Here is a 69,633-nt window from a genome sequence, read left to right as displayed (position 1 = left end):
TTTTTCACATTTTGTTCTCAGCTGTAATATGATCAAATGCATTTCAGATGCCGAGAGCTACAGCACCATTTTGGTCACGGGAACTATTTTAATACTAAAATTAAAAGCGATCCACAATTCCCTGCCACGTCTCCCTAAGTTCATGAAACTAAAATGAATGAATGAATATCAAGTGGCAGGTCAGAGCGGAAACACTGTCAATAGCCAAAAGAGTGAAAAGCTTTTTGACCTGATTTTGAATTCTCTTGGAGTCAAAATATTTTCCTTGCCCTGAGATAGGAATAAACTAGAAAGAAGGCTACAACCGCACCGACTATAATCCCAGCTGTTGTCAGCCAAAATGCAAACTGCATCAGATCAAAAAAATAAGGACATTTTAACATTTAACAACCTTGGTTGCCTATCACTAACAAGACAGGTCAAACATCTCACGCACGTAATAAAACATCCAACAACAACTCACATACCACACGTTCTTCAAGATAGGACTTCAGATTCATGCCAAAAATACCTGAAATTTAGAGATTATTTCTTGATATTTACTTAAGATCAGGTAATGAAAAAAATGCTCTCTCGGCAAATAAAATAGTTCCTTGCATGTAACTTGTGACAATTACTCATGGCAATGAAAAATATAAGAATTCAATATGATTGCTTACCTTTGCTAACATTCCTTTTTTTTTTTTTTCCTGATACATTTGCCAACATTCCATTTAATACCACATTGACCAATTAAACGATTACGACATGGAATAATTAGAGGGGGAAAAAGATATACCTGTTATAAGGGCACCAACTGCCAAGCAGAATGCTCCAACCTGGAGAAGTAGTTCCACTCTGCTAACCTCAAGCCTCCTTGAGCTGATGAATGAATTTAAGTTTAGTAAAACAAACAATATCAATAACAACCAAGAGCTGATAAAGTATTTTTTCCCAACCAATTACAGTATTTTTATTGAAATATGATTTTTAAAGCTAAGCTAAACTATGATTCAGTTTATGCATGTGCTCCGAAATAACTTGTCTGGTACTGTTTCGCAAAGGAAATATCAGTGGTTCTTTAATTTTGAAACTTCATAGCAGCAGCGCAAGATTTGTCCATAATGCATTTGCAACCTCTTGATCGGGGTTCTCCTGTTTAACTGTGCCATAATGTTAAATCTAAAGATGGCCGATGCAGGCCCAAACTGAGATAAATACAAAGTCCAATCTTTTATCTGCTGACTACTGGCTGGCACAATAGTGGCTTCATCATAAAACTAGGTGATCGATCTTTCATATGTTAGGAACTACTTTTCAGTCAGCTGTGAATAATCATGATGAGGCAGCCCAGATTAAATTTCAGCTGCAACAATTAAGTAATGGGAGGGCTGTGATACAGAGAAAGAGAGATGATGTCAAACCTTAAACTGACAGATATAGAATCTTCCATTTCTCTTGCGGAATCTAGAAGCCTTTCAGCTTGGCCATGGCAAAATTCACATCTGCAAATATGAAATCCTCAGATCAAATAAACATACAAATCAATTATAAAATTTAATGCTCCAATTAAGATAGAGAATAACCTTTGAAGGCAATTTTCCAAAAGCATCTCAATCTCCTCCTCCTCCTCTACATATACACACACACACACATATATAATGAGAAAGAAATGAAATTCAGAAATCGCTATCAACTTAAAAAATCACCTATAGGGTCAGATCCACATTATGATGGCAACTAAAAAAATAAAAGACCTTTAAATAGCTTACCCTCAGCAATCTGCTTATCTGAGGCCACTGAACATTCTACATTGTCACGTCCTTTCTTAAGCCTGCAGTTTCTTCCCATAATACACATACGGCGTATTTCAAGAGGGTCCTCCAGAAGGTCAAGCAGCATTTGTCTCAGAGCTCCTGCCCTTGAACCTAATTCAACCTAGCAATTTGGCAAGATGGCAAACGATGACTACAGTCCATGGCGCATTAACAGCGCAACTGAAGACAGGTAACTTCTTGAAAGAAAAATACAGATGAAATACCAAAGTTTGTTTGCTGATACGAAGTTCCCCCAATATATTGCCAGTTAGTCGGTTTGGCAAGACCTCAAGGAGAGCTTGAACCTAAGAAATTGAAAATAAACAGTTATTTTTACTCTCGAAGTTAAATGAGAGCAGGGGATCATCATTAGTTACTCACTATGTTCACATACTCACACGAGGTTCTAAGTGCATCAGTCTCTGCTCTAAATGCTGTATTCTTGAAAGCAGTGCTGCTTCAACAACCTGAAAGTTGCAGATTCAGCACTTATCATCATGCTAAAATACATAACAATAACATTGAAGTGCACAAGACTACATCAGAAATTCACGTTAAATCTAGTATGTTTTGTATTCAGACAAACCTCAAACTCAAATGGCATGGATGGTCCTCCGTTGTTGTTCTTAAGGTTTAACCGAGGCAGTATTGACTCTAAAAAAGCTTTCCCCCCTTTACTGATAAGCATCAAAGGGTGAGGGTGTTCATTCTTATATCCATAAATAATGACAGTGAAGCAGCATATAATAGTTAAACAAGCCATTTCATAAGTTTAACATTACCAGTTATAGTCAAATATAAGTACATGCTCTTGCATTGCTATTGCACGTAATGAACCCAAATTTAGAAGTATAGCATGTTCACGGACCTGATAAAAGAAGCAGAAATTTGATAAATAAAAAAAAGTTCAAAAGTGGTGTCAATTTACTAGATGTGGTATATGTATACAAGCCTCACTTAAAGCCATGATCAAAACAACCTAAAAGGATACTCATTTTTATTACTAAGAATATAACGTTAGAAAATATTTTTGAAACTTTTATTTTATTATTTGTTTTGTTTTGAAAACCCTAAATTTTATTTATTCTTATTTAAAATGATTGACTATTTTATATATGTCCATAATACATTATACTACGTAGGTAATAAATATATAGGTATTTTAGTCAAAATGAGAGGTTTTTTTGGGGCCAAAAGAAAGTGTAACTGTAAACTATCTTTTGAGCTAGGCGAAAACCACGAATTGCATCTTTTGATTTCAAAGAAGGCAAGTTTAATTTTTCAAAATAGAGGGTAATTTGGATATGACCTTACACTATAATTGATCAACAAAAAAATAAAATAAAATTGAAGCTGACTTTATGAATAATGCAGGATCAGCTGATGATTCTACTTTTCAAAAATAACTGAACCTTCCATTTCATAATAACTTCCAAGAAGTGACTCGTGTACTTACTACTATCCATCAGATTAACAATTGTATTGATCAAAATACATAGCATGATGAGGGAATTAATACTCAGTTCATCACATTATTAGAGTTCCAACTGAAAAATAATTAAAAGAACTGAACATCAGTATATGTAATAAATTCTATAGCAAGTTGCACTACCACTAAGATTTGAGCAATGCAAAAGAATACCAGTAAAGAAGGCATTGAATTTGTCAAAAAGAATGATGGATCCACACTTCGAACATCTCGCGGACGAAGACCTGGTAATAGAATGTTCGCAAAACAGAGCAGTAAAATTAGATGCTATAAAATATTAAAAAAAAATTGATGATACGAATAATGTGGAGGGTTTAATGAATTCCAAAATATCAACTATACACAGAGCAAGGAACAGTCTGTTAGGTGCAATGGACCATAAAAAAAAAGGGTTATGGTAATTGTAATTACATAGTAACATGTACAACTTTCTGTAATGCAATTTCAAAAGTTGAACAAGTGAAACTTTAACATGATAAAACACAATTTATATAGCACGGTATCAATCGTAGTTCAGGCATAGAATTCTATACCACTCGACTTCAATAACTGTCTTCTGTTGATTGTTCTAGTTGATACCGTTCCATTAGACTTCACCTCCAAAACCTTCGCGCATAGAAAACAGAAAGGGGCAAAAATAAAAATAAAAATCACGTGAAGAAATCAAATGGAGCTAGAAAAACAGGCAACACTCGCTAGACACATCTCTTTGTTTTCAATAATTCTAACATATTCCATTGAATCTCTTTTTACCAAGAAACAGCCTAAAATGAAATTTTGAGATTAAACTAACAAGTTGAATCTGTGAAATTCGGAAATACATCAATTGCTTGTTGCAGGTTACACCTATCAATTCACCCAAATTGTTACTTTGCGCTAACTATAATTCCAGAATTGAGAAAGAAAAGCTGATGGTTGGTGATAATTAACAACAAACCTCATAAACTGGTTCTCGAATTCCAAGAGGGAAAGAATCGCCTGACGAGGTGGCGACCAATCTCGGAGCCTCATTTGCCTTGTCATGTCTGGCTTCACTGGAATAAGATAAGGCAGTTTCAGTCGCAGTCTGTTGCTCCTCCCCCGTAGATTTGGCGGAGCATTTGACTTGGAGTCTGGGCGTGAAAAGCTTGGTTGTGAAGGGAAATGAAGGCTCAACGGAGATGTTGCTTCTATAGACTAAAGCAGAAGATGTGGGACATACCATGTCAGCGGAGCGAGCTAGGGAAAGATCGGAGAAGATGGAGGAGTTGGAGGGTGAAGAGCGAGAAAGAAGCAGGCGGGACCAAGTGAAAGACATTCTGTTGTGGCTATGGTTGCGATGATCATGTAAATGCAGGTGAGAATGGGAGTTCGTAGTAGTGTTTCTTAAACAGCAAAGCTAAACAAGGATTTGCTTATTTCGACACAGTCATTATATTTTCATCGATCATTAACAGAATGAAATTGAAGCAAACAGAACAGGTTTCTGAAGAAGGGAGGGAAAAGAGCAAGGCTAGTCGAAGATGGGATCAGTGGCTGAAATTTACCTTCGAGCGCCCAGTCGTGTTGAGTTATCATTTTCTAAATGTTGATATATGCTCGACGCGTGGCAATTAGGATTGTTTCTGTGTATGATAGTTGGTGTCGTTATGTTAACATATGTGAATTTATGTGAATTTTTTTTTTAAAAAGAAACGATTTTATATCTTATAAAAATTAATAAAAAATTTTGACAAAAATTCATCCACCTTAATTTCAGAAGATTTGAATCCCATTATGTAATACTCAAGTGTTTAACAAAGGTAAGAAAACATTTAGTTCTTAAAAAACACACATACGCACACATATATAATTTCTTTTATTTTATAAATTGTAAGTAAAAAAAATACAAAGAGGAAATTACAAAATGTCTACAGAGAAAAATGCAAACGTCCTAAAAAGAAACAAAATATTTCTAAAAATAGGATTGAAACCAAAATAAACACTTCACTGTCTAGAAAGAATAAATAAAGAAAGACGAATATATAAATTTTCAGCGCGCGCGCGCGCGCGTCTGTAGGTAAATATATATGTATGTATATTTATGTCAGTAAGACAGTAACGTGAAGAGAAGGGCAAGCTGAATATTTCACTGCCGACAGCTGTAAAGAGTATTGCCTCTCTCTTTTTTCTGTTTTTTTTTTTTTGAGATAACTTGGATTTCAAGAGTTAATTTTCAAAGATTTTTAAGTTTAACTTTTAAATTTACAATTTATTATAAATAATTTATAACTTATTTTTAAAATTTTAATATAATTAAAAATTAAATAAATTCGTTTTTTTACTAAAATTTAAAATATAAATTATAAATTTATTATAATAAAATTGTAAAATGGAGAATTAAATTTATAAATTTTTAAAACTTAAGAGTTGGGAGTTAAATTAAATTAATTGGTCCGTTTAACCTCTTCGCCCTTGCTCTTAAGGGCTATAATCAATTCTTGGAAATTGGAGGGAACAACCGATGGTGATGGCGGTTCAGTCTGATTTTCCTGCCGAAGAAGATGAACATCAACAAGAAGAGTTTGTTGGTCCGACGCATCATCCATCTGCCCCTCTTGATGAGGTTATCACCTGCACGTCTTAATCCTTCTGAGTTGTAGCCCTTTTTTAAATATATATGTATGTATGTATGTATGGATGTAGCACGTTAGGTTGCAACCTATGCGCTTGCTGCGTTTACTGGGCAAACATCCTGTATATATCGCTGATTCTCCCACATTTACTTTGTGGCGTTATCAGCGTTTGATGAAATTGTGTAATCAATATAAAGTCTTTTCGATATAATTTTTGGAGGCCGGATAAGCTTCTCCGTTAGATTTATCGAGTCTTCAAAGGGATTGTACAAGTAGACTTGATACTGAAATTAGGTTCATGGGTCCTTTTCTTTTCCTATAGTCCAATTCTATGTGACTGCTCTCACTTTCAAATTTCTCTAAAGAAACGCTGGAAACTGATATTTTGAAAGCTTGTGATTCAACCACTGAGTATGAGTAACGAACGGTATGTGGCATTATCTTCAAGAAGTTTGTTACAACTTATTTGCGAGGCAGAAGGTATCAATCTCTTCTTGATTGATTTGATTAAGTGAACAGATAAACGGAAGTGCTTGCAACGGATTCAAATATGATTGCACTATGTAGTTATAGTTTGTAAAGCAATTACCTATTTCTTTTGCTTTAAAGTGTTTTTAGGTTGAACTGCAACGCTTCGTTTCCCTTTTTTTTTTTTCCTTTCTTCTTATTTAATGATTCTTTTACAATATTTCTGATGCAGTTTTTTGATGTATCAACAACAGTTGATCCAAGTTATATAATATCGCTGATAAGAAAACTTCTGCCTTCTGGTTCTGGTACTAATAGTAGTTGTGATGGAGTTGTTTTTGATGCCCTGAACCAAGGATCACCTTCCCGTGCCAAAGAAGGGAATGCAGCCTTCACATCTAAAGATGGACATTCTGAATTATCAAAGAAAAAATCTGAGAATATGGATGTTGATAATTCCGGTGAATTTTCCCATCAGAAAGGAGAACTTGAAGATCTGTGTGATGGACTTGAACAATCTGGCGCCTCAGTCAGAAATGAGGCCTGGGAGGAATATGGTTGCATTTTGTGGGATCTAGCTGCCAGTAAAATGCATGCAGAACTCATGGTACATGGGTGGTAGATTTTAAGTGTTTGATGCATTCTATTCAAATAATTAGCTGATTAGATTTAGGATATGGTTGTAAGTCATAACACATTCTTTCAAAACCATTTTAAAGTTCCGTTTGCAAGCTAGTTCATTTTTTTCTTTTTTAAATGCTTTTTGCCCTTTATGATGTGATGCATATTTTCCAACTCAGTCTCCTTCATTCATCATCAAGTTCCTAATCAACTGATTACTTTGCGTTTCTATAGGTAGAATCTGTTCTATTGACATTTCAACCATCATCTCATATCTCTTAACATTGACGCAATTACATATAGTATGTCATCGATTTGAAGATTTGAAGATTTTGATTTTAACTGAGCTGAAATAGTTATGTGACCAAATTTTTCAGGTGGAGAATCTCATACTTGAAGTTATTTTTGCAAATCTGATGGTTTGCAAATCCCAGCGTGTTATTGTGAGACACTTATCATTTTTTTTACTGTACCTTTTCTTTTGTGAAAAGAAAATATGATTAAGCAAACTCTGATTCTGTTTCATTTACATCATGTTGTGGTTTGATTTCTCCAGGAAATTGTTATAGGAATTTGTGGTAATTTAGCCTGTCACGAGGTTCCGATGAAACATATAGTCTTGACCAATGGATTGATTGAGATAATTGTGGATAAATTGTTTCTGGATGACCCCCAGTGCCTGTGTGAAATATGCCGGTACAGTTTGTTTTCAGTTCACTTGATTCTTGACAAGCTTGCATGTCTGGCTTCATTTTTTTCTGGTGACAATCTGACTACATTTTTGTCATGGATAAAAATTCTGTCATTGATAATTGTTTCCATTTTTTTGTGGTTTTTTTTTTCTGCTATTTATTTTAATTTTATTCTTCTATGATGTACAACTTATCTGAGAAAGAAATTGCTTACTTAACATCTGATGTTTCTTTTGCCATCAAGGAAATAGGAGCATCTGATTCATGCGTATATTATTACTGATGAGCATCTTGAAAATTCATGTACAGATGCACTAATCACACAAAAAAATTGGCACAATCAATTATTTATTTCTTTTTTCCCAATTTTTGTAATGCCATATGTTAAATTAGGCGTCAATATCACTCTCCTTTTTGGCAAAGTTATCTTGCTTCTGTATGCTGTGAACTTTTCTTATAGTTGGTTCTGAAAACAGATTGTTAACTGTGGGCCTTCAAAGTGGTCAGTCTATCAAATGGTGTGACGCATTGCAGTCCGAACCTATATTAGGTCGAATCATGTGGATTGTAGAAAATACCTTAAATCCTCAGCTTATAGAGAAGGTAGTGATATTTTTTATGTTTTATTTTAATTGTATGAAAACTAGTTGAGGAAAACTTATCAACCTTGCTCAAATGTATGGCATGATCTACCCCCCCTAACAAAAGGGGGGGGTTTTGACATTGAAAATATACCCAGATGTCCAGCATGAGCTAGTAACTCTTTCTTATCATATCCTTCCATTGCAGGAATATACTAAATCGATAAGGTATCACTTGTTACAAATTCTTTTAACTGGTTCTCTTCACTAATAGAGGCCCCTGGGTCATCTGGTTGATAAACTTAGTATTTTGGAGGGGAAAAATTGGATTATTTTGATGACCTCTTTTATTCTCTTTTGGTTGTTATGTAAGTTAGTAGCTGCTATCTTATCAATAGCTAAGAATCTCCTGCTTTTCAACAGAGCATTGGGCTTATTCTGGCTATATTAGAAAGTCGGCAGGAAGTTGTGGATGTTCTTCTTCCGCCTATGATGAAGATGGGTTTAACAAGTTTATTGATTAATCTCTTGGCTTTTGAGGTGAGCAAATTAATGAGTGAAAGAAAACCTGAAAGGTATGCTGACCAAGAATTCTACACTTTTAAGACTTTTTTAGCTTCCAACATCCTCTGATACTAATTTTGACGATATCAGTAATGCTTTCCTTTGTTATGTATTGCTTTTCATTTTTTTTCTTTACCCTACAAAGTTAAAATTCACATTATATAATTAGCAATCCAGATATATATTGAAAAAACTAACATCTTAGATTTTCAGGTATTCAATTCTTGATTTACTTCTTCGAGTAATTGAAGCACTTTCTGTCATAGATGATCATTCTCAGGAAATATGTTCAAGTAAAGAGCTATTCGAATTAGTCTCTTGTTTGATCAAGTTCCCAGATAAAGATGAGGTATGGTCTGCAGTTGCCATAAATTACGCTGTTACTCTTTATGCATTTTACATAACCTTAGTACTGTGGTATTTTGCGGCCTATGAATGTCTGATTTTAAATAATTTATGCATAGAATCATAGATATCATCGCTGTTATTTATAAAGTCTGAGGTTCTGGACTTGGCTCTGAACTTTCCAATGATATATATATATATATATATTCTACAATATGAATTACAAACTTACTTATGTTAAATAAAAGCCCTTTTCTCGTTGGAGTGAACAGAATGGTTTCTTCCTCTTTCCTTTTGTTTTTCCCTTTGAGTAGCATCTACTGAACCTATGCATTTTTTGGATTGAAAAGGAGATAAAAATGGTTTGGTTAACTGTAAAAACATATGGATATATATTCTGTAGGTTGCAAGCTGTTGTGTTGCTGCTGCAGTTCTTCTTGCAAATATTTTGGCTGATGTAACTGAGCGAGCTTCTGAGATATCACAGGGTAAAACGTACATCTGTTATCCATAAATTTCAATTTTTCATTATTTTCTATATTTGTGGATTAATTGACAAAAACTATAAATGACATATTGGCGCCTACCAGATTTGTCTATTTTAGAAGGTCTGCTTGACATATTCCCTTTTGCTTCTGATGATGTGGAAGCAAGAAATGCACTATGGAACATACTTGCAAGAGTGTTGGTTAGAATTCGAGAAACTGAGATGAGCTCGTCAAGCCTGAATCACTATGTTTCAGTTCTTGTGGCCAGAGTTGATCTGATTGAAGACGAGCTTCTCAATCAGCAATTAGATGATTCTAGACATGGGGATGAGAGCTTCTGTCCTGCGGCCTCAAAAGCAGATGCTAGGATTACATCTGTATCCTTTTTTATATAGCTGCACTTAAACTTATATGGGACCCATTTTGATGAAAGGAGTTGAAATTTAGTATCGATGTTAAAAAAAAAAAAAATTAGATTCCTAGTAAAAAGATACTCCATTTTTTAATATTGGAGAATTTCAACTAATCCACAGTTAAAAGTTAGTCATAATAACTGAGTTTGAAATTGAAATGTTTGGACTAAAATGTCCTTGTGATTAATATTTACTTTTTTCCTCTAATTTAATGATATTATCCATTTATGAGGGATGATCTGGGGAAAATGTAATTAATGCTTGCTGAAATTTGTAGTTTTGTTTATAATGAAAAACAAAAACAAACAAAAAAAACATAGGATATTTTCTCTTATATTTGAAAATGGAGTAGTACTGGAGTAAATCACACTCTCCATAAATTTTATAGCTGTGTGGTTAGAAAACCAAATGTCATCGTTTGCCCTAATTGGCCTATTTCTAGATGACAAGTGCGATAATTTATAGGAATAACGTATTTATTTTTGTTTCCTTTACCTTTGCAATAGCTCAGGAGGATGATCAGCATTTTGAATCAGTGGGCTGCTGCTAAGGATTACTCTCATGATAGTGTGAATGCTGAAGTTATTGTAAATGATACTGATGTAAAAAAATTGTTGAATTGCTGTCATAAGTACTCCAAGTAGACTAATTTCTCTGTTTTGTATGGTTAACTTATGTAAGTTACAGCTTAGATGATCTATGAGTACTATTAATCTTTCAATGTTGTTTGCTTCTAGGCTGTTATGCAGTTTTCTTATGTTCAAGAAGCTATGTGGGGAGTGAATGTTTTCCCCCTTATTTTCGGATTTGCTGTTGAGAATTGCCGGGCTTTTTTACCATCCACAAGTCAGAAGTCAGAAGACCTATTTCCAATCCCTGTAATTAATTAAAGGCATAATATCGAACACTAATGTGATCCATATTTCTTAATCCCCAATATCTGTTTCTCAGAATGACTTTTCATCAAGTGTTCAGTCCTCAAAGTGTCCTGGGTCTTATTCATTGGTTTATTATGTTGCATGGAGAGAAAACAACATAACAACGTTGACTTTTGATGTCTGCCATCAACAAAGCCGGAATCTGCTTCTTCCTAATACAGAATCAGATTATTGAAGTTTTTCAATCTGGAGCCTGTTATTATATCACCAATTGACTGGCTGTTCCCTCCTCATACGCACTCCTCTAATCGTGCATGCCAGCAACATTGTCAAACCTAATAATCACAGCCTCAGATCGATCCTTTCAGACATGCCCATAATATCCGAAAATATCCTGTGACCTCCAATGTCTGAGCCAGTAGCTCCAGCCGCAACTCGCACAACATCTTCAATCAATTCATAATTTCTCATAATGTTGATGCGGGCTCCACTCTCCTGGCCTCTGATACCCTGAAGTAGACTTGGTGATTGTTTGTGTTTGTACTCCCTCACGTATGCAGAAATACCAGAGGGATTGAAGCGTGTTCTTCCTCGCCAACCTTTGGCACACATGAACCTTGCACTTATCACAGGCACGCTCTCATCACCATCCACAAAATACACAACTCCTTTCAAGCAGCTTCCTTCACCGTCTCCTTCTGCTGAAATATTGATCTGGAAAGGAATGCTCCTACACTTTTCAGATGCAGACAACTGATATACATGTTATCTTTCCGTTGGGGCTCCGACTCCATATAGACAGTATATTTCCATGTTTGGAGCCTCTGGCAGTCTGAATCAGGAATTCAAATTTATTAACTGAAAAAAACCAAATGGGGAGATTAAAAATTACCATCAATGTCTGAGAGCTGATCTTCAAATGATGTTCAATGCCTCAATTTGGATAATAAGACTCCTAATCATGATCAGTCTCGAGGAACATCCCCGTTAATAGAGACACGTCGTATATATTTAAGTACATACTTACTGGGTCTCAAGTGCATTAGACCAGTGTTTGTGATGGGTGTATTTGGGGTCATCCAAGTTCTCCGCTATGCCATGAGAGAAGTGAGCCTCAGCGCGTTTCATTGTTTTTGAAGAAACAGAACGAAGTGGATCATAAACCGTAGTACTTGTATAAGCCTTTTTTTCGACCACCCTTTGTATGTTTTCCCTGCTCATCTCATTGTATTCAGTCCACAGCTCCTGACATGATAAGTAGAGAGTAGCAGAGTTACTTAAACTCGAAAGTTCCTTTTGATGGTGATATATACGTTTCATCATCATCAACAACAAAAACAACATTTAATTTAAAATATATAATGAAAGAAAATATCACTCTAAGTTTCTTGAGGTAATAGCAGGGCTTCACCCAATCAAAACATGTAACATATAGGAATTGAAACTTATAAAACAGGCAACACATACTAAATCTTATGTTCTAAAGGAAAATGAACTTTGCACTAGGAATTGTCAAAAAGTTAGCCTCTAATTCTGATAATAGACTATGTTAAAAGAATGAAAGTGAAGACCTATTGCTTCTATTCTTCCATTCCATCATATCAGCATCACCAAACATTAATTAATAAATCCAGCTTTGTCAATTTTGAATCAAGAAAATATTGACACAGAATTTTGTTAATGTGGTACCTTTAAATTGAGCGTTGCAAGAAGTGAAGAAGGTAACTGTGAGGCTGCCTTGCCAAAGGAGATTATTCTTCCATACTTGGTAAACTCTTTTAGCTGGAAACCTTTCTTCTTACAGCTGCTGTCATAACTAGTGACACTTATAAATTGATCGCAGTTATTGCCTTCTTCAGGAGACCAACCCAAGGTACCCCAGATGGTTTCACCACCTTTTGGGATCAATAGGATGATTGAATCCCAAGTTCTACATACCTGGATGACATTCTCTAGCGTTCGAAGACCAAGATAACGAGAATTCAGAATGCCAGAAGCCGTAGCTCTGCAAAATTTTGAGTTCCAAGCAGATTACAAATAAAGGTGTAGATCATAAAGAACTTGCAATATCCCTTCTGAAACAGTGCAACTCCAACTTTTGATCTATTGCCAGTTACACCTTCATTTTCATCAAGTTAAAGATAAAGATACATAATCGCTACAAGTCTCTGGAAAAAAAAAAAATCTATCAAGGGAAATCGAGTATGAGGGATGTCAATGCAGAGACTCACTTGACAAAAGCAAACTCTTTGCCTTCGGCAGAGAATATAGTTCTAGCCACCTTAGGAATACCAAGAAATGGTGGACCAATATTCATGATTGCTCTGATGTGATTGTCACACCAACCTGGACCACCTCCGCCTCCCATGGGAGGAGGGCTCTCAACCCATTTTAGGAAGTGGAGGAAATATAGAACTCCCATGGAATGAGGCACCACTACCACTTTCTTAAAGCCGTTTGTTACATACATGAGCTCAATTTGGCTCTTCAATCTACTAAGAGCTTGGTCCCGAATCTGCTTTTTCTAATCAAAATTATGGCGTGCAATATGGTTCAAAACTTTAGTAAAGAAGCACTTATGGGGGAAAGGGGGATTACTGTTGCAAGACATATTTTGTACGAGTAAATGATTTATAGCACAATAGTAAACATGTCAGTTGTCAATTAGCCTTACATTATTTTCTCAGATAGTAGAAGTCAAGGCATGGGATCTTATTTTACCGGCAATGTTTCTTGTGAAACAGGAAACCTACTTTCAAACTGAGTCTATGACATCGTGGAGATCAATTTATGTGATACTCTGATGAGGGTTGAGGATCATTTTGTTTAAAAGAAGTGAACGAAAGGGACATGAGATCGTGAAACAAGTACAATACCTCTGTGTTCTGGAAAGACAGCCTCCAGTCATAGGCAACCATATGCAGGTTCTTGCCTTCATATCCAATTTTTGCCAAATTCTCGATTATACCATTCCAAAATAGAGAATCAACAGCAAGCCCAGGTACTGCCCTTACCCGAATGCCCGGTGGATCCAACCCTGTCTCGCCATTCAGAGAGAGATGCTCCAACCAGCACAGAGGCCTGAAATCCAGCACAAACAAGGCTTACAAGGACTCGGCTTCCATTACAACTCCCGTTGACCATGTCATAAACACACACACACACACACACACACATCGGACATATAGAAGGATCCATGGTTCAAAGCCAGCATCAAGCATACCTTTGGAGGATATCAGCAAAACTGCCACCCCAGAGGCTCTCCCGGAACAGGCCTTCGGCACAAGGTCTGCCTTCCCATAGTTCTAAGCCACCAGTTATAATGCCTGGCACGAGAACAACAGGATGAAGAGCAGTCACTCCCTCAAGCTTAAGCCTTATCCCAGGTGACTCAGCCACTTGAAAGCCAGGCAAGCAGCTATACAAGAAACAGAGAAGCCACCAAGTAGTACACGTGCATCCTATCATCCAATAACAGTTATCGAATCACGTCCATTCCTTAGATTGTCTCTTGCTTTTCCTTTCCTTCACAACTTCTGCAACAAAGGTCTCGTGCTTCTTACTAGCTTTTGAGGCTTCAAAGGACTGAAAACCCAGTGAGGAGCACCCCAACGGTTCTACGGAGCAGAGCTTCCGAGTCCTGAGAACGGAAGTCATTCTTAGCCAGATAAATCAACCCTCTAAGGGATTACCAGCTAATCTCAGAAACAATGAACAAGTTCCTGCGTGAGGAACATTTTTGGTGGACGAATCCAAAGGTGTGTAGTGTACACCTAAGTCCGCTTGAAATTCCTCCGAGACACTTGTCTTGGACTTTACACGCAGCTCAGCACTTTAGCAATTATCAGCTTTCTCCATCAGGGACGTAGTCGGGAGTCTTCTAATGCGTTCACGTGGATGCCTCCTTTTAAACCTTTCTTATCTCTCTGGTCAGGCAGCAAGGAAGAAAGAACTTTCGGTTTTGTCTATAATGGCCAATTTGTAAGGGGAACAAAAGGTCAGGAAAATAGCTGGAAAGAGCAAGAGAGATAATGGAAGCTTGCTTCTCTGATCATGGCGGAAGAGCACAGATACCAAAATTTTCCACGAAATCGGGAGTGGAAATGGTGGATAGAAAATTTGGGTTCATACTTCATAGCGAAGAGAGAGGGAAGACTCGGTTTTCAGGGAAGAGACTGGCGTGTTATGATGAGAATATATGGACGTGTCTTACGAAAGAAAAATTGCACAGCCATTTGTGTTGAGGATAAATGTTTTACATTTTAGGCTAGATTCTTCTCTGTTGAAGGCAATTTGTTGGTTGGAGTCTTGGATTAGCAAATTCAATCAAATTCCAGAACTTAAACTAAATGTCAAAAAAATCAGGTGCCATATGTTTAAGGCAACGGTTGGAATAATCAATAGTAAACAATCCCAGAGCTTCCTATACATGCAGGAGATTTAATTCCAGTGTAACAACTTGAAAGCTATGTGTTAAACACTCAAAGTTGTGGAATAAAGATGGCTCGAAAAAAATACAGATATATTCGCCCATTCAGCCTGCATGGTGTGTAACTGCTACGAGACATCCTTGGGAATACAGAGAAAAAGCCTTGCCCAATTCCTCTAAATGGATGTCGCTGCTTTATAATTATAACTTGGGAATATTATTGTCAATTTCAAAATCTGATTCGGTAGTTATTGAAACGTCATGAGAACCGGACAATAGCGGCCAGGTTGAAACCAGATAATCAGACCCTTTGATAAATGGATATATTTTGAATAAATCAATAATAATAAAATAATAATAATAATAATACTCCATAATCATAAAAATAATTATTAAATAAAAATAAAAAAAATATTTATTAGGATTTATATACATACCGCCAATTTATTCAATATTATTTGTTTCTTCAAGTTTGTTAGGAATAAATATGAGTAAATTATAGCTTAAAAACATGAATTAAGTTTTTGGAAAATACAAAAAATTGTGACTAGTTCAACCATTTTTGCCAATTTCGACTAGTTCGAGATGGATTCAACCTGTTTTATCATTTTTTGTTTTAATATTGCTTCATATTGGACATGTGATTGGGTTTTAATTTAACTGGTGGGACCCACCTATCTGATTATAACTTTTCTTGCAGTTTTTTTTTTTTTGGCATAAATCCTGACAATTCTGAATTCGAGCACTGTGAGATTTTAAAGGAGTGGCTCTTCCAAACATATTTTCTCCATTCTCATCATCCTAAATATTGAACTCAAGAGCTAATGATTAAGGAAATTCAAACTTCTTATCATCTAAGTCAAATACACGTTGGTTACAGTTTTTGTTTTTGGCAACAGCCCTTTTGCAAAATTGAAATGTACAAAGACTTTGCAAACCAAAAGAGTGAATGGCCCGAGGAGGCTTCCAACTAAACCAATAAAGAACATCGTTCCCCCAAAAAGTGTTCGAGGACAAGACTTCAGTCCAAGAGGATAACAGTTGTTTGGATCAAAGCCTGTCTCTCATTTGCAGCCGAAAGGACATGTCGATTCCAGATCTCTGGAGGAATGGCAATCAAAATTCCTTTACCAATGAAAGTGCGTTTGGTTGCTCTTAATGTTGGGAATGCTGTTTACCATGGCAATCACCATTCCTGACAGACTCCACAAACTTTCAACATATTTTATTAAAATAAAAAAATTTAAAATTTATTAACTCTATATAAAAATTTAATAATTTCTTAATTTTATTCATATTAAATATATATATATATATATATATATTAAATAGTATATTTTCTCTCTTCAACGTTTAATTAAAAGTAAATAAAGAAATTTATAATAAAAATTTAATAAAATAATTTATAAATAAGATGATAAAAATTATACTCACATTATCTTATAAATAAAACTACATGAAGTATTTATTAAAAAGCAAGTTGTAATTAGGCTCAAACTTCATGGCTAGAAAAGTCGTTTAGAGAGACTTGTTACAGAAGTACTCAAATAACCTTTTATTTGTATAAATGTTTTTTTTATTTGGATACAATAATTCAGGTCAAACCTATTAACCAAATTCAAATAAATTTAAAAAAAATTTAAGATTAAGCTCAAGAATTTAAAATATTTTATTTGCTATGAGCTTATTCAAACTATTTAAATAAATCCTAAGAAATATCGGCCAAGTCCCAACTCAAATGGGCTAAGCCTAAATATTTAAATTTCTTTTTTATTATTTATAAAATAAGATAAAAATTAAAAATTTTAATTTTTTTAAACATCTGAATGCCTTTCTTATTATTTATAAAATAAGATAAAAATAAAAAATAATAATTTTTTTAAAAATTAAAATTACATAAAAAATAAAAAATAATATAATATAATATTTAATAATTTGAGTATCTGAGCCACATTAAAAGTTTGAGTGGCTAGGGCTGAGTTGAGCTATATGAGCTCTTTTTACATGTTAGGGTATTTTAAACTCAATTTAAATAAGCTCAATCCAAATCTAGCTTTATTATAATAAGCTTAACTTGTTGGAATTATGAATTTTATTTTTTTGATAATATAATTTTAATTTTTTACCTTGATCGGTACCTCATGTGCTTGCTTGATGTTGAATTGACAAAGACGAAAGGGAGTATGACATTTAACACCCTCTTAAAAGAATTTATTGCAATAAAAATCCATCAATTTTCTATTGAGTATTGTATTATGAAAACATGTGTTTGTTGTTGTTAAAAACTAAACCTTAATTTATATTTTTTGTTAAGAATTTTTTAAAAAATTTAACAAGTTAATATACATGTATTTTCATAATACAATATTTGATATAAAACTGATAAACTTGTCCGGGAGAGCCTTAAATATCACTCTCCCAGGAACGAAAGTAGCTGCCTTCCATGGAGGCAATTAGAGCTATAATTGTGATAGCAATCAGAGCTCTACTTATGATATTTAGAGGTGTCAATTAGGGTTGGTCCTTCAAAGGCCAGGGCCTAAACGGGCTAGTTTTTTAAATCTGATTATACTTTAGAGCTCTAATTTTAGTAGCCCGCCCTAGCCCTCAGGGCCTCGGCCTTTTTTTTTTAAATTTTTTGATTTAAAAATAAAAAAATATTTAAAATCCCAACAAATAGATTACACATCACATAAAGTCTAGAAAAATAAAATAAAATCAATTCACACAACAAAAAATTTAAGTCTAATAAAAAAAATATTCCAAAATTAACTCTAACATCAATTACAAATTGATAGCATCATCAGCTAAATTTTGATGATTTTCATCATTATCAACATCAATATGATTTGATCATTCTCCTTGTGAATCCTCATCAATATAAAATATGTTAAGCTTTTCATATTTTCTTTCTTCATTCTCATTATTTGTAATAAATAACAAATCAAAATCATAATTTTAAGGTATTTAAAGAATGTAAAAATATTTAAAGTAAGTAAATAATAATATACGTGTCTATTATTTGGACTAGAGAGTGAGTGCTACTGCTAAACTTGAGTGATATAGTATCTTCTTTTTATTTTTTTATGTTACTTTTTTAAAAAATATATTAAGGCTTAAAAGGGTCGACCCTGACCCTAAAGGGCCGGCCCTTTTATTTTCAGGCTTAAAAGGGTCGCCCTTTTAAGCCTAATTTACCTTTTTTAATACCAAAATAGCGGCCTGACTCTTAATTTTTTTGAGCTTGAAAAGGCCGACCCTACGGGCTTGGCCCTAATTGACGATTCTATTCTTCCACCACTCATTACTTTTCAAGAATTAGATGCACGAATTTGAGTTAAGTCCAATGAGCCAATTTAATAAACTCAAAAAAATTTAGAACTTAACTGAAAAGTTTTAAAAAATTTTTTTTACCCTTTTTCCATTACCAGCCATCCAAAAAAATTTGAGCCAAACCCAAACTCAAATAGGTTTATTATTTTAAGATATAATTGATATATTTTTTTAAAATATTATTAATAAAAAAATTATTTTATATTTATTTTTAAAAAATATTCAATTAAATAAAAATAATTATGAAAAGATAATATTAATTTAAAAATAATTAATTAATTTATCATGATAAATTTGGTTAAAAATGTCTTCGATAAAACGGATGGGGTATGAATTTGCAAACAAGGGAAAGAAAGAAACGTGCAGAAAAAACAAATTGCAGCCAACGAGGGAAGTTTGCGCGTATACCTGAGGCCCCGTTTGGTAGTTTGGAATCATGGAGAAAGAAATGGAATTGGACATGGAATCTGTTAACATGTGTGTTTGGTATGCAATAATTATGATTCTTTGGAATCAGGATTCAAGGAAATTTGATGGAATTGAATTCCATCATATGAATCATGGAATCCAATTCCATGGTTCATTTTCTCCAATTTGCCCCTTCTCTCTCCTCCAATATAATTTTTTTTAATTTTAAAAAGGACACTTTAGTCTTTCTTATTTTAAATACTTATATTTTATTAAAATTATATCAGGATTCCATCATTATACCAAACATACTTTTAAATCCAATTCTATTCTAATTCCAATTCCAATTTCGATTCCGATTCCGATTCCATTAAAAACTCTTTCATTATACCAAACATGACCTGATAGTTGTGATCCAGCTGCTGTGTGGCTAGCATGATTTTGTCGGTAACGCCTCGTAGTGATGTGCGATGTTATCCACGCGCCCCTAATTCGCATGTAACCAAGTGCACTGAACTTTGATGTCGGTGGGAGGACGGAGGAGCGTAAGTGCTTTGATTGTTCTTCAACTAATTTTAAATTAAAATATAAACAATTTAATATATGAAAAAAAATTATTTTATCCTTTATATTTATTAAGTTAAATATTTATATAAATATATCTTTCACTCATTATAAAATGTGTTGATAATTTAATTTAAAAATAAAAATAATATATAATTTTATGAAGATAAAAATTTTATTGATATGTAAATTTTTAAAAAAACTACTTTCATTATTTTTTTTCAGGTGCAAAAAGCTACTGATATTTTAAATCGGAAGGAATTGTTTGTTCCCCTTCTCCCACGTTACCAACATGTGAGGTCTGTGCTAGTATTTTCACTTTTTGTTTTCGGCCACTTTTATCCACTGAACTTCCTTTATCCAAGTAAAAGGATTTGCCCCAATCAACAATTATTTCCGGGTCAACGAGCTTTTTATTTTTTATTTTTTACAACTCTGGATCAACAAAGATAGGCTATCTCAAATGCGTTAGTACTTGCGTACTTGGTTCGATTTTCTGTCTCTCTTACTAGGCCTTAAAAATCATTACGGAGAAAGAAAAGGTTTCCCTTTATAAACTTCAAAATTACTCTTTTCCATTTTAAAACAATTATCACAAAATATATTATTTTTCATATTTCTAGGAGGTATTAAGTGCTTATTTTTCTATGTCACCCCTTATTAATGCATTCATTTATCATGGATTAACATGTAAAATGGACCTTAAAGTATGACACAAAAAGCATATAGGACCTTAAACCTTAAAATATATAAAATGAGTTCTAAACTTTTAAATTTATAATAAATTAAACTCTATTATTAACTCACCATTAACACTGTTACTATTCACTTAGTGGAGCCCAATCAAAATACTAATGTGATAGTCCTTTATTGATGTGTCATTTTTAATTAGTACCACAAATACTAAATTATTGTACGAGTAGCATTTTGAATTCTTAACTTTGAAATTCAAAGTAAATTATCCCCACCATTTATATATTGAATGTTGACTATTATATAGAATAAATTAGCCTCAGCATTTTTTTTTTGTAAATGACGTTTTCCCCCCTTTTTTGCAATGTTTTTCAAATGAATAATATATCATGCTTTTATATACTCTATAACTTTAATTTAATCTTATTTTAAATAATATTTATTTATTTAATGGTTAAAATTTGGGATTCTATTTGAAATAAATTTTAAGTATTAGAGAATTTTACAGACGATGGTTATAAAGTTGATAATTTTATTAAAAGATTTCTAACCCAAATTAACCGATTAATTAAATTATAGATTTCTTTTCAAATGAAATCCTAAATCTCCACCACTAAATAAATAAATATTATTTTAAATAAGACTAAATTAGAATTATAGAGTATATGGAAGCATGAAATATCAATCGTTTGAACAAAATAGCAAAAAATGTCATTTAACAAAATTATGGGTCATTTGTCATGGCTAATGATGCATTCACTGCTGTAAATCATACTAAAGCTAATTTACTTGACATAATAGTCAGCGTTATGCACATAAATGGTGGGGGTAATTGCTCTAAATTTCAAAGTTTAAAATCTAGGATGCTACTTATACAATAATTTAGGGTTTGTGATGTTAATTAAAAATGACGTATCAACAAAGAAACTGTCACATCCATATTTTGACTAGGCCCTGCTGAGTGAATAGTAATGACATTAATGATAGGGTTTAATTTGTAATGAATTTAAATATTTAGAGTTTATTTTATAAGAGTTCAGGATTCATGGTACTTTTTCACACAGTACTTTAAGGTCCATTTTGTACATTAACCCATTGATAATTGATTATCAAGTGCGGTTTTTTTAAACAATGATCAAGTACAATTTGTACTCTCCTCGTCCTAAATTATAAAATATTTTCAAATAAAGTTATACATATTATTAAAGTCCATTAAATATACTTTACAATTTCATCTTCAAGAGAAAAATATAAACTTTTAAAAATACTTTTCATGTAACACTCTATTGATAAAAATATTGAAGAGAAAGATTATACGGAAAGGGTAATATCAAAAAAGTATCATCAATAAAATCTTATTTTTGTCAAGGTGTCTTATGTTTTAGGATGCCAAATCTCCCCTAAAAGAATTCACAAAATCTTACTCTATCTAATCATATTTATAGGGCAAAGAGAGAATATCTTTTCATATATAAGTCACATTATTAAATTGTCATTACAAATTTCTCCTTGTACCCTTTGTTGAGTGTTGTAGAGAGAAAATACATTGTTAAAGTATGTATATTTAATATAGACAAGGTTGAGAACTTGTTTAATTTTCTAATGGAGTTAATTAATTTTAAATTTTTTTTATTCTAGTAAAATATATTGAAAGTAAGACAAGAGTAGTATATTATTTAATAATTTTTTGTCAAACGTTTTATGTACTTCATCCATACCAATCTATAATATTTTAAAATAAAATTATACATATCAATAAGACTTGTTAAATACACTTTATGACCTTATTTTTTAAGAACAAAAATATGAGAGAAAATTATTACTATTAACTTGGAGAAAATAATATTTATTAAAAAGGATGTTAAAAATAATATAAGGACCAAATAACAAAATATAAATTTTAAAATAAAAATTTCTCTTAATCAAATCTCCTGTATTTTCTCCAACTATATTTCAAATTGAATTTGACTAGTTATTTTACTGGCAATGGTAAATAAATAAATAACATTGAAAATCAAAGCAAGTGAAAAAAGAAATTCATGTGCCCTGAAGATTCACGAGTTTGAATATAAGAGAAGTTAAATATCATCATCACATGGTCGCCAAATCCATTCAAGTTTAAACATATAAGTTTTGCAAGCTTCGACGATCATCTCCAATTTGCAGGTGTGATTGTTATATACGATCAACAATGAACTTCATAGTGATTGTGATGATTTTTTTCAAAAATAAATATTTTATAAATTAGATTGATTTAATTTTGAGACTTTTGCATAGATAGCCCATATTATAAGAACAAGTAAAAAAATAGCATATTCTTTTTTAAATTTTAAAAATAACCTTTTTAATATTTAGATTATAATTAATTTACAAAATTATTATTTTTAATATCTACTCTTTTTTTCAAATATTAGGAGATTGAAAATGCAAGAAATCTCTGGAACAAGTGAGACAAATGCGAGAGAGAAGACGAAACTCTACGTGAGAGAGACAAACGCGAGATAACATAGTAGTGTAAGTGAGCCACAGTCATGATGATGAGAGACAAATGTGAGGTGAGATACATTGATGATACTCAATGGAACGGAGCACGCTGGTAAGGAAACGGAGCTATAGATTCATAATTTTTATTTTATTAGTTTATGTATTTAATTTTCTGTGATAAGTTAAGAGTCTAAAATTTTTTGTGAACCGTGTTTGATTAGTTTTTGGCAAATAATTATGTATTTTTTGTGTTTCTAATATGCGATATTACATCATTAATATACGATTGTATATCAATTATAAATAAGTTTATATCTGATTGTCTGGTTATGTTAATCTAGATAGTATATTAGTGATATACTATTATATATCACTGATATATAAGCCAAATCAGTAAAAACTTATCAATTTATTTATCATTGATATATAGCCGCGTATCCATGACATAGTATCGCATATCAGTAATAGAATTTTCTCTTCAATGTCTAATTTTTTGCTTCATAAATCTAAGAAAAATAGAGAGGGAGGAAGAGGAAAATCTCTACGATGAAGACATTTGTTTTCTTCTGAGATAGGAAGCTATTAGGGAAAATTTCAATTAAGAATTAAGAAAGATACTTAATTTTATGTGGATTCAAAAATATTTTTAAATTTCAACTTAGTTTAGAGAAGAAAAGTGAAAAGAATTTCGATAATGAAAAAATCAAATATCCTTTACTTATTATGCAGAATCATTAATTGTTAATTTTTTTACTGCACTTGTTAATTTATCAATATCACTTGTAAATCATATCCATTTGTTAGATAATCAGTAACATTAATTGTTAATTTATTAACTTTATTTGTTAATTTACTAACATTAACTATAAATTGCAAGACCCATCAGTAATTTATAATTGATGTTAGTAAATTATAAGACCTATCAGTAATTTATAATTAATGTTACTAAATTAACAAGAAAAGTTAGCAGTTATTCACCAAAAAAGTTAGCAATTTAACATTTGATGTTATTACTTATGATTAAAAAATTGATGTCAAATTTTATATAATTGTTAATATGTCAACTCATATAATTTATAATACATATTCGTAAATTAACAAACAGATTAAGAAAATTAACACTATTGATTCTACATATAACAAGTTAAGGACATTTTGATCTTTTCACCACTAAGATTTTTTTGACTTTTCTTTCTTAGACTGAACTGAAATTTTAAAATATTTTTAAATTCACTTAAAATTAAATTTGATCCTTAACTAAAATTCTTCTAAGATATTTTTTGATATGATATTGGTCCTGCTAATTTCATTTCACTTCAATCGTTGACATTCAATACTCACTCCATCGGTGCACCATTAGAGCATGCAAGCAGTACTGTTAGAAGAAGTAATAGTGACAATACATATATTGTTATTGATGACGACGACGACGGGTGGCAGGACTAGGGAGGATTATAAATTGATAATAATATTAACAGGGAGCCATAAACAGCATAGGGGAAGAAGCGAGCCTGCAAGCGTCGACTGCAGCTCACTCAATTTCTTTACGTGTTATCCCTCCCCTTCTACTTTACAATAGACGTTGTTTCATGCCACTTTCTCCCACACCCCGCCAAATTTTGGAATTATTTCAATAACAATGACAATATTAATAAAGGGACAATTACATATAAAAAGGTAATTATTTACAACTTCTAGCTACTTGTAAATAACGAAATTAAATGTGTAGAGATGAACATTTGACTTATAAATGGCATTAGAAAATAATTAATTCTCTAGGATTTGATTGTGATTCTTCCATTAATAACCCTTAAGTTGTCTGTTGACCCAAATAATAAACAACAACATTCAATGAAGCTGCCACGAGACTAGTCTCCTTTATCAAAGAAAGATATTTCTAATCTTAAAATGTTTATAAGAACAACAATGTTTTGAGACTAACGTTTTAGAATAAGTGATCTTGATATCTAAGTAATAAAATGTCTTGCTTAAATACTCACACATACACAATTCTCATGAATGTAGGGGTTGGCCCTTGTCCCAGATGAGGTGGGTTCAACCACATGACAAGAATTTAGAAAATAAATTGAAAATCTTAAAAATATAATTTTCAATTACATATTTTTGGATTATTCTTATTTCAAGGAGCTTGGGAGATAAGATAAGAATATGTAATCTAAAAATGCCATGGATATGAAGAAATTACATTAATGGGTTAAATCACAATATGGACTCTAAACTATAGGCTTAAGGACAATTTGAACTTTGAATTTGTATTTAGTACATTTTAAACCTTGAACAAATTAAATATGAGATAATCTAACCACCTGTTGTTAATTTTAAACAAACAGCTATTATGTGGGGCCTAAAAACTCTCTCTCCCCCTCTACCTCTCTCTACTTTTGCTCTACTCTCTCTTCCTCTCACCAACTTGAACTAGTTTGTCATAAGGAGGATAGTGCGTGACATTATGGAAAACATATCATGAGAAACAACCACTATTATGGAAGAGATCCTCAAGATTTGGAGCTCATAAGTGACATTAGCTACCCAATGATAGAACATGTTGACAACAATGGCATTGTGATAGAGATCCTAAAGAAGTTGCTGATGAGGTTGTTGGAGGATAAATGTTTATGTGGCGGGGTTGGTAGACATATCAATGTTGGAGATTTCAATGTTCAGAGGCAAAGTAAGAATGGTGAAGCAAAGGTTAAAATGTTGGTATCGAGGTGATGGATTTTGTAGAACTAAAGAGAGTTAGAAAGCATAATGATGATGATGTGGTTGGCTTTATAACATTTTAAAAAGTTAACCCTAAATTAATTAAGTCAAAGGAAGGTAATTAAATAAATTAATATGATATATGGATAGTGAATGGTTAGATAGGGCTAGTTAGAGTCATCAATTGGAGCCGAGCTTATTGAGCTGACTCTTTTAAGCTTGAAAAAATTTAGGTCAAGGCTACTGCTTTGACGTGTAAAATGATAAATTAAGCTTTTAAGTCCAAAAATAAAAGAGACAGCCAGGGTTAACCCTTTTAAGCCTTTTATATATTTTGTTTCACTTATTCCATGAAGGATTGTTCTATGGTTCAACAAGGGATTTAAACTTGACTAGTTCTCAATTGTTCAATAAAGAGGCTAGCCTAAGGGCACAACACCTTATGATGTGTGATTTAGGAAAAACTGTAAACCACAAGTGAGCACAACAGTCTTAGCTTAGTAACTTCTCATTAATGGAAGACTAAGATTTTCTAATTAATCTATTCTTTTGCGTAACGGATTCAAGATTTAAAATCTTATAGCATTTGCCGTGGCAGTTAGGCCTCGGCGTTCATTGGAGTCATAGAAGCTCATGTTGTCTTATTCTCAATATTCTTAATCTTTAAATCCATATGCTAGAAAGTAGCTACATCCTTTTAAGCTAGGGGAGAGGGTTTTTAGCTCACATACACCTCCCTATATAGAGTATAGAAGTCTTTAATAGGGTTATTAAAGACAATGTGGTTAAGAGGTAGTGAATAGCTAGGGCAACCTTGAATTGAACTGAAATAGAGAATCCTTACTCTATAAAGTAAACAACCCATATCTTCCTAGTTTAAAGAAACTAATTGCTTACTATTCTTGACCTTTGACCTTATTCATGGCAATCAACGAGTAAGGTTGATTAAAGACCATGGACAATATAAGTCCTTTTATCATGCATTATAGGGCATTAAAAGCCTCGTCACTTTTCCTCTTAGAAGGGCTAAGGGTAGGCATCTTATTCAAAAGGTAAATACTCATCTTTTCAAATGGGCAACGTCATTTCAGGCCATTAATTTGAGCCTAAAAAAATCAATAATTCTCTAAACCCTAATTTAAACCTTATATAAAGTCCAATAAGCCTAACAAGCCATTCAAACTCTATAATTAACTTCCAGATATCACAAGTAACTATTTAAAATTTTATAATTAATTGATCTAACCTTTGAACTAGAATTTCAAATGTTACACTTACTAATCCTCTTCAGCTAAATCCACTGAAAAGAGCAATTCAAATAAGAGCAAATCTCTTGACAAAATGAAAAATTAAGTCCCTATCTTTAGGTTCTTATTTGATCTAACATTTAACATTATCCAGATGAACATTTAACATCATGCAAATAAGTGGGAAATTGTTGGTTAAAAAAGAGTGGCTATGTGTGTGTGTGTGTATCACAGGAGTTAAAATTATGCTTTATACTTTTATTTCCACTTTTGCTTTACATTGGAAATATTTGAAAGGTGAAATGGAATATTAAAATTTACAAGTATCTAACTACTTCCTTTAACGGTTTTAATTACATCAATTTGATCTTTACAAGTTTACTATAAATTTATAATGACCAACAAAAAAATTTAAGGATAAAAATATATTTTTATCTCTGAAATATTTTTTGAGGAATATCCAACACCCTTACATTTTTATTGAAGTAATTTTACCTTTAAAGTGATTAAAACAGAACATTTTTGCCTTTTTCATCAACTTTTTTAACAATTAACATATGAGGTCAACGTTGGAAATTTAATAAAAAAAGCAAAAATGCTCTGTTTTAATAACTCTAGGGACAAAATTAATCCAATAAAAATGTTAGTATATTGGATGTTTCTTGAAAAATACTTTGAAGGTGAAAATATACATTTACCTAAAAATTAATGCCACCAACTGGATCTTCTATCGTTTTGACTTGAATACTGGAATATTTTGGGTTGGTACAGCTTCCGAGAGCAAGTTCTACTCTCCTTCCTCTATAGTGTTATATACATAAAAAAATTGATGTGGAATGTCTCGAGCCAAATGAAAATCATATTCAGAACAAGCCTCTAATTAAATAGTACTCTCCTAATCCTAATTTATAAAATACTTTAGGTAAAATTACACATACTGATAAACCTTATCAAGTACACTTTATAATTTTTTTTAAAATTAAGATATAAAAGAATATTAAAAAAAGAGAGTATATAAAAAAATAATATTAAAAAAATATTATTAATGAAACTTTATTTATATCTAAGAATGTGTTTGGTTGGAGGACTTTGAAAGGGAGGAGTCATTTGGTTAGAAAAATTTTGAATGAGAGGGGAGCCAAAATAACCCATCCCCTCCCTCCACATTACTCTCCTCTAAATTGAGGCTTTTTGGAAGGGAATTAAATTTCATGACTAATTTTGTCCATTTATATTTTTTAATATTTTAAGTATGTCCATCACATAAAAAAAAAAACTCATCCATATAAGATTGAGTTTCATTCTCAGACTTTGATCGCCCTTGTTGATTTCTTAAAAAAATTATAGTTCATCATGTTTTATTATATATTTAAGAGAGCTATTTATTTTTATAAAAAAATTATTTTTCATCATAGTTATTTATTTTTATACACATATTGACAATTTGATAGGATGAGAGTAAATTTTCAAAAAATTATGTAATTTAAATTGAGGTGTAAAATTATTTTATAGAGGAACAATTAATTTTTTTTAAATTAATATATAAAAATATAATAAAAAATTAGTTGCTATCCACTCTTTCCTTTCCTCTCTCCTTAAATCAAATAAATAATTATTAAAAATCTCCTCCCTCCCCTCCAATGAACAAAACAAAATAACATTAAAGTTTCCTTTCCTCTCACTCTTGACTAACCACGCCATGAATAGTTTGGGATAAAGGGAGCATGATCTTTTTCAGCTGTCATTTCTTTGTTATCAACAAACAGCACCAAATCGTCGATTTTTTTTTTTTTAAATCACATCTCGAACGAAAAGTTTAAAACAATCTTTCAGACTATTAATAACTCAATTATCAACGTTACAATCCTGTAAAAGATTTGTATAAATCTCTTCACGTTATAGCGCAAATATTGTCAATGATTTAGGCGCCCTTATGGCTTTGTCTCCTTTTACACCCGTCAATCAAAATTAATTAAATTAATATACGAATTTCTGACCATAATATAAAATTAGTACATAATCCTTTTTTTTTTTGTTTGGAAGAAAACAATAATACACAATTCAAAAAGAAGATATCAGCAAAGATTTTGGAAAATAAATCATCTACTTCTTCACTTCAAAACTATAAAATATTTTTAAAAAATTAAATATTTAAAGATATAAGAGTCTTTTAAAATATAATTATTATTTATTTTTTAAAATGTCTTTATTAATAATAATTTTATATTTATTATAATGTGTTTAATAAAAATAAATATAAAAATATAAAGTTAATTTAAAAATAAATAATTATTTTATTAAAAATAAAATTTAATTATAAATATTTTATATTTTTAAAGGGAGAGATTATATAATTTGTTAATGCAAAAGCCATGTCAACATGGCACGTGGGAGGCAATCATAGCGAGTAGCAACAAGTCAATTACTCGCGCGTGGTTTGGAACCTATGCCCCCAGTGAGGCTCAGGGAAACATCTGCTTGCCTCTTCTTTCGATCTTGCTTTATATAAATGGATGCTTGACCCCATTCTCCGTTCCATCTTTGTTCCCTTCCGAAAGTCTTTCTTCGCCACCATCCTCTCGCTGCATTGCGGCGGTTCTCCTCCGCTTACGTTAGCCTTAATCGCCTTGTTCTTTTCATTTACTCTCACCACACGAAGAAGCAGCGCCCACTCTTGAATTGAAGGCAATGGCTTCGGCTGCGAGGGCAGATCTCGATGGCAACCCTATAAAGCCAATCACAATTTGCATGATCGGTGCCGGTGGGTTCATTGGGTCCCACCTTTGCGAGAAGCTCATGGCTGAGACACCCCACAAGGTCCTCGCATTAGATGTCTACAACGACAAAATCAAGCACCTCTTGGAGCCTGCCACGCTCCCTTGGGCTGGGCGCATCCAGTTCCACCGCCTCAACATCAAACATGATTCTAGGCTCGAGGGCCTCATCAAGATGGCAGATCTGGTACTCTTCCTTATCCTCTCATCTAGTCATTTGATCGGCTTTCTTGGATGTGTACTTGAATTGTGGGATTCTTTCTTTGTAGACTATAAATCTGGCTGCAATTTGTACTCCCGCGGATTATAACACCCGTCCATTGGACACTATTTACAGCAACTTCATTGATGCGCTTCCCGTGGTAAGCATTCTTTACCTCGACGTTTCCCTCATTGTTATTCTACCGCCCACCGACGAATCTTTTTTGCTTGTTACTTTGGTGAGATGGAAAGTTTATTGAAATGGATGTGTCTTTTGATGGGGACGGGATCTGTATGACTTTCAGGTGAAGTACTGTTCGGAAAATAACAAGCGTCTCATTCATTTCTCTACCTGTGAAGTGTATGGGAAAACGATTGGAAGCTTTCTCCCAAAAGATAGCCCTCTTCGTAAGGTGAGCTTTCATTTTCCGAATTCCCCTCGTGTTTGAAGCTATTTCAGATCTGTGCAATATGAATGATAGTTGCACATTTTGTATAATTTGAACTGTTCGATCGCATGTATCCTGTTACTTGGAATCTGTCGGTGGTAGTCCTATCCTAGCTAAGGGGATTAAGCGGGAGCCTGTTTGATTAAAATCCATTAAATATATTTTCTGTCCCTAGCCTTTCTTATCATCCGGAGATGTTCTGAGCGAGCGAAGCTGTCTGTTCTTGGTTTTTATTTTTACATGTCCATGGGTTGTGGCTTTTAAAGTAAAGTGGCGTGGTGCATCAGTGAGGCAAAGGTACGGTTGAGTGGGAAATTAATCACCAATGATGTATTGCCGGGGCGTAATGCTCCTTTGGGTTGTCAATGGTAGCGGTGATATTAAACAAATAAAGACATTTCAATGTGTGGACTGATGCTCTGAACAAGCTCGAATATAACTTTGGTTGACTCTGGGACGATGTTGAGTTACTAAACATTACCATTGCGTCGAGCCTTTTTAATTTATACACCCTTTGGTCTTAAATGTAAATGTTAGAGCTGTATAACTAATTTACGCAAATTAAGAATATTAGTTAAATTATTTATTTGTAAAAAATGTGTGTTGATTTTTCTAAAATAATCCTCCTTGAAATTATTTACACTGCAAGCAAACTACTGTGCAATCAATAGGAGTAGTTTGAGAAAATATAATAAATATGGGAGATAAAGGAATTGAGATCTTACATTTAGAGCTAAATCATCTAAATCAAACCCCTCAACTATCTCCTACATTTAGGACCAGAGGAAGTAGCGTTTAGGGACTAGTAGTCACTTAACCACATTCAGTTCAGTTTGGTATATTTCATGAGGTATTTTAGAAATGATGGACTTGTTCAATTAACTGTCGTGTCTGGCTCTGTCTCAATTTCTTTTTTTGCTTCTATTTCTTTTGAGTGCAAAGGAGTGCTTCGGTGGTATTGAATTGGAAGAGGATGTTTTTTCTTGGTTGAGTTGGGGGTAAAATTGAGGGTGTGCACTTGTCATCCTAACTTTCTTTCTTTGCTTGCTTCTTGTCATGAGCTGAGAAATATCACTTCTTATGGTGAAGGATCCATCATATTATGTTCTTAAAGAAGATGAATCTCCATGCATATTTGGTTCAGTTGAGAAGCAGAGATGGTCTTATGCTTGTGCAAAGCAATTGATCGAGAGGTTAATTTATGGTGAGTTGATTTTTATTTTTAATTTACTGTCAGAAGTTTTTAATTTTTCAAATATTGGTTTGCCTAACTGATACGTCATTATTACAGCTGAGGGCGCTGAGAATGGCCTAGAGTTCACCATAGTGAGGCCTTTTAACTGGATTGGACCTCGAATGGATTTCATTCCTGGTATTGATGGTCCGAGTGAGGGTGTTCCAAGGGTTCTTGCTTGCTTTAGCAATGTCAGTCTCATTTTAGACTTATTTGACAATGCTTATTTTACCTTAACTTCTGAGTTTTTGATTACTCATTCTAAAGTTATTTTTATTCCTTTTCTGCAGTGTCTTCTACGACGGGAGCCCCTCAAACTTGTGGATGGTGGTCAATCCCAGAGAACTTTTGTTTACATCAAAGATGCTATTGAGGCTGTCTTATTGATGATTGTACGTTCTCTTATTTGGTCATTAATGTAGTTTTCCTTAGCAAAGTACAAATTGCGATTGTTGAAGCATGTCTCTAAAACTATTTTTGCCTTTGGCTGGCCCACTGAACCTGATAACCTTTTAATAGGAAAATCCTGCGAGGGCCAATGGGCACATATTTAATGTGGGTAACCCAAACAATGAGGTTACAGTCAGGCAGCTTGCCGAGATCATGACTCAGGTGAAGGGATTGGATTTGACTTTTTCATTCTCTGCTATTGGATGTGAGCTTCTTTTTTGTGTGGATCAAGAATTATTGTTCTTGGATTCTGCAGGTTTACTCAAATGTGAGTGGAGAACCGCCCTTGGAAAAACCTACAATTGATGTGAGCTCTAAAGAATTCTATGGTGAGGGATATGATGATAGTGACAAGAGAATTCCTGACATGACCATAATCAACAAACAGCTTGGTAGGTTTCTCGTTTCTTCACCTTATTAGGCCTTTCAATTTTACGAAGTTGCCATCCCTCTGTTAATGGGGTGTTGCCTCCTCTCTCAGGCTGGAACCCCAAGACCTCGCTTTGGGACTTGCTTGAATCAACCCTCACCTATCAGCACAGGACATATGCTGAAGCTATCAAAAAAGTTATGGCAAAGCCAGTTTCAAGTTAGCATGGTGCACTATCGCGTTGCCCCAGATATGTGGGTATTCTGTTAGCTTGTTCTTGCCAATCAACTCGACTCTACATGCATTATAAAGGTTCATTTTGCATATACGTTAATTTTTTCCCCTGATTACGTTAGCGGCCCATGCCTGTCGCAAATTTATACAGAGGACAGAAATTTGTTGAGGCAATCCTTGTTACCACTTAGTAATTTCCATGTAGAGCTTTGGGCCGCTAGACTTGTTGGAGGTCTTTTTACGAGAATTATTATTATTCTTTTAGGGATCTGCCAGTCCCCTGATTTGATTTTTTTCTCATGTTCAGATACACTTGCTGTGTTTGCCTCTCCAAGGCATTTGTGCTCTAAATTATTTATTATTAACTGCTTGTGATATAGTGAGTGTGTGGTTCTTTATAATCGGGGTCATAATCTGAAACTGAAAGTTTGGGTCCGGGTAAAGTATTGCACATATAACGTACCTGAAAAACTCTCAAAAACCAGAGAGAAAAATAACTTCTCCCTGAATTCCCATACACTGGCTTGCTCTTCCTACCAAACGAACCTATAATTAAGTTTTTATTCTGTTTGTTCTTAAAAGGCATATTGTTAACAGCTACTTTATGGTAAAAAAGAAGAAAAAGAATGATGCTTTGCCCACAAGATAATAAAGTAAGGACGCGAGGAATAATGTTTGCAAATCTGGGTAGTGTAAAGTGCTATCGTGCGAGTTCAGGTTCAATACTCTCTCTCCCCCCTCCCCATTTTTTGGCGTAAGAACCCCGTCGATAGACGATAATAAATAACTAGTTAGAACCATTTTTTGTCATATATACTTTTTTTTTTTGGACAAATAAGCATTAACGACAGATTAATTCAGCTTTCAGAACATGGGATGATGAGAGGCGTTTGATTCCCGGGATCTTTTCCATGTTCTGCCTTCCAATCTCGGGTATTAAAAATATTAATCTACTGGCTTTGAGGCCAATGATGAATGATGATTATGCACGGTGGTTTATGATATAGGTTGCTTCTCTTGTCAACCTATCCAAATGATTGAATTTGATGAGGGACTACTTAAATGTTAACCCTTGTTATTTAATCAAACTAATTTAGTGATATTATAACTTTAATTAAAGTGATTGTGCTTTGTTTTTTTGTAGTTAATAAACGTTACTTTTGTCGCACTACTCATAATTATTTTTGTGGTAGATTTTTACGTTCCTGTAAATGATTATTACATTTGCAGGGATGTGACTTTTGAGGATCATATTTCTAGAAAAATATGGCTACGTCTGGTTCAAATTTAATGGTTCTATGGTGCTTGTTCATATTGATTTCTACTATAGCAAAATTTTAATTTTAACATACACATGTATTATGTTTTTATCATTTTATAATTGTAATTTAAAAATATTATTTTATATTTATGGCGAATATATATTTTAGGATAAAATATCTTCATCTAATGAGGAGCTGGAATCGTGTGTTGGGCATTGGGTACTAGAAATTCCGACCTTATCTAAGCTCCGACGAACATGACTAGAGGTGAGAGGCATAGCTCATACCCTGGAGTAATACTTGACTCTGTGCCTTCATGATTCGCATAGATCTTTGTTCAAAAAATTTATGTGCCTTGTTTGTCTCGTGCGCTTCACAGTGATGCATTTAGAGAGATGTAAGGATGGAAGAAAGGACGGAGGAACATGTGTGTTAGCTTCTTCCTTGGGTAAGTACCGAGCCAAAGTTGACAGGGTACAAAAGTATCGCTCGACTGTGATTGCTGCTCATGTTCTTTCTATATAAGCATTTCATTAAAGTATAATTAAGATCTCTAATGACCGTAAGGTGCCTAATAAACTTAAAGGAAAGTTTTATCGCACTGCTATCAGACCGACAATGTTATATAGTAGTGAATGCTGGGCTTTAACGGGACAGCAAGAGCATAAAGTTGGAGTAGCAGAGATGAGAATGTTACGATGGATGTGCGGACATACACGTAAAGATAAAATTCGAAATGAGCACATACGCGAAAAAGTGAGGGTGGCACCTGTTGAGGAAAAAATGGTAGAAAATCGGTTAAGATAGTTTGGGCATGTACAAAGAAGACTAAGGGAGGCACCAGTGAGAAGAGTGGAATATATAGCTTTGAGTTCGATTAAGAGAGGTAGAGGAAGGCCTAAGAGAACACTCTTGAAAGTTGTTGAACGTGATTTCTTAATTAATAATATTCCTAAAAGCTTGATAAATGATAGAGCACAATGACGTTTTGCAATTCATGTATCCGACTTCACCTAGTGGGATAAAGACTTGTTGTTGTTGTTGTTGTTGTATAATTAAGATCTCTACCTGCTTCTCATTCTTACAAATACCCCTTAAGCTGATACGACCGCTTGGGACCAGTTATTGCCAACCATATCTCCTTTATTGTATTTGGGGTCCCCCACCATCCCAAATTTTCTCGTTATTGCCAACAATGGACTATGCAACTGCCTCGCTGGAATGTGTGTTGTGCGTTCCTTTCGTTCTTTGTTTTCATATGATAATCAGTGTTTGAAATTGACGGGTAACGATGTGCGTGAGAAGACAATCCATCCATTTTTATGAAACACGCTTTCTTTCTTTGTTTTCGTATGATAATCAGTGTTTGGAAGCGTTTCCAGATTCCATCTCGTGTTTTGTTCTTAGGATGATGAACCGTCCACCATGGGCTCTAAATTGAGGCTTCTATAGTGCTCTTTATATTGTGAAGTAATAGTTCAATTTCCAGTGAGCCAGATTATTCAATTATTACCTATGTATATATGTGTCATCATGAGCAGTCCCCATCTCAATAATGGCTGACCAATTCTCCTCTTAATATTCTAATTAAGGGACAGCTATCACTTGATACTAGTTGTGGTCCTGTGCCATTAATTTGTAGTAGCATCGAGGGGACGCCATGTCTTTGAGGGATTGTCTGAACTAACAAGTAAAACTCCTGGAGTGCTAAACTGTCGTTTCCTTTTAACCCTTTGTCTATGTCTCTATTGGTTTTTATCCCTCTCACACGTTCTTCCTGGCATCAAATCTATATTATTCATAGAATTCTCCATGGCTTATAAATTATCACAGTGATGATGACTTATAAACAAAAATGCTTTCTAATAATTTCTTTTTAAAATGCTTTTTCCCCTAACAATTTTTTTCCTGATAATCTTTTGGCAGCATGTTGATAAAATCACTCTTCTATCAGTTTATTGTGGTGTCCTTCTCAATTGCCAATTTAAATTATAATAAACATATATTTGATTGGCAAAAGTTTTAAAACAAGGGAAAGATTCGAAAGTGAGAATATAAAAGATATATAGCACACAAGAATATCTTATTCTCTACGCATTTCAGCTCTCTGCTCTGGTTTGAACCGAATATAGTTGATCCCGAGAGCAAAGTAAGCGGCAAGAAAGACATGAACTTTTTTTTCCCTTTTACCCCTGCCCATGTTGGGACATGATTATATAGGTTAAGTAACATTGACTGAGGAAATAATTAGTGTAAATTTTGTATCGAGATGAGAGATTATGCTTGCATCTATGTCAAATTTGGTTTGCCTTTTCTCTGGCTTTTGCCTTTTGAGGTCAGTGTGCCTGCCCTGCCTCGTCTCACGAAGAAGAAGATGGCCCCTCCTTGCAAACCCCGACACAATTATATATGCCAGCGAGCTTGCCTTAATCATCAAGCCAAACTCACCCTGTCTGTCCTGCTATTAAAATCGGAGTTTGCACACGTATATCCGTTTCTTGACAAAGTTGGTATCTCAAAACATGTGTTCAAGTTGAAAATGAAATATGCCCACCAAATCTTTTGATGACGTTGGTACCTAGGACCACCGCATGAGTTTCTTATGATACAGATATTCCTTTCAATTAATTTATTAAGAATGGACTTCAGAAAAAGTTATGATATTTTAAAAATGAGGGCAAAAAATGCATGATTAGAGGTTAAGTTGTTAACCATCGATTCAATTGTTAAGACACTTCGACTGTGCTTGGCAGGAAAGAAGAAAAGTAGGGGAAAAAATGACATTTTTCTCTTGTTTGGTTTAAAAAAAATATGAGGGAGAAAATTAAAAGGAAAATAACAAAGAGACTATAATATAGAGAAAATTGAAAGGAAAATAACATATCTGAATATATATTTTTAAAAAAATCATGAAAAACATTAAAATATAATTTCAATTCAAAAAATAACCAAACTAGAACACACACACAATCTTTTATATTAATATTAAGTAAAACATAATCATTAATTATATTTCTATTCTATTTATATCTAATTACTTGTTGCTAGTCTTTGCTGAAAGTTTTCTACTTAGGGTACATATGCCAAAAGATTATATTTATATGTTTTTATAATTAAAAAAAATATAATTTTTATCTTTTTTTACATTTAGAATTTTTTAAGGAAAATATAATCTTTCACTTTAAAGGCAAATTACAAAATATATTAAGAATAAAAAAGATTAATACTATAATATTTAAAAACATTTAATTTCTTAAAAATAGCCTTGAAATATAGTTTTTAAAGTATCAACTTGCAATTTAGAAGCATCAAATGTACATAAAAAAATTAAATTTTTTAAAATTAAAAAATAATATCTTAATACTTTATGGATATATATTGAAGAAGTATCAGCGAGTATGCGAGACAATTTGAAATATCAATTTTTCACATTATAAATAACTCATATGTTTTTACTTCTAACTTTTCTCTCCAAATAGAAGGAAACTTTGAAGAGAAAATTCAATTTTCAAATTTAGTCATGAATTTTTTTTGTCTTCTGCCTATTGCCTCCCTCCATTTTCATCTTAGTTCCTCCACTTTATAATTTAAATTACTATATATTTAACAATTTAAGAAATAAAAATTAAAATTGGACAAAATAATTTTTTTGCTAGCATTGGATAAAGAATTTAAAATTATGTTTTTATTTAATAAGTAGTATGTAATAAAAATTATATAAATAATATGTTAAAATATTAAATTTTATTATACGTAAATATTTTTATGTAAATAATAATGTTATTACTGTTCATATGGAATCAATAATTTTTTTTCTTTCATTTCCTCTTCTTTAGCTAAGTATAAGGAAAGAAAATTACATCCCTCTACTTCTCTCTCTCTATTTCTCTCCTCAATTTTTTTTTCTTTTCTCAATTTTTCCTTGTCAACCAATGACAACATACATTCAAATTCAATTAAAAAATGGATTTAATTATAAATAAACATGTTAATTAAAAATTACATTACTTTTTTATTAATTATTAAACATGTTTCTAAACTTCACTTCTACTCTCAACTTGACTTTGTGCCCGTTTGGATAAGAAGAAAACGCGCGTTTTGAACTCAAAATTAATTTTTTCTGTCAATTTATCCAAACGGTCGAAAATGATTAAAAAAACGCGCGTTTTTCCAGAAGCTCCCTCCGTCCGCTTTAATAAAAATAAAATTAAACTCTCTTCTTTTTCTTTTTTTTTTCCTTAATAAAATTTAAAATTTATATATTTAAAAAAATTAATATTTGATATTTAAAAATTAAATTATATAGTTAAAAATTAATTTTGATTAAATTATCCAAATATCTTCAATTCTGTTAAAATCAATTTAAAAAAACAGTATCCAAACAGATTACGTTATAACATAATCAATTATGATTAAAATCTATCACTTAATCAATTATTTTCATAATCTATTATACCCAACTGAAATCTAAACGGACACTTCTAGTTCCACCTGCAACTCCGTTTTTACTTCTTTCAAGACTCTTTGACAAAACGGGTCATTACATGAGCTATTCCTCCCACCAATCTCATCGAGAACTGAGAACTCTCAGGCACAGACGTTGAAATTAAACTCGGAAGTCAGGGTGTGGCCAAACAAAAAAACTCGGAAGCCAGAGTATGTCCAATATTTAATAGGAGTTATTGCAAGTCATTTGATGACAGGGTTTAATTATTTTAAAGAATTGATTGATAATAAAATGTCCCTGCCTTAGCATATTTAATTTCATTGATTAATCCTCCCTCTTAGATCAGACTAGAGCCGGATGGCCGGAACCCGGAACCACAAGGCCTCCGTGAAGGGCAGTCTTCTTCATTAATCAAACGCGAAAACACGCCTGTTGTCGCAGGACCACGGTCCTGGATGTTCCACAGTCCACACACAATCCGAAAGAATAAATATATTAATAATTCTTGGCAAATACAAAATAGGAAAAAAAAAAAAAAGCACCAGGGAAAAGAGTCATGACGACGAGGGGACAGAAATGATTTCCGCTCGCTATTAGTACTTCCTGTCATTGACAATTTTCTTATACAAGCCGGCTAAAGCCCCTGGCGGTCCTCTGGACGCTCTTTCCTCTCTGTCCGTCCTTGGCTCTTTCTACTATGCTTTTGCTTCTCTTCACGTATCATATACTTGACTTTTCCTTTATTCGACCGTCTCTCCTGTCGTGATCTGTGCTTCATTTCCTGTTTTGCAGGCTAATTCATTCAATTCTGCACAATTTTTTTTTTTTTGCCTTTTACTGCTCTATTTTGGTGAGGGACTTTGTTCGGAATTTGGGATTGAAGGTGGAAGTTTTACTGCGCCATTCAGTTCGTCTTTTAATTAATAAGGACTTCCCGGGGTTCCTGATTAGCTGTAAAGACCCACTGTTCTTGCACGACCTTATTGGACTCAGTGGGACTTCCATTCTTGTTCTGTTCCTTCCGTGCCTTCGCACAATTCAATTCTTTATCCTTTTCCCTTTTTCTTTTTTATTCCACCGAATTGGAAAGGCAGCGATTTCAGGTCACCCCCAACAAAATGTTGTTGCTTTGGTGGAGTAACTGAGTGGAAAACGAAAGCCTTTCCTTCCTCATCCATGGCTCCATCCGGGAAGGTGTCTGGGTTTCGTCGAGAAGGCAATGACTGGTATTCCCTATCCCGAAAGCTCCTTCCTTTTATTTGTTCATTTTTAGGCTCAAGTTGTGTTACCGAGTCCCGAAATTCGCATCCTTTCAGTGCTCGGTTGGATGATCCTTCGAAATCCGAATCAGGTCCTGAATTACATTTTTGTTTTGTCGGAGCTGATTATTGTGGGACTATCAGGAAGAAACTCATTCTGCTTACCTTTTTTACTTTTTTTTGGGGGGGGGGTTTAATGATATATCTTTGATGGTTTTCGTGGGTTTGGTAGGTTCTGCAATGCTGGACTGCCGAGCGATATCACTGTTTCAATCGGGGAAGTTACTTTCCATCTTCATAAGGTACTCCTTCTTTGAGGGAATTTCTGCCATCTTTTATCAATGGTCGTTCTTCAATCTCTTTCCAGAAAAGTCTGCATCTTATCATATTAGCCAGGAAGATGACATAGCAGGAGCTTTTGTGGTATTGGATGTTCCTACTTATTTCTCTCTTGTTCTCTGTGGTTCTCTTTGAAGCTTGGTCCAACACTATCAATGAGTTCGGGTTTAACGTTTTGTTTTGGGGCTTGGCATATGCGTCTGCAGGCTAACTTAGGTTGAGAAGAGGAAGGGAGAAGTCTACCATAATGATGGATTTTTCTTTTTCAGCTTATTTGATATTTTTAAGTTGCTAATTAAGTTTACTTGAATATTATTGGATCTAGTGAGTGCTATAAACTTCATTGATGCAAATTTACGAATACTAATACTAAAATAGCTATTAAACTTTCAATTAGCAATGAAGCAACAAAGTTTTGCTGAACTTGTGACCTTGCTAACTGAGAGATGGTAACTTCAAACATGATTAATTTATTTGATACACTGTTCAAAAGTTAATAGCTGCTACATGACGTGTGCTGCCCTCGGTTGGGGAGGTAATATTTTATGAAGACTTATTCCTATTTCTGCTCAATTAGTTTACTAGGCCCTCTCTCTCATCAGAATCAAATACAAGTTTATGATATATCTGGCATAGTTTCGATGGCAAAACATTTATTTGTATTGACTTTATGCATAAATGCACTGTATAGTTGGAGCACGTATCTAAACACAAGTCTTAATCTTGTGGTAGTCATTCTTTTATGCCTTGACTATGAAAATTACAAGTTGTTCAATTATACCAGAGTTCAAGACATTATATGTCCATGGTATTGCAGTTCCCTCTTGTATCCAAATGTGGAAAGTTTTCTCAAGCATATGAAGAGTCAAAGAATGCCAATCAGAAGACTATGAATATGGTGCTGGAAAAATTCCCTGGAGGCCCTGACACTTTCTTAATTGTGGTGAAATTCTGTTATGGGATTCGCATAGAACTGACAGCCAGAAATGTATTGGTGGTCCACTGTGCTGCAGACTTTCTTCAAATGACCGATGAATATGGAGAAGGAAACTTGGTCTCAAAATCAGAGAGTTTTTTCCATAAAAATGTATTACACAACTGGAAAGATTGTATTTTGGCTCTTCAAAGTTCTGAGCCTGTTCTACCAACGGCTGAAAATCTCCATTTAGTTGGAAAATGTTTGAATGCTCTATCTATGATGGTTTGCACAGATCCAAGTTTGTTTGGATGGCCCATGATGATGTATGGAAGTTTGCAGAGCCCTGGTGGAAGTATTTTATGGAATGGCATAAATACAGGTGCAAAAATTCGATGCTCAGATTCTGACTGGTGGTTTGAAGACATCTCATATCTCAGTGTGAGTTTGTTTGAGAGACTTACTAAGACAATGCAAGCAAGAGGTATAAGACCTGAAAGCCTGGCAGGGGCCATAATGTACTACTGTAGAAAGTACCTACCAGGTCTGGATCGGTGGCAGGGTGGACAAAGTGGTAAAACAAGAACAGTTGCAAGTTTCAGCTTGACACCGGCTGCTGTTGACCAGAGAGTTCTGTTGGAAAGTGTTGAGAAACTTCTTCCCGAAAAGAAGGGAAGTTCATTTTGCCGTTTCTTATTGGGACTTCTTCGTGTGGCTTTGATTTTGAATGTTGATCAATCCTGCAAGGATTCTTTAGAGAGGAGAATAGGGATGCAGTTGGAATTGGCAACTCTGGATAGTCTTCTGATTCCTAGTTATTCAGACTCCGATACATTGTATAACACAGATTGTATTGAACGAATTGTGCATCATTTTGTAAATTCAGAGTCCTGTATAACTGCCTTTTCTCCTTCTTCCGTTGACATACAAGCATCTTCAGCATCTGAATCATTAAATAAAGTTGCAAAGTTGATGGATAACTATATTGCTGAAGTTGCTTCTGACGTGAATTTGAAACCAGGAAAGATACGCTCTCTTGCAGGCGCCCTTGCTGAGTCATCAAGATCATTGCATGATGGACTCTACAGGGCACTGGACATATATTTCAAGGTTTGATATTTCTTGGGCTGCTCTTTTAAATGAAGGATTCTTTATGGCCATATTTTGGTGACTTGATGATTGCTCGCGATATTGTGCAGGCACATCCTTGGCTGTCAAATAAAGAGAAGGAAGAACTGTGCAACATCATTGACTACCGGAAGCTCTCCATTCATGCTTGTGCCCATGCATCCCAAAATGATAGGTTACCGCTCAGAGTTGTTCTTCAAGTCTTGTTCTTTGAGCAGCTGCAGTTGAGAACAGCATTAGCTGGATGTCTTCATGCATTGGATGCTGAAATTGCCCCTGCAGCTCCTACAACTGTCCCTGGTGATACAGCGGGCCAACTTGTACAAAGGGATGGATGGGTGACTCTAGTGCGTGAAAATCAAGGTTTAAAGGTGGATATGGAAAGAATGAGGTCTAGAGTTGGTGAGCTGGAAGCAGAATTTGGCAAGATAAAACAGGAAATGAAGAGTGTGACCAAATCACACAGTTCGCTCAGTTCTCCTCGTTTGGTTGCTCGAAAAATAGGGTGTAAGCTTGTTCCGCGACCTTCAGATGCCCAACCAGAATCTCTTAACCGAAATGGATCCACACCGAGAACATCCATTGAGCAGGCACCGCATTCTCATCAGTCCAAAGTTAGACACAGAAAGAGTTTTTCTTTGGTTTAAGTGGTACATAGAAATCAGGGTCTCTCTTTACATATGCATAGCAGTGGTGTGTGGTTTTAATAGTGTCTGTACGAGGGAAAGGGAAGGAAAATGTTTTCCTCAATTAGTCCATTGTTTTTTCTCCAAGAAAATTACGTCTCTGGACATTTTCCATTTCTTTCCCTCGTCTGAAGTTGGTACACTTCATAGAGGCAAATGAATATATACTTTCCTGATAGCTTTCTCCCCGTGGTTAGTGTCGGGGCATGCCAGCTGAATTTATCATTTGGTCTGATTCTTCATTTGAAGTTCTGAAAAGATTTTTTGGTCCTCGTCTTTTCATTTGAGTGGCACTGTTATTATGTAAGCACAGAATCAAGCATGTAAATTTGCCAAAGAGGGGAAGCTGGCGCGGGAAGATTTTCGCTGGCAAATGAATACACCGTAAGATTGGTAATGGACGATGTTTCATTTTGTACAATAATTTGTATGTTAGGCAGTCGATAAATATAATACTGGCTTTCCAGTTGATGTTCTAGTTCTAGATTCCTGCGAGGCGAATTCGTTGTATACCATAACACTGTACAAATGTAAAAAGTATGCCTTTTAAATATATTCTAATAGTTTTCCTTTTCATATTATGCGTGTGGTTAATTACACACGCTTGTAGAATGTGCAAGGCCATAGAATTCAGAGTCGTGTAAAATGTGGGCACAGATTCCTTGCACCCAGGAATTGCTCTTGCGAAATTTGAATCAAGGCCAAAGAATATTCAAAATTATGGGACATTTTTTCTACTCTTATTTTGACGCTTTCTATGAGTAATGATTTTTTTTTAAAAAAAATATTCTTTACCCAATGAGTATTTGATGAAGTTAATAAGATTTGTATATTTATTTGTAGTTGTGATGCAAGTTAATCTATTGAATGATGGCAAACATAAAAAGTAAGTAATAAGTAATTTCAAATAATTGAAAACCTAGCTGCAAAATATGTGTGACTATAAATAATATAAAATATTTATTTCAGGGGAGGCTGCCCCGAAGCCCAGAGCTCCCACCGTCCCGGCTTCCCCCTCCAGTCCCTCTCTTCAATAGCATAGTCCTTTGTCGAAACTCCGGGCATATTGACACTATCACAAACATGGCGGTTTGTCCATCGACCATCAATGTCTCGAACATCCACAACTTTTCAAACACTTGCGCTTCCGCTGGGCAATACGCTTTCAAACTTCCACTTGAAATCAAAAATTGTGGTCGTTTGAATATCACAAACTTGGATCAAAGGAGCCACATGCCCTCGTCTCTTTCTATTCATTCACCTGATAGAAGACTTGGTTTTAGCATTCGATATATCGGATCAGACGCCGTGACGAAGACCACCACCGAGTTGGATGAGTCCACATGTGATAATGGCTCTCAACCATTAATTGATCGGGATGGTGGGGATGGGGGTGGTGCTGGTGACGGTAGTGGGGGGACTGGCGGCGGCGGCGGCGGCGGTAACGGGAATGATGGTAGAGATGAAGATGAGGAAGAGTTCGGTCCGTTATTGAAGTTCGTGGAGGTTATGAAAGTCGCAGAAGCCCGGGGTGTGAAGCTGCCTTCGGATATGACGGAGGCAGCGAAGGCAACAGGAGTTCGGGAAATGTTCCTTCTTCGTTACTTGGAGTTACAGGTCAATTCTTGATCCTTTTTTTACTTTCTAGTTGATGAAGCTGAAGTTCACTTTTTTGGTTTTTTTCCCCTCGTGGATTTCTTCTGTATAGGGTCTCCAGCTTGCTTGTATCAAAGAGGGAGGATTAACCATTGACCAACTTACACGATGATTTTGGCGTTCATATTGCAGGGTTCGGTTTGGCCGCTGGGTTTTTTGATGAAGCATTGTTCAATGCTTCGAAAGAGAATGCTAGCCGATCCTTCTTTCCTGTTTAAAGTTGGAACAGAGGTTTGTTTCCGATGACTTTGAAGACGTTCTCTGAAGAAATCGTTTTGGCATTCTGGGAGATGTACTATATGATAAACACGGCATATTATTTTTTGATTGCCATATGCAGATTGCTATAGATTCTTGTTGTGCAACGTTTGCAGAAGTTCAGAAAAGAGGCAAGGATTTTTGGGCAGAATTTGAGTTGTATGCGGCCGATCTTCTGGTTGGTGTGGTTGTTGACATTGCTTTAGTTGGCATGTTAGCACCTTATGCTCGGCTTGGGCAGTCATCTGTGTCGAGAGGTTTGCTTGGACGCATTCAACATGCTTGCGCTGCTCTTCCTAGCAGGTTAGCGTTTGCACGTATGTTGAATAACCGTGCAGCTCTTTTCCAATTTTGCATATGGTACCTTTGAAGAATTATTGCATCAACAGTCAATTCTTGACTCTCTTGTGATGTTCTTCTATATGATCGGATGCTTGCATATTTGTGCATTGTTGACAGATTATTGAGCGGAAAAAGAGTGGGCGAGTTATTTGAGAAAAAGAAAAGTGTGTGTAAATTATGTAATATTTAACTGTGGTTATTCAATTTACACACACCATAAAATGTTTGGCACATGCTCTTGCCGCAACCAAATGATGGAATGAAAAAAAAGGAGGGAAATGCTGTTACTTTTATGTTATTTCTCTAAAAGAACACGGTAAATAGCTTTTTCATACGAAAGAAGTTCATCTGTTCTTGTAGAGCTTAGCATGACCAATTATTATTTATACTATTATCATTCATATTAATTAAGGTAGTGGTTCATTTATTCTGTAAAAGTGTTGTATGTGGAAGCTATGGCAATTTGTAATTTGAGCCTTCAACTGAGGCTCCCTATGCTAAAGTAAGAGTAAAGAATATTTCCAAGGACCATATAAGGATGCATTTCTTCCCTCTATTAATGAATTGGATGCTTGTTGTTTTGCTTCACAATAATTAAAAGGTTTAACATTTTTGTTAAGATCCTTTTGAATGTGACATACTCAATTACGTCTCAAATGCAGTGTTTTTGAAGCTGAAAGGCCAGGCTGTAAGTTCTCAGTGATGCAACGCATTGCAACATACTTTATAAGGTACTACTACATATTCAGTAGTAACCAAAGAACTATTTTATTTTGTGAGTGTGTTGATAATAACGAAAGAGTTTTTTTTTTACTATATACTTCAACTAGAATATGGGTCTTGTGCTTTGCAAAAGTTTGAAGTGAGCTGCATTTTTCATGGTTTATGAATAGTGTGTCTTCCTATGAATTTTATATTATGTATGGACAGGGATGATAATAAATTATGAATGCTTTTAATTCTGTGCTCAGGGTGTATTGTATGGATCAGTTGGGTTTGGATGTGGCCTAATTGGTCAAGGAATTGCAAATACGATAATGAATGCCAAAAGGTAAATCTCTACCTGTGTGAATCCTGTAATTATCTGTCTTATAGACTCAACCATTGCTAATTTCATGGTAATTGTACTTTGAACTCTCATGGATTTGAATGACGAAAAGTTATCAAGTTTAAATTTAGAACTGGACTTAGCGGGATAGGAAATTATGTTCCTGTACTGTTGTTTTCCTCTGTAAAGTTTTGTCTTAACTAAAAATATTTCTTTTAATTATTAATTAATACTCCCTCTGGTCCAAAATATAAGCATTTTCTTTTAGCTAATCTTGGTTCAAAATATAAGCAATCTAGTACATGTAAAATATTTTCCCCTGTTTTATCCTTTATAATTATTAATTTAAATTCTTGTATAAAGTTATCTCTCACTCATCATGAAGTGTATTAGTAATTGGGATAAAGGGTAAAAAAAGAAAACAATATATATTTTTATGAGAATGGGATTTTTTTGGTATGCAGAATTTTCCTAAAAATTACTTATATTTTGGACTGGAGGGAGTATAACATGGCACCTACGGCTACCAGCGCCTGTATTGTGTCCGTATATTCCTGTTTGATACGTGTTCTTGTGTTTAATTAAACAGGAGAATTAAGAAATCTGAAGAGGACATACCTGTGCCCCCTCTTGTTGAAAGTGCTGCTCTCTGGGGTATGTGTTTTTACCGTGTTATCTCAAAATTTGTCTTTTAGCCATCTTTATATGTTTGAGCATTATTATAATTTGAATTCATTGTGGACCTCTTAGTTATGTAGAGGATGTGGATGTCACAATTATAGGAGTTAGTGCCATGTTCTTAAATCCAGTTAATTGGGTTGTGCTGTTAATCAGGTGTGTTTCTTGCGGTGTCATCCAACACTCGATATCAGATTGTGAATGGATTGGAAGGCCTTGTTGAAGCTTCTTCCGTGGCGAAGAAGCTCCCACTCGTTGCCATGATTTTCACTGTATGTGTGCGATTCGGCAACAACATATATGGGGGCATGCAGTTCGTAGACTGGGCCAAATTGAGTGGGGTGCAATGAGCATGCACGCTTATTTACTACAATTCTTGAGCCAAATGGAGGATATATTCTGGCTCTGTCTCTTCCTAAAGATTCTTTTGAGTTTTGAACTTGAGTTCCTTTTGTCCGAGTCAGAGGTTGCTCCTCAAATCCTCCTGCGAAGTCTGCATAATAATCTTTGTTTGGAGCACTGGCCATCATTGTTGTCATTATTAATTAGTGTTAGTATAGGACATTTCCCTCCTCTAGTAGCATTCTTTTTTCTACAATAACATTTGTTAGCCAACAAATTGTATGGTCTCGTTTGCTTTTTAGAAATGAATGAATTGAAAAATAAAGATAAAAATAAAATGATAAGAGAGGATAAAGTGAAAGTATTCATAAGGAGCATGGGTAATTTAATTTTTGGAGTTAGAAATTATAATTCATAAAATTTTTAGAGAGCAATAATTCTAACATTTATAATATATATATTAATAAATTTTATTATACTTATCATTGAAGAAAGGGAGATTTAATTTTTTTTATTTTTATTTTGTTAATTCATTTTATATTTTTTCAGTAATTAAACCACACCTAAAAGTAGAAGATGAGGCATTTTGAAGTCTGCCTGTGTCCTTGCAATGTCAGCTCTTTGAACTAGTAGGTGACTGGTGTGTGGTGTCAATGCTGCCATTAAATCTCCCCTGAACAGTCACCGTTGTTTTACCAAGAATGAAGATTCTGTAGACAAAATTTATCATGTCAGTTTCACTTCATGCACAAAACCAATGGACCTTCCTGAGAACCCAATCCTTTGCGAAAGATTGAAGGTTACAAATTTTTTTTTTGGACACAAGGTGCTGATATCTTTATACGTATATAATTAAAAGGTACAAAAATAAATAAATAAATAAATAAATAATGTGCCTAGCGTTTTGTTTAAAGTTCTATATGGATCATGTTGCAGTTTAGATCAGCCCCACCGAGTCTGTAATCAATTGGTAGATTAAGAACCCAAGTGGAAAAAGGGAAGAATCAGTTTCAGCACCAAACAATCTTGATAGCAAGTCATGTCGTGGTATTTCATTTGTGTTTTAATCGCTTTCAAACTTGATTAAGGACGTAGTAAATCTAACGTGTATTCGGCTGTTAGCACAATGACGCGGTAAATCTAATGTGTATTAGGCTACCAGCACCGTGATGGTGTAAGACTAATAATTCATCTCCGTTTCCAACTTGAAATACTTTAGGCAAAAAATGATATCGTCACAATTCCTGAATTTTGCAAAATTTGATAAAATGATGTGATATAGTGCATTCTTACACATTCAAAACAACTAAATAAGTTCACAGCGACTGTCACTGTGATTTAATCAACGAAAAATTATTTTTACTCAAAATGTTTAAAATGGAAATTAAAAGCTACCATTAAAAATCGAACTAATATTTTAAAATCAAATCACTTATTTATTCTTAATCTCATGCTTCTTTCATTGCTATTGATCAAAGGGTAAAATTTTAAGCGTAGAAAAACCTATAGTTAGATGGAAAAAAGATTAATAGTTGCAAATTGTTTCCCCCTTGATTATTGACGGGAAGTCGGGAACTATTGTATCGCAACTTGGCAGAAAAAGGGGTAAGAATGTGAAATTGACCTGAAAAGATACCCTTAAAGAGTTGACATAAGAAAATGCAAAAGCTCACGATTAAAAGGAAGGAAAAAATAAATTGAAATACAAGACAAAAAAAGAGAGGCTATAATAGTAACAACCCAATACCAGCATCCCTTAGTCATAGAATCTGTGTTATCCAACATGCTGGTTCTCAACAGGGAAAAAAAAAACCAAAGAATTGTATTAAATGAAATGAAATGAAAAAAAAGAGAGAATGACAAGTAAACACCCATAAAAATATTAATGTCAAATTATAATTTTTTTAACATTAACATTCTTAAATTTAATATTCTTTCTCCTACATTTTAATTTAATAATAAAAATCTTCATCTGGCATTAATTTTTTTACAAGATTCTTGGTTGCCATTAAAAAAAAAAACCAGAGAGAGAGAGAGAAGAAACTGAAGAGAATATGATTTCAACAGTATTAGGTGGAAAATGGAATGATGAAATTGGTAATGGTAAATAAAGGTCGTCCCCGCACTGTCCGACGGCTTTTTCAATTTTCTTCAGTCCACCTTCTCCCTCCTTCTGAACTCTTTCTCGCTCTAGATCAAGCATTGCCTGCCCTCTCTCTCTAACTGAAATCTCTTTTTGAATTCCCGTTCTTGAAATAGAGCTGATCTTCTTCTAGATTCACGCAATTAACCATTGTCTCGGATCCATTTCTCAGCCCATCTGTGCCTGTGATCTAAGATTTCACAGCCGCAGAGGGTTGCTCTCTCCGGCTGGATCTAAACGGAGATGGCGTTGTCGGGGATGAGAGGTCTCTCCGTCTTTATCAGTGACATACGCAATTGTCAGAACAAAGAGCAGGAAAGGCTCCGGGTCGACAAGGAGCTGGGAAACATCCGAGCCCGCTTCAAAAACGAAAAGGTTAGGGTTTAACCTTAGTGCACTCGTTTTTGGGCTGTTTCTTACCAGAGACCATTCCTCTGTAATGTTGCAAAGTTGGTTTCTTCAAGCATTCGAGTTTGTTTGATTAAATTGGGAGTTGATATTTCGTTTTGGTTTTGATTTCTTCGAAAGAATAACAGAAAAAGAAAATTCAAGTTTTCATTTTTTTTCTCCGCGTTCATTATTGACACTAATTGGAGCTAGAAGTTCCTTTGCCTCTATGCCCTTAGATTGACTAGCATATTCCGAGTTAGGAAACTGCAATGTCATATAAATATTTTATTATTTACAAAGGCTTCAACTCTACTGGGAGTTTGATGGTGCTGCTTCTGTGACTCTAATGTCAAAATTGATGTTGCGTTCTGCTTTTTTGGCTTTCAAGCTCATTTTGCTTTGTCTTTTTTGGGTGATAAAAGCTGGGACTGATTAAGAGCATTATTATGGTGTCTCCTGTTGGTCAACGGTCAAAATGACATGGACGAATGTTAAGTTAATGCATTCAAGATCATGTTGTAAATAGTTGAATGTGACTATTGTTGAAATAGTTGAAATAACTATGACTTGAACAAATGCCTGTTGGTTCCCGAAACTCATGTAGTAGTATGTTTTAGTTACCATATGAAAAATAATGGCTTGACCGGTAGGATGGTCCAGAAGTGGTGTGGGGTGAGGCGGGATCCTTGAGTTATTTACCATAGATTAATTGTTTGAAAGGTAACAAGTTTGTGTTTGTTTTGGTGGTATGGAAACCATTGTAACCTTTCCCACCCTCCAATTTTCAAACCACTCCAAATTGGACAGTTTGCGTTTTTTCTTGATTTTCTATTATGTGCGATTCTATAACCCACTCCATTCATCTATTTATTCTCTCTTTTTTGAAAATGTCAACATATGATGATAAATATTGGATTTTTATCCCTTCAAACGTGCCCTAATCTATTAGTGATATTGTAAAGTCCAAATAGCAGAACATGTGATACTACCCATTTTTTAGTTAGAAGTCAAACAAGTGGGTGAGTTGTCTCCCCTACCCCACTCTATTCAAAACTCCCAATTGGGCCCTGAAGGCAGTCATGCTAACCTGAAAAATGTCTAGCAGTGAGTCTTTGGACTGGACAGATCAGCGACATCTGATTTTAAGCAAAAAATTGAGCTATCTGTAATTGCTTTCTTGTTACATCCCTTGCTTGACTGAACCATTCCATTATTTCTTCTTCTTTTGTCCCTCTAGATGGTGATGCCATAATGATAATCTTGGTAATCACACTTTGATGTTTGAGTTTCCATCAATACATGTGGAAATGGGGTTCATACAATTTGCTTTATTAGAGAATATTTGCTACCATAGACTGATAAAGAATGTAATTTAATTCAATTGAATTATTTTAAGGATATATTTTTTTTCTTCTGAGCTGTGAATTTGATTCATTGGACTATATGGTCAGTGTTGTGTAAGTTGACTAGAGTTGTTAACTTAATAATAAATATATTGCAACTGGAGATAAAAAATTTTTAGGGTTTGGTGTTTTTCTTTAAGTAACTATACTGTGGTATAGAATGATGTTAGTTATATTGCCAGGTTGTCTTTACTCTTTAGCGCACTGGTAAACTCAGTGTAGGTTAAAACTGCATTCTATAGTTAGGATTTGGCATTGAGATGCTCAGATTTCCTTAAATGGGGTTTAAGTTTGTATATAGTATTGGGGGATTCAGTTTGAAAAGTCACTCTAGCCTAAATATTTGATGCTGAATACTGTTATGTCATGTGGCCTCTAACTTGGCTGCACTGAATTTTGTTGGGATTTACTCTTGGAATTGGATTCCCTACAACAATTCCAGGGACACCATAAAAAAGAGACTAAGAGGGGAAGAGAGAAGTGGGTAGATCTTTTTGAATCTTCCTGTTTCTGTCTTTCTCCAATGTTATGTCGTGTAGTTAGGGTTGAAATGCAGAAGGTCTAATTTATTTACTCTTGTCCGTCCCATGTCCTCAGTTTCGTAAGCTTGTCATCCTCGTCAGTCATATTTGAGTTTACTCTTATCTTTTTGTTATTGCAATTGTAAATCTTTAGTCACTAAGTTGGTCTGATGTGTCTGTTTATCTTTTCTATATGATTTTTCCTATTATATCTCTTTAAAAGTATGACCAATGTTCTTCTATCTCTCTATCGAGTCCTTTTACTTTTCTCACAGGCTTGGGGGAATCATGTGGTTTGGTTTTGGGAACTATTAGATTTTTTAGCATTAATTAGTGCAGTTGTTTTCTCTTTTCCAGCTTCTTCTTCTTCTTACTTTTTTTAGGCCTTTGGTGAAAGTCTTTTGTTGTTGCTTATTGTTTAACAAAACAACCTGAAGTTTTAGATATGGATGAATGCTTAATTTATACCTTTTTTTCTTTTTTCTTTAGGGTTTGACACCATATGAAAAAAAGAAATATGTTTGGAAAATGCTATACATATATATGCTTGGATATGACGTGGATTTTGGTCATATGGAAGCTGTGTCTCTTATATCTGCTCCAAAATATCCAGAAAAGCAGGTGATACTTTCCTTTTATGAAGTCTTTCTATAGTGGACTGTTACTATATCTCTATTTCTAGTTTTCTGTGGTTTCATTTAAGTCCATTTGCATGTTTACCTAGCAGGGAAAATATATGGGCTAAAGGAGCCAAGTCTAATTTTGCTATAATTACTGCAGGTTGGTTACATTGTGACATCATGTTTACTCAATGAGAACCATGACTTTTTGAGACTAGCAATAAACACCGTGCGCAATGATATTATTGGTCGGAATGAAACTTTCCAGTGCCTAGCATTGACTATGGTATGGTGATGGAAAAAATGTCAATCTTTTTTTAATTCTTGTGGTCTTATTCATATTACATCATTTTGTTAGTGTTTCTCTGGGAATCTTATATAATGTACGTATGAGGAAACCTTGACAAAACTTTAACCCTTGGTGAAGAACTGTGCTTTATGTTTGTTACCAGCCTTTCTTGATGCATGTTGACAAATATGGTGTTACATGGCTGAACGTCAAATGCATGTGTAGGCAATGACACAAATGTCTGAATAATGTTGTTCTTTTTTGTTTTTCCATGCCAGAGCATTTTTTTTGGTCTCAAACTTTGCACTTGTTCACTTGCTTTCCAAACTTCCATCTGGCCACATGATTTATATGTTGTGATGTTTATTTCAATATTTTAAGCAAATCAGAGTTCTTGGATTCTTTTCTTTTCATTGATATCGTATTAAGGTATCTACCATCTACCATACATTTATAATGATTACCTTTTCCACCTTTGAGTCACTAACACCATGTTATGTCCTTTGTTAGGTTGGAAATATAGGTGGGAGAGAGTTCGCTGAGTCCTTAGCGCCTGATGTGCAGAAGTTGCTGGTAAGAAACTAAGCATTATGAGTAAGTAACTGGATTTGAAAATTATTGATGTTGACTGTATTCTCTTATCTAGGTATCTAGCAGCTGCAGACCACTTGTGAGAAAAAAAGCTGCTCTGTGTTTACTGCGATTGTATAGGAAAAATCCAGATGTTGTCAATGTAGATGGATGGTAAATTAGAACCCACTTTCTGGTGCTAGGTGTTTCTCCATTGGTACTTACCTTCAAATGTATCTTATTAGAACTCCTTTTGATGCATATATAAGGGCGGATCGGATGGCACAACTTATGGATGAACGAGATCTTGGAGTTTTGACATCTTCTATGAGTCTTCTTGTTGCATTAGTATCTAACAATCATGAAGCATATTGGAGTTGTCTTCCAAAGTGTGTCAAAGTTTTAGAGCGCCTTGCTAGGAACCAGGATGTTCCACAAGAATACACTTACTATGGTATCCCATCTCCCTGGCTTCAGGTTTGTAAACTTCAATCTTGTCCATTTTTTTTTCATTGTTATTTGTGAGAATAAAAGCTTAGTTCATCTGGAAAATTTTAGCCAAATTCTTCCTTACAAATCATGCTTATTGAATTTTGTATTGATTGGCGATTCAATCTAAGACTAACTGTGAAGTAAGCTCAAATGTCCTACATTTTCAAAAATTGGCATGGCATAATGGTGGGGGAAAAATCTTTTGATGTATGGGATTACTTAACACAATAAACTGAAACCAAATCTTGTTTGGTAATATATATTTACTGAAAATCACAAGCCTTCTTCTGCTAAATAATTAAAATATGAGGAAGTAGTTTATCAATTGAGAGTGATTAGCTTATGCCATTTGTTATTGTAATCTTGTGTAGCTAGTTCACCTGAATTCTTATTCATTTTCTTCATATAGGTAAAAACAATGAGAGCACTTCAGTATTTTCCTACCATTGAAGATCCAAATACAAGGAGATCTTTGTTTGAGGTATGTCATATCTCAATAATATATTCAATTTTTTTAATTTACGATGGCAGAGTCTTAAACCAATTGTTTCAGGTCTTACAAAGGATACTGATGGGCACTGATGTTGTGAAAAATGTGAACAAAAACAATGCATCCCATGCTGTTCTTTTTGAAGCACTAGCTCTGGTATGTTGGAAGTGTATTAATCTATTTTGGAAATGCCAAATACATATAATTCTTACTTGAAGATCGCATTATAATTGGCACCATGTATGAATCTTCATCCTTTCTTTTTGAATTTGTTGGCCAAACTAGCAAAAGCTCTAGCAGAATAGGCCCAGACTAGCTGCTGCGCTGCCTAACTTTCTTGCTTCTAAGGCTGTTTCCTGTCCAAATAATGATTTATATTTACAAGTTCTTTCAGTTTGTTTAAGTTCATGCATGACTGCAAGGCTACTATGCGCATGCACCATTTATGCAAAATGGCACTGATGACTGTGTCAAAGAGTCAATCAAAAGGATTATTGCCAACAAATTTAGCATGCTTTCGTTTGTATGCATGTACATGTAGGGTAGGTGTACGGTGCACTTAATGGGCACTACATCCCTACTTTTACTACTGTTGTTAACATGACAGGTTATTGTTTATTACAATGATGCCTCAGGTGATGCATCTTGATGCTGAAAAAGAGATGATGTCTCAATGTGTGGCTCTTCTTGGAAAATTTATTGCTGTCCGGGAGCCAAACATTAGATATCTTGGCTTGGTAAGTTGTGGAGACACTATTGCGTTATACTTGTTTCTCTTCTTTTCTTGAGATATTTCCTTTACTTATTAGAAGGAGGTGGATATATGGTCATAATTTAGAAAACCAAAATTACTGTCAGAATGCATTATCAGAATTCATAAACACATAATATTCTGGTGCAGGAGAATATGACAAGAATGTTGATGGTTACAGATGTACAAGATATCATAAAAAGGCATCAAGCTCAGATTATCACCTCATTGAAAGATCCTGATATCAGGTTAATTGTCTTCTCTCATTTTTGCTGACTACATTAGTCCTTTACATATGCCAGTAATAAATTTGCATGACAATTCCAGTTCTCATTGATTCTATTGGCAATTTGGTTCATACATATGTAAATTGTAGTAATAACAGATGAAATTTTGAAGGCATTTGGTTACTTTTGCTTGGACTATTTAATTCACTTGTTCACACAGAAGGCTTTATGATCCTTTCAATTACTGTAGCTATTTGTCACTGTTTGCAGATTAAATTCCTTTTTTTCCTTTTTTTCTAAATATCATTTTTAACTCTAGTATTTCTAACTGGCATTCATTTATGCTCAGTATTCGGAGGCGTGCTCTTGATTTACTTTATGGCATGTGTGATGTTTCAAATGCAAAGGATATAGTTGAAGAACTATTGCAGGTATGAATCTATATCCAATGAGGTTCATGATATTTTGGAAATCTTGCAATCCCTCCACCCATCAGAGAGAAGAGATGATGAACCAGTTGATTGCATCTAAATCGCAAAGTGATTGATTTTAAATTTTCAACTATGTTGTAGTATCTCAGCACAGCTGAATTTGCAATGCGAGAGGAATTATCACTTAAAGCTGCCATTCTTGCTGAGAAGTTTGCTCCCGATCTTTCATGGTGATGAAATATTTCCTGTGGGACTTTATGTTTTGTTTTAATGTGTTGTTTCGTCTTTCTTTGTTTGCTTTTTTGCCATTTTGTTTTGTTTCCGAGGATTCTCTATCTTCAATCGTAGCACCATTTCCTCTCCTTCAAACAAAATTTCCTGTGAAAAACAATTATTTTGGAATAACGTTTAAAAACTTCTGGCAGCCAACCAAATGTAAAATTCAGGATTTTTTTCAAAATTACAGAAGAAACATAGGCCAATCTATGGATTATTGGAACTAATTTATGTCCTTTTTGAACGCCTGAAGTTGAAGTTGTTGGTGTCTGAACATTTTCTAAAACTACCCGAGGGAAATTTTATCTATGCAAACATTTTTGCATGGACTGCTGTTGATCTATTAGTAAAACCCTGCTAAAGTGGACTTATTTGGAGTCATGGATATTGATGTCATTCCGTCTCTTTTGTAAAGGTATGTTGATGTCATTCTTCAATTAATTGACAAAGCTGGAGATTTTGTTAGTGATGACATCTGGTTTCGTGTGGTGCAATTTGTCACAAATAATGAAGACCTACAGGTGATCTTGCAGTTTGTTGCTATTATATTTCTGCTTCGTAGTTGACATATCATTCACTGGGAGTTTTATGTGTTTGATTAGCCTTATGCTGCAGCAAAAGCTCGAGAGTATCTTGACAAACCAGCCATACATGAGACAATGGTTAAGGTTTGTTGACTCCCATTCCATAACTATCTGCCGATATCAGATTTATTTGCAAACACTCATTAATATGATTTATAAGCTGCAGCCTCAGCTTTTGTAGTCTGATGCTATATTGTTTCAGTGAAAAAACCTCAGAGCACTGCTAGAAGAGTCTCATGTGGTCTTAGGCAAAGAAAGCTTCACTATAATTTAAGTTTTGGTCTGAGTCAGTTAGTCGGTCTTGCAGTCATCAAAATCTCATTTAAGCACTATTGTTATGACATCTTATTGGGAATGTGGCATGTCTATCCAGATCTTTTTGAATAACTTCCTTTATAATTAATTTAAAATTTTTCTGGGACTGAGACTACCTAAAGCAGAGGTTTAGTCAGGCGAGTGGAGAATTAAAAGGATAGATTTTTGTCATAGGGAAAATTGAGGTTAGACTTCTGTAATAAGTTATATGTGGTGAGTATTTTTTTTCCTCTGTAAATTTACGTGTCTAATCTCATTTCAATTTGATTCATTGTTATTTTTTATCAAATCTGGTTTAATTTAGTCACATGTCTGACATGGAAAGAGGCTGTATTTTTGTAAAATAGTTATTAATTTTTTTTCATTTTCATACACTGAAACAGGTCAGCGCGTATATCCTTGGAGAATTTGGACACCTTCTGGCAAGAAGACCTGGATGTAGTCCGAAGGAATTGTTTAGCATAATACATGAGAAGCTTCCTTCTATATCGTTAGTAGATTTAATGAACACCTTACAATTAATCTATAGCTGTGTTCCATTGAGCTTTTATCTCTTAAAGAGTCATGCTTTATTTTCAGGACTTCATCTATTCCCATTCTTCTTTCAACATATGCTAAAATTCTTATGCATGCTCAACCACCAGACCCTGAGTTACAGAATCAGATATGGGCAATATTTAACAAGTGAGGCTTGTATTTGCAATTAATTTATAATGGATCGATCTACAATGTCATGATGTCATTGATTCTTCTAAATCATCTGCTAATGTTTTTAGATATGGGAGTTGCATTGATGTTGAAATACAGCAACGAGCTGTTGAATATCTTACATTGAGTGGTAAAGGTGCAGCTCTGATGGACATATTAGCTGAAATGCCTAAATTCCCTGAACGACAGGTATTTTGGAAATTTTAATAAGACGTAGTTTGCTTTTGATGATGCTTGATCAACCACCAGTGGTGACACTCATGGAATATTACTCTTCAAATTCAGTCTGCATTGATAAAAAAAGCTGAAGATACTGAACTTGATACGGCGGAACAAAGTGCCATAAAACTGCGAGCCCAGCAGCAAGCTCAAACATCAAATGCTTTGGTTGTGACAGACCAACAACCTGCAAATGGAACTCCGCCTGTAAACCAACTTGGTCTTGTAAAGATGCCCAGTATGAGCAGTACTGTGGTTTGTACCTCCCTCCGCCTTCCTCTTTTGCATGAATTCTTACTGTGTCATTTTTTTTTATTAACATTAGAATGATTAAATGCCTCATCTTTTGAACTTGGAAAATGTTTATGCCTATTGGTTTTTGGGTTGATGCTTACTCATCTTTTTTAAACAGGACCATGAGTCAGCAGATCAGAGATTATCCTTGGAAAATGGGACATCAAATAAAGTAGATTCACAACCTCCTCAAGCAGATCTGCTTAGTGATCTCTTGGGTCCATTAGCTATTGAAGGTCCTCCTGGTAGCAGTGTCCCGTCTCAGCCAAACACAAATTCAGGATTGGAAGGTACTGCAGTTGAAGCCACGGCCATAGTACCTGCAGGAGAGCAGGCAAACTCTGTGCAGGTACTTTATTTTCTTCTAGTACCAAAACATGTTTTGAAGTTTTTCTGTTTCATGCAATGCATCAACGTAATGTTATTATAGAAGTTCTTGTTCCGAAGATTACTTCCATTCAAATCACATATCTTCATACCAATTCTTTTTAAAACAAATAATGAGGTATCAGGATAAACTGAGTTAAGCTTTATACCAAAAGTTTTTCTGTTTGAATGAATACAATTTTATTATAGACTGTAGCCCATCTCTTTTTCGCTGGACTCCATTCTCCATGACGATCAGAAAGATATTCTTACAATGCATGGAAAGATAACAAATTGCAACCTTCATTTGTGCAGCCAATTGGAAATATTTCAGAAAGATTTCATGCTTTGTGCTTGAAGGATAGTGGCGTTCTTTATGAGGATCCTTACATTCAGGTTTCTTTTTTCCCCTTCCTTGTTTTGTAGTGATTTTTATTTTAACTTTAAGCTTATACAATTATGCACTCAGTTTATTTACTAATCTCTGGTATTCAGAGATCGGTGCTAGCTTAATATTTCGGCTGATTTCCTGTAGAGTTCTTAACCTTTTTTATATGCATTTGCGCAGATTGGCATTAAAGCAGAATGGAGAGCACATCATGGGCGTCTTGTTCTTTTCTTAGGGAACAAGAATACTTCTCCTCTTGTCTCTGTTCAAGCTATAATATTGCCTCCATCTCATTTGAAGATGGAGCTCTCACTAGTGCCAGAAACTATACCTCCCCGAGCACAGGTGAACTATTGTTACCAAGTCTTTTGTTTTCTCATTTCATTAGTCTTGTTTACAAATTCCCCCCCTCTTTTAATGTCATAGGTGCAATGCCCGCTGGAAGTCATTAATCTTCACCCGAGCAGGGATGTGGCTGTTCTTGACTTCTCCTACAAGTTTGGTAACGATATGGTACTTAAGCATTGACATGTTTTAAGTTCCTCATGTGATAAACTATTTATATTTCCCTCTTTAATGGGCTCAACTGACATGGTTCATGTGCTGTCAAGGCAAGTGATGGGGGAAAAAGAATTAGACTATTTCACTGTTTATGTTACTTGTGTAAACAATTTATCTTGTATGTCTCTCATTCAGTTCAGCATGGATCAATTTTTCATAAAAATATTACCTGAATTGGATAACTGGATGTCATCCTACTGAGTTGTTGAGAGTTGATGGTGTGGCTATCTTTACTGCTCTTAAATTATGAACTTTTGGTTAATTTGTGACATTTTGTCTGTGAGCTTCTTGTAGGTCAATGTCAAACTTCGCCTTCCTGCTGTCCTAAATAAGTTTCTTCAGCCTCTCTCTGTATCTGCTGAAGAGTTTTTCCCTCAATGGAGATCACTTTCTGGGCCACCCTTGAAGCTTCAAGAAGTGGTATGTGTTGCGTTATCTATGCCTACATTAGAAGTTTTGGTATTGCCAATTTGGCTAATGGTCATTTTGACGGGTTAATTCAATAATGGCAGATATCTATCATTGACTGACTGACATTTTACTCTGGTCGTGCACAATCATAGGCTTGTTTTGTTGATTTTGCAGGTTAGAGGTGTTAAACCACTTCCTCTTCTTGAAATGGCGAATCTATTCAATAGTTACCGCTTGACAATTTGCCCAGGGCTTGTATGATGTTCATTGCTTCTCTCTTCTTTCTGTTTATTTTCACAGTTGATCCTTTAATGATATATAGTTAGTAATATTTTTTTCGGGTTATCTCTCTGCTTTAGGACCCTAATCCAAACAACCTTGTCGCAAGTACTACATTCTATTCAGAAAGTACACGGGCAATGCTCTGTTTAGTAAGTATACATGTCAAAACACGTATCATGCATCACAGTATGATGAAGATTATAATCATAGGGTCTTGAATATCATTATGGTGGGAACTTGAAAACGTTTTTCACTTGTGAAAAATCATAAATGATCATTTTCTCTAGCTCGGTCGTTTTGAAATTCATGGAGTGCCTCTTTGGGCATACAGAAATATAGAGAAATACTTTGCTCCTGTTGAAGCTTTGGGAAGTTTGGAATAGCTGCTGTTTTATAATGTTGTCAACTGTGAACTACCCGGGCCAGTCATTTACAAGTTATAATTAAGTTTAACTTATGACGCTGCAGCTCTAAATTATAGAAATTGTGCATAGTTTATGAAGTAACTCGGGGAACATAGTTGTTTTAACTTTTTTTATTTTAAATAAACGATACTCAGATACGAATTGAAACGGATCCAGCAGACAGAACCCAGCTACGGATGACGGTTGCTTCAGGGGATCCTACCCTAACGTTTGAGTATGTGATTGAAAATAAGGTTTTGGAGGGATATCAATTTTTTCCATGGGCCTTACAGATAGTTCTTCTATATTTGGTTTGCAGGTTGAAGGAGTTCACCAAGGAACTGTTAGTCAGTTTGCCCCCGGCAACCCGTGTACCAGCACAAGCATCTCCAATGCTTCCTGTGGCTCAACCCGCTGGTGCACCAGCATCAAACGACCCTGGAGCGATGCTGGCTGCTCTCCTATGACAATATGAAGCTGATAGATTCATGAGTATGGTCTTTACACTTGTAAACTTGATTTACAAACCAGCACCGCCCCTTTTTCCTTCAAGATAAATGAGTTGACAAAAAAACCATAACGTGAGGGCTGGTGGAGTTGAGAGCGAGCTAGTTTGTTACTGGCTGAGTGTTTGGATGGGGATTCATGGGTTGGTCGGCCTTTTTTGGAGATTCTTTATGCACAAAGCTTTAGCGATGATGTGTCATTTGGGTGAGGGTTTCGAGTTCTATTTTTTTGTCCCTTCCCAGTTTTATTGGCGTGTTTACGGTGCTCGTTAGCATGTAAGATATATATTGCCTTGGACAAAACCAGTTGTAACATTTTGGATTTGTCATTTTAAAATTATTGTTGCAATAATATCATGGGGAGAGTACATATTCTTGGGCTTTAATGCTCTGGGTTTTCAGTGGTGAGAAGTCGATTTTATGCTTGATTGGCATCCTCTGATTCCATTTATAAGTCATAATTTAGAATGCTTATTTAGTTTTATTTATAAATCATGGCACGATTTTTTAAGTAATATTTAAAATGTATTTTTAAAATTACTTTTTATGAAAAAGAAAAAGTAATATGATATCATTTTTTGGATTTGTTTTATAAGAACATATTTAAAATTTTATACATTTTTATTCCTTGAATTTTTTTTTACATTGATATTAATGAGGTTAATAGAAATAATTTATAAAAAGAACTGTAGGAGTAGAATAGATTTGATTACTTCGTTGCCCATGAACATTTGAAAGAGAGAGATAAAGAGTGATGTGCAGGATGGTAAAATTGCAGTTTGCTCAGAGGGACTGGATCATACGTTTAAACTCGGCTCGATTGAACCTCCGGACGATAGTAACTATGGGGCCCAGTCCTTGTACTCACGTCACAATTTCACTTGTCCCGCTCTTGCTAAGCCAGTTTATTGACTACGATGTGTCCTTTTTTCCCTACAAAAAATTAAGATGTACAATATTTATATATTTTATTATAAAAAATATTTTATAGTTTTGTAGTTATTATTGAATAGAAGTTATTATTTTTCTTTTATTTTTGTTTCATGGTAAGACATGATCATTTCTTCTTTATAAAGGTAACATTGTTCAGATGATAAACAAACAATTGAGTAGTATACTATTTGGGGTTAATTCAGGTGACAGAGGTGGGGTGAATTGTGGATGAAAGTCAAGATTTCAAACTCTCATGATGTAACCCAAAAAAAAAAAAATAATGGATGAATTTTTTCTCAAATTTCATGTAGCCCAAAAGATAATTTTTTGAGAATTTGATAATCAAATAAACAAAAAAATTATTTAAATGCTTTGATTACTTTATATTTATTTTTTGCTTTATAAAAATGTATCATTTAGACTTATGAATACAGTATTTTTATTTTTACCAGAACAGGAGGATACAAACTTGTTATAAGGATGTAACATGGAAAAAATGTACTCTTTTGATTCTATTTATAAGAGTAATAAAATATTTATTTTGATTTTATTTATAGGGTACTTTAACAATTATAATGTTCATTTTTACCTTTTTATTCTTATTGAATGTTAGACAAATTTATTTTTAAAGCATATATATTTAACCTGAGTAAACTTGAAAAGTTGTTAAATTTTAGATAAATTTAATAAGATTTAAGATTTTTCTTAATTTTAATAAAAATATTAAAACTAATTTATAATTAAAACTTGAGGGAGTATTAAACATGAAAGTTGGAAATATTTTACAGGATAAACGTTACTTGTGGATGGATCTCGATTGCCAAGGGCGCTTAGGTTCGTCAACGGTCAAAAAGAACTGCCTATTTATTAAACAAAAAAAAATTACATCTAAGTTTTATATAAAAAAATTTATTATCAAAAAATTTCATAAAATTCATAAAATATTTTTAAATTTTAAATTTTACATATCTACAATATAATTAAAGGTATTGACAATTAGATAATGATCATTTACAATTTATATATTCAATTATTAATGTTCTTAGTCACATTATAGATGCATAGAATTTAAAACTTAAAAATATTTTATAAATCTGATAAAAACTCTTAATAATAAATTTTTTATATAAGATTTAGATGTAATTTTTCTAAAAAACCCCTGATCACCAAAAAAAATCTGGCGCACCCGCATTTCCCTTAAATTTGTTTCTCGATTTAAATAATTCTCTATATATTCTGTGCTCCGGGATCTGCGGATAATATTTCATCCATAATGTGAAAATAATTTTACCACATTTAAAAAACCGATATACCAGGTTTAACTAGCTATATTTATTACTAGAAAACATATCTGAATAATAAATTCATAATAAGAAATTCATCAAACCTATTTATATATAATCTTCCTAATGAATATCGATCGTTCGTTATAAGATTAAAATTAAATTATCCATACAATATTTTTAAAATAGAATAAATCATAATTAAAAACAAAAAAGTATTAAATAATAAAATATGATAGACATAAATATACTTAATATTAAAATGTTAAATTATACCTTCTCTAAATTTTGAATCATATATAAATAATCTCCTTAACCTTTCAAACTTAATAATAAATCTTATTGAGCATTCACATTTATGCAAATAACCCCTAACCATTAATTATATACCTCCTTAAAATTTATTTTTGTGTGCATTTAAGCCTTCAGATTTTGATTAATATACAGATAACCCTCATAAATTTTAAGTCATGTATAAATAATTAATCTATAACATTAATCATATAGAATTATTTGTATAAATATAAAAGTTGAGGGGGGTTTGTTGTAAAATTTTAATGATTAAGGAGGTTATGCATATATGGTTTAAAGTTCAAAAAAGTAATATATAATTTGGCCAAATTAAAAATCTAACTCTCATTCTCAAATCAAATTAGCGGTTTAATATTTTTTTGGGAGATACCTAAATTAGTAGCATTTCTTTCTTCACGGAAATGGATTCAATACACACAATATAATTGAAATTAAAAATGTAACCAAAATATTCTAAGAATGTTGATTTATTTAATCTAATGTAAAATAATAAATTAAAATTTTAAATTTTTTAATATTTTTATTTTTTTTGTGAAAATTTATAGGTGTGATATAATATATTTATGAACCATATATATATAAGCAATCAAATACATTATTTCTTACATTATCTAACTAATATATATACACACATCAATTATAATTTTAATTGAAATGAATGTAATTATACTACATTTTGTTTGTAAAAGGCAATTGATATAAAATCAAAATAAAAATAACCGAATCATTTAAATAGGCCCCAGAAAAAATTAATGTAATTTATTCTTTTTATCGGACCAAATAATTTATTCTATTTCAAGACAATATTAATAATAATAATAATAATATTATTATTATTATTATTATTAATTCTGCTGGTCTTAAACAGGAGGTTGACTTCTAAGTTATGCATATAAATATGGGCAAGAATACTTGATAGATTTTTATTCAATCAAATTAAAATATATAAATTTTAATATATTAATAATATAAATAATAAAAAATTTATTATAGATTAAATAATTTATAAAAGATATACATCATAATTTGATCAAAAGCAAGTATCTTATGTATAAAAGTGTAAGTATATAAGTTTTTTTCAATAAATATTAGCACAAAAACAAATGACAATGAGGCTAATTTCCATGAAAATAAAAGGATCAATGAGTAAATAAGATTTTAAACTCTTACTCGAAAATTGTCTTGAACCTTAAACTCTTAAAATGTACGAATAAACTCTAAATTTTTAAATTCATAGTAAAATAAACTTTGATCATAAACTTTTTAACACCTTTACTATCTACGTAAGTACTATTTAGGATTTATTTTCTTACAAGTTTAACCTTAATTGTTACAATATTTGCGTGGACAGTAACGGTGTTAAAAAAATTAACGGTCATAATTTATTTTACTATAATTTTAAAAGTTTAGGTTTATTTTACATATTTTAAGAGTTTAAGATTCAGAGCAATTTTTAAGTAATAGTTTAGGATGCTATTTGCTTATTAACACAAAATAAAAATTGCATTAAAAGTTATTTTTAATACTATTCTGTGGTTAAAAAATAAAATAAAACTACTCTTGTCTGTTTAACATGAACGCTTCTCGCACTTTTTTCTTAAAAAAAAAAATTAGGAGTTTGATCATAAAGACAACAGATATTATAGATAAAAAAAGCACTATCTTTCGTTTTAAATATGAACCTTTCATGTATTTTTTAAATATTTTGTTTTTGAGTCTAGACACGTGTTTTGATTTAACAGTTTTGATGAGTTTGTGATATCCAATCTATTTAAATTCTTGCTTATAAAACAAATGAAAACACTTATAAATATATTTATAAATTATTTACTAATAAATTAATCCGCAACCAAATTTAAATTTACAATCTTATAAACTTACAAATCAACTTCTTATGAGTGCACTTTCGCATGCCAACTTCTTATCACTGTTTTTCGCAGGGGTGCAAATTTACTACTTGATGAACGATGCACGATGAAAAAAAAATTAGGTAGTTTATTATGAATAATGTTAGAGATAAAAAGAATTATTATTTCCCAAATTCGATGCCAAAATACTGGTTACTTATTACCTCTTAAGGTAGAGAGAAATTTTTTTTTCTATTTATACGATATATCAATAAACTTTTATTATAAATTTTTCTTTTCATTCTATTAGATGTTCGAGAAAGAAAAAATGCTTTGTTAAAATATATATACTTAAGAAGGATAAAATTAAGAATTTATTAAATTTTTAGATATAGTTAATAAGTTTTAAAATTTTTCTTAATTTTTATAAAATATGTTGAAAATAATTTATAAATAAAACAAGAAGAGTATCATTCTCATTGTATCCACTGAATCTTGACCAGAAAACAAAAAAAGATAAGCTGAAATGCTCATTCTAGTCTTATTTATAAATTACTTTGTGAATATTTTATCAAAATTTTAAAAAATCTTAAACATTGTTAACCTTATTTTAAAATTTAATAAATTTTCTACCTCTACCCTTAATAATGACAAGATAATTATTTTTATAATTTCTCCTCACATTTGATAAAGGAAAAAAAGATAAAGATGAATATAAAAAATAATAAAGTGTATAAGTAAGATCAAAATTAATTTTCTTTTATTGTTCTATAAATAGGATCAGGAATGTATTATAAAACTTTAATTTTTAATTGTAACAATAAAATTTACACAGATTTGACTTTGTTGAGTGGTTTAAATCCATTCACTTACTCATTCAATAAATGTCTTAATTATTACAATTAAATTTTTTAATACTTAAAAATTATCAAAATATATTTCTCTTCAAAAATTTAAAATAATCCTTGCAATTAGAATATTTCTCACATTTATTGTCTCTTTTAAAAATTTAAAATTCAGTGCTTTCTAAACATTATAGGACAATTTTTGATAACAATTGTTATCATGCATAGTGAAGACGCTCATTAAATAAATAAATTTATATAACTTATTATATCCAAGTTCAATTTTCACTAGCAAAATAATTTTTCTAAATTTAAGAGTTTCTTCTTTTCACTAAAATACTAGTATAGAGTATCAGATTAGATCCATTAATAAAATATAAAGTAAAAAACCGGCAACCATTTATTTTGTCCTTTTTTATCATTATTTTGCAATAAATAGGGGTATTATTGGCATACAAATACCGTGATAAATGATAATAAATAATTATATACATATCAGTTTTCTTCACCATTAGTGCACCGATGCATTAAAAATCCCAAATGCTTACGAGCAAAGGGCAGTTTCAGCTAAAAAGAGACTAGAAGACAAATTTTCCATTTCTTCTGGCGCCTTTTGCACAGTACTGCATCTTTGAACTCCTCCATCGTCACTTTTTTCCTCAAGTCTCTTTCTCATATATCAATAGCTGAGACCTTTCATTGAAAATCTTCGAGTGGTGTATTTCATGGAGGGCCGAACGATGACGGTCAGCAACTCTCCGACCGCAACACCAGGGAGCCCGCAGGCGAAGTGCGTCGACGACGTGACGAATGTAGTGAGAGCAGTCGGAGTAGAAGCAGCCTTGAACTCTACCCCTGCTGCCGGAGGAGGAATGAACGGGGCTGTGGGTTCGGAAATAATGGTAAAGAAGAGAAGAGGGAGGCCTCGCAAGTACGGCACAAATGGGAACCTGTTTTCTCCGGCGTCGGCGCCGTCACGATCTTCCAATTACTCGTTTGGGAGCTCTATGAAACGAAGTAGAGGAAGGCCTCGTGGTTCAGGGAGATTACAACTTTTGGCGTCCATTGGTGAGTTTCTTCAAAACAAATATTCAATAACAAGAAGCAGTCGTTTTACAGTCTTATTTTAAGTATCATTTAATATTCGGGTAAAATACTTCAAATACAGTAATACATTTTATGTTCCGGTGCCTCTTAAATAGAAAAGTAATCAACGCAAATGCTAGCTTCCTCGATGATTTCATGACTAGATAAAAGGCCAATTGCAGCGCCTTAAAACTAATAAAGGCAAGGCTTTTTTTTTTTTTTTTGAGTTTCTCATGTCTGAAACATGTTTTGGTGAAGGTGGAGTTGTTGCAGACACTGCTGGTGGAGGCTTCACTCCTCATGTCGTTACTGTGAATACTGGCGAGGTATAATGAAACTCACATCTGACATATGGGGCATAGAATAACCTCCTAATCAAGGACCAATTTTTGTTTTGGTAATTTATTTGCAGGATGTGGTGAGCACAATATTATCATTTTCTCAGAAAGGCCCTCGAGCTGTTTGCGTCCTTTCTGCTACCGGTGTAGTTTCCAGTGTCTTCATTCGCCAATCTGGTGCTGTTAGGCGATTTGAGGTCCCATCTCATCTCATACACACTTTTAAGTTAGTTAATTAACCATACAGAATAAAAGGGTCCTAATTCATTGCTTGATTTTTCTCTTCATGTAATTTTACTTGTCATCTGCAATGTCATTTGTTTTCATTGTAGCTCTTGGTTGTATCCTTCGTTGTGGTGCATGCAGGGCCTCTTCGAGATTATATCGTTGACTGGATCATATACCGTGGCTGCTCGACGCAGAAGTGGCATGTTCTGCGTTTCTCTGGCTAAACCTGATGGCAGGATCTTTGGAGGTGGGGTTGAGGGCTCATTGATAGCTGCTGGACCTATTCAAGTAAGAACATTTTTTGAAGTATCCATCTAAGATTAAAAAGGGGATAGACTCGATCTTTATATTTGTTATCTAGAGCACTCCTGAGCATCTTTGTCTATATTATTAATTCAAGTGTTCATAAAGCTCCTTCTAGTTCTCTTGACTGATTTTCCAGGTATGTCTTCTGGGCTGGTAGTAACGTTAATCTTGTAGCTAATGTTAAGACCCGAAAGTCCGCGGTGTATCAGATAAATTAATTAGTGTAGGACAAATGCATAACGCACAAGATATAAATAGATGGTTGAAGAATATCGTAGTTTACAAATTTTAAAACAATGGGTAAACTCTTATCTGCTCACTTCAAGACAGGAATTGATTGTATATGGTATATACTTGGTATATACTACTCGTGTCAAGCCAGTGCAATCCAAGTAATCCTTTTAGGTTTTTACCGATTTTCAATAAAATTGAAAAACGTGTGCTAAAGTATTAAAAAAATAAGATGACTTGTTTCTCTCCCACAAAGAGGGATAACAAACACCTGGAAATTTGTGTTTAATAATTTAGTATATGCATGAGTCAGACTAACTCTCAATTTGTCTGTGTCAATCAGATAATATTAGGAAGTTTCAAGCCAAATATCAGTAAGGAGATTCAAAGGAGACATTCAGCTGTGTCTCCTGCTCTTCTCGACATGCCAGGTCATCCTGAAATGGTAGAAAGTGAACAGAAGGAACCGGTGCGGACAGCTAATGGATTATTCGACAACGTCAATCCGGCAACAAGCAACGGGATAGCAAACGATGTGGTTCCTGCAAGTCAGAATATGCCCTCTGCCTCTTCAAATGGTACTCACATGGACTCTCAGCTCATCGCTGGCCATGAAGAGTCCACCGATATGGGGATCAGCGACCCCCAGTTATGAAGAGATCAGGTATAAAATAGCCTCCTTTCAAGCTCGGGAGCTATGGAGTTTTATTTTATATGTTAATGTTTTCAATGCTAGTAGCGATCGAACGAACCGATGATTGGTTTCATTGCATCATTACTTTCAGGCGGTGGGGAACCAAAAAAGTTCCCATCCTACCTCTCTGACTCATTTTCTTGTTACTTTTTCTCGCTGGTATGGTTGATCCCTAAGGCAATACTGTCCGTAATTTGATGTAGGGAAAGCCGGTGGCAATGGATGGAACTTTTGGAACATGGAAATGGGATATTGGTTCGCGTGTTTTATTTATTTTAATTTAATTTGTGCTTGGCTGTCTAGATATATATAATTCGTGTAAGCATATTACAGCTTTACTTGAGACATGACATTGCAAATATAATCGATGCTTAGACCTTTTTACATACAAGCTACTCAGGTGTTTCACTCGTTGTGACTTAGCCGGATATGATCATGCATCAGAAAGTAATGGCTAAGTTGGCATCGAGAACGATTGGTCTTACAGCTGCAATTTGGGATATTGCCCCAACTACTGAAATGACGAGGGCTATAGTTAGACTCAGTGTGGACCAGGAAGTGAGGCTTGTCTTTGGAGGTTTAAAAGTGAAATTATAGAATTGGCAATGGCATGTTGCAAGTGCAGCTGCACTAACATTTCAACATGTTAGCTTGAACAGGCGGTGCTAATGCCGCGTTTTATGTAAAATGTTACCTGATTACCAATTGCAAGCAATAAAGGAAGCATATACGGTAACTACCTTGCGCATACGACAATTACTGCGCTACAAACCTGGAACTACTCCGTTTCTGTGCGCGCGCGGCGGCAATGAGTAAAAAAGCGATCAACGCTCCCAGTATACCAATGTAGTTGCAACCAAAAGCAGCACGGGCACTATAGGCTAGGCGAAGCACCATCCATGGAAGACTAACGTGCCTAAGTGAGTCAAAAGATGGGATTTGGGCCAAAAATCAGCATGAAGTATACAAATTTTTTCCCAACAAGTAAATCGCCTTTGCCAAGTA

General features: G+C 33.9%; 8 protein-coding genes across 19 annotated transcripts in view; 6 read left to right on the top strand and 2 right to left on the bottom strand.

Moving 5' to 3' along the window:
- The window catches only part of LOC129315930 (magnesium transporter MRS2-11, chloroplastic), a 4,948-nt gene extending 156 nt beyond the window's left edge, over positions 1-4,792 (bottom strand). For 2 of the 6 annotated variants that reach the window (XM_054960103.1, XM_054960102.1), the window contains exons 1-14: positions 4,223-4,792; positions 3,819-3,891; positions 3,439-3,509; positions 2,579-2,664; positions 2,383-2,473; positions 2,195-2,263; positions 2,021-2,101; positions 1,752-1,917; positions 1,566-1,611; positions 1,404-1,484; positions 779-861; positions 660-689; positions 468-511; positions 230-347 (exon numbers count right to left, since the gene is read on the bottom strand). In XM_054960103.1, the coding sequence (XP_054816078.1) occupies positions 252-347; positions 468-511; positions 660-689; positions 779-861; positions 1,404-1,484; positions 1,566-1,611; positions 1,752-1,917; positions 2,021-2,101; positions 2,195-2,263; positions 2,383-2,473; positions 2,579-2,664; positions 3,439-3,509; positions 3,819-3,891; positions 4,223-4,582 (1,377 nt within the window). In that variant the 5' untranslated portion in view covers positions 4,583-4,792 and the 3' untranslated portion in view covers positions 230-251. Of the gene's footprint in view, positions 348-467; positions 512-659; positions 690-778; positions 862-1,403; positions 1,485-1,565; positions 1,612-1,751; positions 1,918-2,020; positions 2,102-2,194; positions 2,264-2,382; positions 2,474-2,578; positions 2,665-3,438; positions 3,510-3,818; positions 3,892-4,222 lie in introns of all 6 variants that reach the window. The other 4 variants (XM_054960100.1, XM_054960101.1, XM_054960099.1 and 1 more) reach the window with 4 other exon arrangements.
- A 906-nt stretch (positions 4,793-5,698) lies between these two features.
- Positions 5,699-10,772, top strand: LOC129315650 (uncharacterized). Of its 4 annotated transcripts, none has more exons than XM_054959523.1 (10): positions 5,699-5,869; positions 6,580-6,954; positions 7,346-7,411; positions 7,525-7,664; positions 8,137-8,263; positions 8,665-8,781; positions 9,011-9,154; positions 9,554-9,638; positions 9,741-10,015; positions 10,558-10,772. In XM_054959523.1, the coding sequence occupies exons 1-10, from the start codon at positions 5,768-5,770 to the stop codon at positions 10,693-10,695; spliced, it is 1,569 nt and encodes a 522-aa protein (XP_054815498.1). In that variant the 5' UTR covers positions 5,699-5,767; the 3' UTR covers positions 10,696-10,772. The 4 variants fall into 4 exon arrangements, with proteins under 4 accessions (XP_054815498.1, XP_054815497.1, XP_054815499.1 ...); XM_054959522.1 differs by having other exon boundaries at positions 5,700-5,869; positions 8,665-8,816; positions 9,019-9,154; XM_054959524.1 differs by lacking the exon at positions 5,699-5,869 and adding an exon at positions 5,934-6,359 and having other exon boundaries at positions 8,665-8,816; positions 9,019-9,154.
- LOC129315649 (putative phospholipid:diacylglycerol acyltransferase 2) lies at positions 10,617-15,477 on the bottom strand. Its single transcript, XM_054959521.1, is given in 6 exon segments — positions 10,617-11,761; positions 11,957-12,174; positions 12,619-12,934; positions 13,161-13,453; positions 13,806-14,010; positions 14,153-15,477. Coding segments are annotated over 6 exon segments (1,767 nt in total). The 5' UTR covers positions 14,398-15,477; the 3' UTR covers positions 10,617-11,271.
- Positions 15,478-29,338: 13,861 nt separating this feature from the next.
- Positions 29,339-32,900, top strand: LOC129315787 (UDP-D-apiose/UDP-D-xylose synthase 2-like). The gene is made up of 9 exons (XM_054959836.1): positions 29,339-29,772; positions 29,855-29,947; positions 30,092-30,199; positions 31,325-31,439; positions 31,527-31,660; positions 31,760-31,861; positions 31,989-32,081; positions 32,176-32,311; positions 32,401-32,900. The coding sequence occupies exons 1-9, from the start codon at positions 29,500-29,502 to the stop codon at positions 32,511-32,513; spliced, it is 1,167 nt and encodes a 388-aa protein (XP_054815811.1). The 5' UTR covers positions 29,339-29,499; the 3' UTR covers positions 32,514-32,900.
- Positions 32,901-38,621: 5,721 nt separating this feature from the next.
- Positions 38,622-43,136, top strand: LOC129315449 (BTB/POZ domain-containing protein At3g44820). 4 transcript variants are annotated; one of them, XM_054959121.1, is made up of 5 exons: positions 38,622-38,906; positions 39,025-39,458; positions 39,724-39,793; positions 40,615-41,856; positions 41,946-43,136. In XM_054959121.1, exons 2-5 carry the CDS (start codon positions 39,409-39,411, stop codon positions 42,519-42,521), a joined length of 1,938 nt encoding a protein of 645 aa, XP_054815096.1. In that variant the 5' UTR covers positions 38,622-38,906; positions 39,025-39,408; the 3' UTR covers positions 42,522-43,136. The 4 variants fall into 4 exon arrangements, with proteins under 4 accessions (XP_054815096.1, XP_054815095.1, XP_054815097.1 ...); XM_054959123.1 differs by adding an exon at positions 39,549-39,583 and having other exon boundaries at positions 38,780-39,458; XM_054959120.1 differs by having other exon boundaries at positions 38,622-39,458.
- LOC129316808 (protein RETICULATA-RELATED 1, chloroplastic-like) lies at positions 42,816-47,228 on the top strand. The gene is made up of 8 exons (XM_054961178.1): positions 42,816-42,953; positions 43,530-44,177; positions 44,349-44,447; positions 44,557-44,777; positions 45,479-45,671; positions 45,788-45,867; positions 46,454-46,518; positions 46,699-47,228. The coding sequence occupies exons 2-8, from the start codon at positions 43,644-43,646 to the stop codon at positions 46,890-46,892; spliced, it is 1,386 nt and encodes a 461-aa protein (XP_054817153.1). The 5' UTR covers positions 42,816-42,953; positions 43,530-43,643; the 3' UTR covers positions 46,893-47,228.
- Positions 47,229-48,998: 1,770 nt separating this feature from the next.
- Positions 48,999-60,911, top strand: LOC129315750 (AP-2 complex subunit alpha-1-like). The gene is made up of 27 exons (XM_054959758.1): positions 48,999-49,402; positions 51,831-51,962; positions 52,122-52,247; positions 52,761-52,823; positions 52,897-52,994; positions 53,090-53,297; positions 53,722-53,793; positions 53,866-53,958; positions 54,438-54,539; positions 54,704-54,801; positions 55,130-55,211; positions 55,353-55,441; positions 55,903-56,008; positions 56,090-56,155; positions 56,770-56,876; positions 56,966-57,070; positions 57,163-57,283; positions 57,380-57,568; positions 57,726-57,956; positions 58,289-58,369; positions 58,542-58,706; positions 58,788-58,874; positions 59,217-59,342; positions 59,508-59,588; positions 59,693-59,764; positions 60,175-60,254; positions 60,339-60,911. The coding sequence occupies exons 1-27, from the start codon at positions 49,271-49,273 to the stop codon at positions 60,484-60,486; spliced, it is 3,060 nt and encodes a 1,019-aa protein (XP_054815733.1). The 5' UTR covers positions 48,999-49,270; the 3' UTR covers positions 60,487-60,911.
- Positions 60,912-66,444: 5,533 nt separating this feature from the next.
- Positions 66,445-68,986, top strand: LOC129315074 (AT-hook motif nuclear-localized protein 11-like). The gene is made up of 6 exons (XM_054958591.1): positions 66,445-66,813; positions 67,090-67,157; positions 67,244-67,366; positions 67,536-67,685; positions 68,278-68,598; positions 68,832-68,986. The coding sequence occupies exons 1-5, from the start codon at positions 66,471-66,473 to the stop codon at positions 68,587-68,589; spliced, it is 996 nt and encodes a 331-aa protein (XP_054814566.1). The 5' UTR covers positions 66,445-66,470; the 3' UTR covers positions 68,590-68,598; positions 68,832-68,986.
- The last annotated feature ends 647 nt before the right edge of the window (positions 68,987-69,633 follow it).

This window comes from Prosopis cineraria, unplaced genomic scaffold, assembly GCF_029017545.1.
Source record: "Prosopis cineraria cultivar Desert tree isolate PC_DT_omini unplaced genomic scaffold, ASM2901754v1 PC7, whole genome shotgun sequence".
Classification (NCBI taxonomy): domain Eukaryota; kingdom Viridiplantae; phylum Streptophyta; class Magnoliopsida; order Fabales; family Fabaceae; genus Prosopis; species Prosopis cineraria.
Note: the sequence above shows the minus strand (reverse complement) of the source record. Positions and strands in the feature narration are given on the sequence as shown.

Bases quoted from the DNA above. Each gene is read 5' to 3' on its own strand.
- LOC129315750 (XM_054959758.1), top strand. From the start codon at position 49,271: ATGGCGTTGTCGGGGATGAGAGGTCTCTCCGTCTTTATCAGTGACATA. The intron at 57,569-57,725 runs GTTTGTACCTCC...TTTTTTAAACAG, and splicing joins CCAGTATGAGCAGTACTGTG to GACCATGAGTCAGCAGATCA. The intron at 57,957-58,288 runs GTACTTTATTTT...TCATTTGTGCAG, and splicing joins AGCAGGCAAACTCTGTGCAG to CCAATTGGAAATATTTCAGA.
- LOC129315074 (XM_054958591.1), top strand. From the start codon at position 66,471: ATGGAGGGCCGAACGATGACGGTCAGCAACTCTCCGACCGCAACACCA. The intron at 67,158-67,243 runs GTATAATGAAAC...ATTTATTTGCAG, and splicing joins TTACTGTGAATACTGGCGAG to GATGTGGTGAGCACAATATT. The intron at 67,686-68,277 runs GTAAGAACATTT...TGTGTCAATCAG, and splicing joins TAGCTGCTGGACCTATTCAA to ATAATATTAGGAAGTTTCAA.
- LOC129315650 (XM_054959522.1), top strand. From the start codon at position 5,768: ATGGTGATGGCGGTTCAGTCTGATTTTCCTGCCGAAGAAGATGAACAT. The intron at 6,955-7,345 runs GTACATGGGTGG...CAAATTTTTCAG, and splicing joins AAATGCATGCAGAACTCATG to GTGGAGAATCTCATACTTGA. The intron at 9,639-9,740 runs GTAAAACGTACA...GGCGCCTACCAG, and splicing joins AGCTTCTGAGATATCACAGG to ATTTGTCTATTTTAGAAGGT.
- LOC129315449 (XM_054959121.1), top strand. From the start codon at position 39,409: ATGGCTCCATCCGGGAAGGTGTCTGGGTTTCGTCGAGAAGGCAATGAC. The intron at 39,459-39,723 runs GTATTCCCTATC...TGGGTTTGGTAG, and splicing joins CGTCGAGAAGGCAATGACTG to GTTCTGCAATGCTGGACTGC. The intron at 41,857-41,945 runs GTTTGATATTTC...GATATTGTGCAG, and splicing joins CACTGGACATATATTTCAAG to GCACATCCTTGGCTGTCAAA.
- LOC129315787 (XM_054959836.1), top strand. From the start codon at position 29,500: ATGGCTTCGGCTGCGAGGGCAGATCTCGATGGCAACCCTATAAAGCCA. The intron at 29,773-29,854 runs GTACTCTTCCTT...CTTTCTTTGTAG, and splicing joins TCATCAAGATGGCAGATCTG to ACTATAAATCTGGCTGCAAT. The intron at 31,661-31,759 runs GTCAGTCTCATT...CCTTTTCTGCAG, and splicing joins TTCTTGCTTGCTTTAGCAAT to TGTCTTCTACGACGGGAGCC.
- LOC129316808 (XM_054961178.1), top strand. From the start codon at position 43,644: ATGGCGGTTTGTCCATCGACCATCAATGTCTCGAACATCCACAACTTT. The intron at 44,178-44,348 runs GTCAATTCTTGA...TTCATATTGCAG, and splicing joins TTCGTTACTTGGAGTTACAG to GGTTCGGTTTGGCCGCTGGG. The intron at 45,868-46,453 runs GTAAATCTCTAC...TTAATTAAACAG, and splicing joins ACGATAATGAATGCCAAAAG to GAGAATTAAGAAATCTGAAG.